The sequence below is a fragment of the Perca flavescens genome, chromosome 20 (genome assembly GCF_004354835.1).
Source record: "Perca flavescens isolate YP-PL-M2 chromosome 20, PFLA_1.0, whole genome shotgun sequence".
Classification (NCBI taxonomy): domain Eukaryota; kingdom Metazoa; phylum Chordata; class Actinopteri; order Perciformes; family Percidae; genus Perca; species Perca flavescens.
The window spans coordinates 5,789,565-5,861,653 of NC_041350.1; the positions used below are offsets into that span (position 1 = coordinate 5,789,565).

The window sequence follows — 72,089 nt, forward strand, 5'->3', positions numbered from 1 at the left end:
TTTAGATATTTTTAAACATATGTAAAATTAACAAAGTTATGGGAAAACGCATCAAAAATAGATTTCATATTTCCCAGTGCTAAAACGATACATATAAAATGTTGCCTGAACTGAAAGAATTATGTATATATTTAAAATGTAATGATTTATTAAAAATGTAATAACATATAACAATATCTTATTTCACCAGTAAATTCCTGTTAACGACACAAAAAAAAAAAAAAAAAAAACACTGGCTGGGAAAAGGGTATTTTACAATTACTTTGAATGCAGCACGAGGCTGGCGAGGCCAAAACTTATATATATGTTAATGGGCCAAACACTGTATGGGAAAGCGTATTTTACAATTTCTTTGAATGCAGCACGAGGCTGGCGAGGCTCAGTCTGTGCTGTTTTTCAAACAACGGCAGCTACAATCTGGTGTTACAGTTCTCTCAAGTGAAATACAGACACACTCTTCACCATTTAGCTGTCAGCATTTTAACCTCATTTTTTACTCGGTTAAAATGCTCGGTTAGCTGCTAGCTAGCGGTAGGCTAACGTTACCTGCTGTCAGGCGTAGATGATACGTTCAGGAGTAATTGTAAATCATACAATTTCACAGAAAAAAAAATACTAACCGCAATACTGCTTTTTTTGCCATACAGCATCATTTTGTGATTAATTACATCCCACTTTTTATCACAGTAATACAACAGAGACCTTATCTATTTTGAAAGTTCAATATCGATACCAGCTTGACGTTACTACAATGTGCTAGCTAACGTTGATGCTAAAGCTTTGTGGGTAACATTATGAGGTTACAACATCGTTCAACAAGCTAATAGTTATTTTTAGTATGACTGTTTCGACCACAGCTAACAGGACTGAGCGAACCCACGAATAACTTCACTAGTAACGTTAACGTTAGCTGTATAGATAGACGATTAATCTAATGCTAATTTAGCCAAAGTAGCACACCCCGGTCTGTCTGCCTTACTCCCCCGGCGCAGAGAGACTCAGTCGGGATGACAGCTGACAACAGCCGAATTTCTCCCCCCTTCGCGTTTAGCTGTCTTTATGGTTAGCTAAATTAACCCGACAAAAGGTGGGTTAAGCACCAAAACGAAAAGTTAAGATTACTGAAAAGTGAAGGGGAGATAATTCCGGTCAGCTGGGAGATGTTCTGCTGCTGCACAACAGGCATCGAACGTCCTGGCTCGCTATCGTGGAGATTTCCCCGACAATCCCCACCCACACCCGTCTCTCAGACTCGTTTAGTAGCTAGCTAGCGTTACAACAAACCCCGTCCGCCCCGGTGTTGAAACCATCCAAAAGGTGACATTGATATGTGAAATATTTTGTGCTTTAGCTGCTGGCTACTGTTAGCTTGCTGGCTCACTAGCTAACTGGTCAGCTACAAATAAAAATCTAATCAAGAAAAACGTAATTATGTTGGGGAAACTGCAGCTATTTTATTACAATAACATGAATAAACGTAACGTGAATACACTTGAATGGGTAAACTCGTCCGTGAACTGATGCATTCTAACCGGCAGCGAAGGTGTTTAACACTAAAAACTCCCATAATTCAACTTCCCAACGTCATAAAAAAGTTTTACCGTCCATTGTTTTGGTTGAGAGACCCCTAGCAGCAGAAAGTTACATATTGTACGTTTAACTAGCTTCCCGTGCGGCGATGTTTCAGTTGAGTTCCCCTTAACGTCCGTTTTCGGATCATCCGAGAGAAGCGCAGGCATTTAAGTGGCACCTAAATAAGGCGCTCCACGCAGCTGATGTTTGTTTATACTTTTCCGCTGGTGTGTGCGTCGAGCCAGCCGGTGTGTGTGGTAGAGCGAGGAAGAAGTGAGAGAGTGAAGGCGTTTTTCTTCGGAGTGAGTAGCGACTCTAACGTTATAGTGAGAGAACCAAAGTGTCTCCCCTGTTCTTTCTGAACACGGTGGGAAATCTGGAGCAGGAGAAGTTAACCCTCTCCTTTATTTCATGTTGTTTATGGAGAAGGAGAACCAGAAAATGAGTCGGGGAATTGCAACGCTACCAAGTGATGTGTATTTTTCGAGAGGTGCAACAAAGAGTGGAGACGTAACAAGAGGCTAAACTCAAAAGAACGTTGTGCTGCAGCTTGCAAAGGAAGAGTCTATTGAGTGCAGCTCCGCCATCTTGGACTGAATGCAACATAATGTTCTATTGAGTTTCTCCTCTTGTTGCTTCTATACTCTTTGGTTACATGTCGGGCGGGATGCAACGTAAACAAAATATCGCGAGACTTCCGGTATAATATTGCGCAACGTGATATCGCGATAACAATATTGAGTCGATATATTGTGCACCCCTAGTGTGTGTATATATGTGTGTGTATATATATATATATATATATAAATAAATAAGTTGCAGTGTTCTGAACTAGCCCGTCTGAGCACTATATGCTGCAACTTTTCTTTGCAACGTTCTAAAACGTTTTCTTATTGACGCAAATCTTTCGTCTAAGACGTAGTGCCTTTGGTTTCTGTAGTCTGTGTAGTTGGTCCGTAGCCCATACTTGTTTATACCACTTGTACACAGAGTTTTTGCTACCCCATAAAGCATTCCCCCCTCTCACTGACATTACCACAGGACTTGAAAACAGATGCAGCCATAAAGGCATTTATTAGGAAGGCCTTAGTCCTCGCTTTAATATGAGGGTTGCACCTGCTAGCCTGCCAGCCTAATATGATCCCTCCTCTGCTTTGTGGGAGAGGGCTCCTGGTGTTTTAACACCTTCTGGGAGTCCCAGGTGCATGCTCCAGCACTTGGCCCAATTTTTCTTCTACATGTTATTTTTTTCTCTTTCATTTGAAGACGGCAGAGTTCAGCAAGAACGTGGTACAGAGAAAGAGAGAAACTACTATTCACACAGGTCCTGATTCAGAAAATGACTAAATGCTTCTCGGTTGCATTTTTTCCTTTCTCTACTGCCAGTTGATACGGTGCAATGTGGTTGTGTTTTCTTCTAAGGAACAAGTATCAGCATTTGTATCATCCAAAACACTCTAAAGCCGAGTTTGGAGAGGCTGCAATGTACACAAAAACCAAGTTTTAACTTTAACCCTAAGTATGAAATGGGATAGAGCTAAATGTTGGAGCTACACATTTTAAGTTTGCCTTGACTGTGGAATGACAGTGAAACTCATGGATTCAAATTGGATGAGTTCATCCTTATGGAGGGGGGGGGGGGCAAGAATTATCCTTCGCCCATTTAATAGCAAACTACCTTTATGAATTTGAGGTTTCTTTGGTATTGTACGAGTGTAAATGTTTAGTTAAGTCAGTGTTGTAGTAATCGTGTGAGAACAATTTTTGAAGATCTCTGTCTCATCTTGGAATTGACCGGTATGGCTCTGTTCTGGGGCCTCCCTGCACTTCCACGTGCATACGTGAAGAAAAAAGGAAAAAGTAAAGATCGCACGTCTCAAGTTCCCGAGTTAAGGAGGACAAAATACTGTCATTTCACTTATTTATTTAGGCTCACATAACAATAAATCTGCGCTTTGGCACGAAGCCTTCTTCAGAGCGTTTGAAATAACCAGGTTCTATTCAGTGAAATACATACAAAGGCAGAGTCACAGTATGTTGTCCTCGGGAACTTGGGAACATGAGATGCGCTACCTTTTCTTCACTTTTTGGCACATGTCGATTTGGATTTTTGGGTTTCGCACTCCACTGAAAATCTCCATTGCTGAAGCGCAACCTCCATTTTTCAACTCATGTTGCTTGTTTGTAAATGTGATCTCCTACCCAAAGCTCATGACCACAGAACCAGACTACATAGATCTAGTGGTAATTGAGAACTTTGCGTACTGGACAGCTCGGTGATATGAGAGCAACTGCATGGCATGTTAACGGCATGTCACGGCACCAACGCTCATGTCACTACAAAAGTGTTTTACAGGTATTATAATAATGTGCATGGATGTTGTTAATTAATAGGCGGCGGAGCCGAAGGAACATGCGGACCAGGGAAGGGGTGTTAAATAAAAGTTTAATAATAACTGTTATAGTGGAAACTACGAGCTCACGGCTGTGGTTTAAGGACCGCATTTAACTAATGATCTTTCTGCAAAGTAAACAATGCTGTTACCATTTTATGAGTCTGACTCATAGCTTACTTTAAAAGCTTTCACTGTGCACTTGAATTCATAACTTCAGAAGGGGCCATCTTGGGTGATTCAAGCTCATTATCTTTCACCACTGATTAAGGACAGTACACTTTTCTGTGGACAGACAAACTGGATTAGACTTGCCCGGTGATGCCGTCACCTAGTCTCGCATTGACAGACCTTCGTCCACAGCGCTGCCGAGCAGGATCTGGCACAGAACAATCCGGGATGAGAGAAAAACTCTGGTTTATTAGCATTTCTTTGAACCAATCACAATCGTCAGGGGCGGCGCTAAGCATTGGACGAAGCCCCGGTGCCTCTGCTAAATAGCCTCGGGAAGGAACTTTTTTTGGTGGAACATGTGTACGTTCAAAAGTTGTTTTAGTCGTGCAACAGAAAACTCAGATTGGACAGATAGTCTAGCTAGCTGTCTGGATTTACCCTGCAGAAATCTGAGGAGCAGTTAACCATAGAAATCCACCGGAATTAAAAATACCAACACAAAGAAAGCGCATGGCAACGGAAATCTGGCCTAAATGAATGAAATCCATCAGAATTTCGGCAGCAACAGAGCAATCCCGGAAGTGGAACGTAGTGGATATAGACTAATGACACATTAACGTTGCAAACTGTGAACAGCCACAAGGAACGTGTTTAATTTCACTTCACCAGTTAACAAAACAAGTAATGCTGAGTAATGCTTGGATTATATTATAGACTTTAAAATCAAGTGAACTCAAGCCTGCAGGCAATGGACTAGAGTCTGCTGCTACACTCACACGGCATTATCTTGGCGATGCACTTAATCTGTCAGTACTCTGCTCACTCTTTGCTGTCGGGCCTTACGTCACACTGCTCACCTGAAAGCTATGCTGACACTTTAACCTTGTGAAATGGTTGCAGTTTTGGTTATGTTTAGGCACAAAAACTACTTAGTTAAAAGATTGTGGTTTGGGTGAAAATCAGACGTTACTTCACTTCCTGAAGCCTACGCACTTGACACTGAACTTGTCTTTCGTTAAGTAAAAAAACTAAACTTAACATCTTTTCTTTAACATTTGTGTCGTCTTCCCGTCGACCATGAACTTGTCCTTCCAGGTCAAAATAGGTTTTTTCTTTTGGTGCTTTAAAAAAAAGAAATGTCACTTTTTTTCATTGACATTAGCCCTAATTTTTGTATTTATTTTGACTAACAGTTAAGGTCAAAGGATGTTGATGGATGATCACAGACTGTTTTACGTCAAAGTTTAGTCCAGATACTGTTTTAAAACCATTTAAAAAATGAATGAAAACCACCAAAAGTTCTCAGATTTGACCCGAGGACAACACAAGGGTCAAACCAAGAGGGCCATCTAGTGGGCTCAGAAAATGAGGCTTTATTTGGCCATCTCTCTCTGTATGTTCTGAGTCTACTTTCCTCCAGGGGCCGTGGTATTATTGTCACTCCCTGCTTTAATTGCTGCTTGAACAAACTACCTCTGGGAGCTTTTATCGGGAAGGACAGTATCTATTATTCATGTAGCATTCCATAAGCCCTGCCTCGACCCAAGAATCCACCTGTAGGTTCTGTGTCTACTTTCCTCTAGGGGGTTGGGGGGGGGTGTTATTATTGTCACTCCTTGCTGTGCTGATCTGGCGGTTTCCTTGTAGGGGGGTGATGGGGTCAGAGAATATCAACGCTGTACATTCACTTAATAATCCATTCCACAGAGGTTGGCTGACTGAACCGCATTAGTTTTTCTTATTATTTCTCAGTTATAATGCCAAATAAATTCAAGTAGAAACAACCATCAGGTTGTGAAAGAATTGCACACTTTGGAGAGATACAACCTATACTTCTATTTTCTTTTATTTTCATTAATTTAGTGTCTTTCTATTTTAATTGGATTATGCATTGGAGAGTGCCCAGATTAAGCCCCTGTGAGTTTTTTTTTGCATCTCTCCATCACATCTTTTGATTATCTGTATAGTAATCTGTAGTATTTGTGTAAACCAATAAACTAAACTAAACTGTGTGTAGTCTGTTTCTCAAAGGGACACATTGGTTCTATTGAAGTAGTTAGGTTAAGGTTTCCCTTTTCAATGTCACTATTTTCTTCTTTCTCAAAAAGAGACAAATTAAAATATAAATGTGTGACCCACCCTTACTTATCCAATAAAAAAAGTCAGACTACCCTCCCTTCAGCAAAAGGAAATATTACATAATCCTCCCCCTTTTCTGACACCCGTACAGTACGTTTTCATTATTAAATGGGCAATCACTTAATGGGGTGGCAGTAGATCAGTGGGAGTTATGCTGGGAACTGGAGGGTCACGGTTCAAGTCCCCATATGGACCAATGTATGATGGTGGACTGGTAGCTGGAGAGGTGCCAGTTCACCGCCTGGGCATTGCCAAGATGCTATTGAGCAAGGCACCGAACCCCCAACTGCTCGTGGCGCCTGTCATCGACAGCTGCAGCCCACTCTGACATCCAGGGGTGTCGGACAGGGGGGTAAAGGGGACTGAGTACAATAAATTATTGTTGTTATTATTATTATTATTAATAAAGATAAACACATTCATGTGCATACAAGTATCTGAGCATTTGCTGTACACTTACACTTGGTGAAAGAGTTTTAATCCATAGACAAACTGCCAGAATGTGTTTGACGAAGAAAGAAAAAATCAACAACTCAGGAAGTCATTTTTTAAATATCACACCAACATGTACAAATATGCATTAGCATTTATGAGCCAGGGCTGTAGTCAAGACCACCTTTGTCGAGTCCACGACCAGGACTCGCTAGTTAACAGGGCACGCAGATGCAGGGCGTGCAAAGATAATCTAGTGTGTGATTGGTTATCAGGTGGCTGGTGTTTCACTTTCCCTCCACTATTATTATAAACATAATAAAGACACCTGGACTCGGTCAAGTGGCAGAGACCGACACAAGTCCAAGTCCAAATACCAGCAAGTCTGAGACAAGCCGAGACCATAGCAAACTGTCTAGTCCGGACATGAGTACTACAGCCCTTTTGTGAGCCAAAGGGCACATGTGGAACTACATTTTCGGACACCACAGACATCAACACACACCTATAACGCACACGGTAGTTTAAATCTCACTGTTGATATCATGTACAGGACTCATCTTAATCCGATTCCCATTGTGATGAGGTTTTTTTTCTTCTCCTAAATATTCTCAGTCAAGATTCCATTATATGGTGATATAATGTCATCTAGTGGCTAAGATGAAGTAATGCAGCCATCACTGACACAGCTTCGCCATGACTCCTATGGCATATTGTTTTTCTTAATCACTGACAGTAAAAGCAAAACCTCATCTGAGAAGAAAACTAATATTCACACTTTTTTTCCACATGTTGCTGAGTGTTTTTCTACAAAACTCTCAACACATATTTATATCAAAAACAGAAAAAAGGTCCAAGTTACTCTTCTTGCAAGCCTTTATTTAAATGCAATGTTGTAACTTTGGGTTCCACATTGGGGGGAGTTGAGATCGCCACCTATCTAGCGAAAAATGTTTGTTTCAACATTACGTGGGACAAATTATAACCGGGTGTCTGGTGGTCGTCCCCCAGGAAAGTTTGAGCATCAAAAGCTTCATTTCCTGCATGCTAGTTAATTTTTCTGCAGCTGTTTGTGCCTTTTGAAAATGTCTTAATTCATGTAAATATTATGAATATGCTGTATTGTTCAAAACCTTCTGCAGATTCAAAACATCAGACGTGTTTCGGTATGTTTTTTTTAAGGAACTATGCACATCTTAGCTATGGTAGATCAAGATCAGGTGCTCACCACCGTAATCAAGGAGAGCACGTACAGGTGTGCCTGATTAGCTCCTCTCAGATGGGAGGGGTTGGGGACTCCTAAGTACTTAGTTACATTGCACCACTGAATGGAATTGGGACACACCTGTTTTCTAGGGTTGAATGTGGGCTGTAGTGTTCCATTTGTGCCACTAGGAGGCAGTCTAGTCTAGTATAAACTAAACTCCATTTAGCTTTTACCAACATCCACACAGCAGACATTTCCAAATCATCTGTAATAGAGCTTTTTCACAGCAGACATGTTGACATGTCATAGTAGGAAAAGCACAGGTGTATTCAAAACCGTTAATGATGACTGCATTCCACTTAGGAGAGGTCCTGGTATTGTGCATTGTGCTGACTCACTGAAATATCTTACTGGGACACTTGATGGAATTGAGCCATCGTTAAGGTTATTCATTTCAGCTGTGCTTTTCCTACTATGACAAGTCCAAATGTCTGCTGTGAAAAAGGTCCATAGAAAATAGCCAAACTCTCCTGCTGCTCTTTGGTTGCACTTGATGTGAACTCTTTATAAAAGCAATCCCATTCTCAGTAATCATTTATATATTTTAAAGTGGAATCAGGTAAAAGTGTAAAATCTATAAAGCATGTTAAGCCAGTTACACACTGAAGTGAACCATAAGATCAACAAATCATGATTTCCATCAAACTTTGACTTTTTCACACACAGGTGTCACACATTCAATGACAACATGCATTTACAAATAAGGTATACTTACATTTCATTTTAAAATCATTAAAATGTGGCTTTTACCTTTTAAAATCACTATGATATAGTGCTAAAATACTTTTTCAGCTACATACAGTTTATTCAAAAAATATAAAGGCATGGTTACCCGTAGGAAATATGTTTTTTTAAATAGCACTGGTCTTTCTCTAACAAGCACAGAATGTCACAGAAGAAAATGTCTAGCGTTTCATCACTTGGTCTAAGTCCATTACCTAATGATGAAATAAGCAATGCATCATTAAAATCTAACATTTATAAATAATAAAACATCTTGTTCCAGTCACTTTAAATTTCAATAAAACTAGCTTCAATAGAAATAGTCATTCGCCATAAAAAATGTAAACATTGCCGGTACAGATGTGATTGCCAATATTTTGTGCATCCCTATTTTGCAATTAATCCGCGGTGTGTGCCGAACGAATTAGGGATCAACTACGGTCTGCGTTACTTGATGGTTTCCCCGCCACTGTAAGGTTTAGGAGCAGCACCCTAAGCAGAATGAATGTAACTACTTTTCTCAGATCTAATGTTTCTAGTTGGACTTGGACAGCATTAAGTTTTGCCTTTAGGCTTTTTGAGTGTTATTTATGTATTATCTGCTGTAGTTCCTCCAGCGTTTTAGACACAGATATGGTGATAACCGTCCAAAATGATGTGAAAACTACCAAAAAGAGACACAAAAACCCACAAAGAGACATAGAGAAATTTCCTTTTTTTTAAATTGAAAAACGTTTCATCCAATAAAAAAAGGACGTAAAGATAACCATTTTAAAAGAGAAAAGACGGACACACACAACCTCTTTAATAGCCTCGCATTGCCACATCCTCCTCTACAGCGCTGTTGAGGAAGGTCTGGCTAGTCCACACATAAAAGTTCCTGGATTTAGGAGAAAAGCGTTTTATTGGCATTTCTTTAAACAACTCACAATCGACTTGGGATAGAAGGACTTGTTCCATCAAATGGGGTCATATTTACCTTTCAACAACTTCCTAGCTGTCTTATTGACACAAAGTATATTGTGTATTCAAATTGTACAAACAGAAAATGGTATGATATTGTCATTTCAGGAGTACTTAGGGGTAGAGCTACTTGTGAACTGCAGCTGATAACAGTTGGATGGCTTCATCATACCGTGACTTCCAGCATGCACTGGGGTGGTTTGCAGCCCAGTGTGAATCGGTCAGGATGAGAGCCAGTACCTCTAAAGCGTGATTTATGCTTCTGCGTTAAATCTACAGTGTGACTACATACGTAGGTACGTGGAGATACCGACCCTACGCCGTAGCCTGACGTGCACCTAATATCGCGGCAATGCACGTCGTCTGGCTGTGGCTTGGTAGCGTTGCATTTCCCCCTACTCATTTCCTGGTTCTCCTGCTCCACTTCCCACACACACACACACACACACACACACACACACACCGGCCCTGATATTCTCTTAAAGAGATCGACGCATAGCCTGACAAGCCAGACCCACATCCAGATTTTGGGTCTGGGAACTCACCATTGACAGGGCTCAATCCGAGGGGCGGGCTAAACGGTTGTCTTTCAAATTCCCTCTGCATGTAATAGGATAGAGCTACAACCAGGCAGAGCAACGAAGAAGGTAGCGGAGCTAGTTGATGGATTAAACTTTTGCCGTATCCGGTCGGCAAAAGTCCAAACACATCTTCCTTTTTTAAGAATGATTTCTCTGCCGTTCTTTGTTCTTTTCTCAAAGAAAAGCTGAACTCCAAGTCTTCCAGAAGACCGCTGTTCCCAGCAGCAGCAGCCATAAGCCCCGCCCACTGACTCTATACACAATGTGATTGGCCTGACCAGAGTTTGGTTTCTCCAGCTCGCAAGCCAACAGAGATGCCTAGACCCCCCTGGCTGCAAATCAAATTTGCTGCCGCTAGTGTGTGTCTAGATTTCTAGGCTAATCGACGCACACACCAAAGCACAAGTATAAACTTCAGGCCACTTATGTAGGCTACGGCGAAAGCTCTGCGTAGAGTCTCTGCAGAACCATAAATCACGCTTGAGTCTGAGGTCGTGGTTCTCTGCCGGAAAACGGTGGATTGCTCCATCCGGGTTGGGAGTGAGTTATTGCCCCAAGCGAAGGAGTTCAAGTATCTTTGGATCTTGTTCGCAATTGAGGGTAAAATGGAGGGTGAGATGGGCAGGCGGTGTAGTGCGGCATCAGTAGTGATGCAGACTTTGTACGGGAACGTACCGGACCCTCACCTGTGGTCATGAGCTGTGGATGATTGAAATAATTCAGTTTTTACTTCATAGGGTGGCTGGGCTCAGCCTGAGATATATAGGGTGAGGAGCTCATACATCCAGAGGGAGCTGAGAGTAGAGCCGCTGCTCCTTTTGTGTTGAAAGGGGGCAGTTATGGCAGTTTGAGCATTTGATCAGGATGCCTTCTGGTTGCCTCCCGTTAGAGGATTTCCTGGCATGTCTAATTGGTAGGGTTGGGTACTGAAACCCGGTTCCACTATGGATGGTTCCTACGCAAACTGTTAGGAATCGGACCGGATTACAACGCAAATTTCGGTTCCACTTAATGTGTCCACTGAAATATTTTCCCTCTGTCGCTCTGAAACGGACGTAAAAATATCACACTTTCTCTGTAGTCTAGCGTTAGCTAGCTACCATAAATGTAGGCTACTTTTAAAATTTTCCCTCTGGGTTCACCAAAACGGACGTAAAAGCATATTAACCATTCACTGCATGTGATCGCTAGTAAACATATTACATATTTGATGTCATTTTTCAGTTTTTCAAGAATCGGTTTAGGAATCGGAATCGTTTTAAAAGTATCGATTCGGCATTGGAAGAGAAGCAGATAGATTGATGGATGAATGGATGGATGGATATAATAAGGCTTAAAGTGAGAGTTTCTGGTTGTATTTGCTTGATTGGCCGGTGTCTCAGACTGTCACACTGAGCCATGTGGCTGCCGCTTGCGTTAGAGTTACAACCAGGCTTCGGCCACATTTCCCACATTTACATTTTCTGCTTCCATGAGGGCGAAGGCTTTAAAAAAAGCTGCATAGAGTCTATGTCTGTGACCCAGATTACGAGATTGGCTATTTTGCGTCCATCTGCTACAAATGGACGGCCAGTCTCCTGGCATTGGCATTTCAGTACTTATGTCCTGGTTGACTGAGCTGGATATCCATTTTGACTCAGTTTCAAACACGCTGCTGAAAAGCTTCCAGTTCAAATTAGTAATGTAGGATTGTTGGAACCATTGGTGGCTTCACTTGGTGTCTGACAACTATAAAGGCCCTTTAAACTGGTTGCCTAAAAGCTGCTGTTGGATTGAAGGCTTGGATCCTGCAGCATCACCCAGCTTTCTCCAAACCACCTGAGAGGGAGAAACAACACAGTGTCAGACAATAACATCCGAAAGTGTGACAGTCAGTAATTTGTATCTCTCCTGTTCCACATACATATCATGTAATTGTACTATGTTTGTGTATATAGGATATATCTACTTATGCTATAGATATGGATTTATTTTACTGAGCATCTTTGGCAAAAATGAGAACAAAAAATCCTTTGGGATGAATTACATTTTATTACAAATCTATTTTTACTGGTGGAGTCTGTTTGGTGCTGGAAGCTAAATTTCTCATACAGGACAAGAAAGACTGTGCTGTGTGGGCAAGCTTTGTTCAAATCCAGATAACTTCATTTTAAATTCTGGTTTGGATCCCAAGTTTTCTAATACATCAGACTGAAATTTTGGGATAGTGATCTACAAAATTGGGTTTTAATATTTCACTCATCACATTCTTGCAATGAAGTACACATTTAACTTACAATGTTATTCATCTTATCTACTGTTTGATAGTGTTATGCAGAATATTGTATATAACTTGGTTAAGTGGTTCAAAACCTTCATTACGGTTTGTGTTAGAGGGTATGCAAGTAAAATAAACTGTCAAACCTACACCCTGCATTTCATGTAGGGTGTTTGGATCACTGTCTCACTCTTGACAAACTACACATTTGACTTGGAAGTGGACCAAAACCTGCATTTCTAGAAATCGGAGATTGTAAAATATTTATCAATCCATGTTTGACATTGACATGTGTGTGGTAGTGACATTTATAGACTTGTGCGTAGGTGCATTCTGTCAGTTTACTTTTAGCTTTTTATTGAAAAAAAGAAAGCCCAGATTGGAACCTACGTTACACATCTCTCTAACAATGGCCTTCTCTTTGTCATTAAGATCATCATCATATTCCTGTGAGCACTGCCTGTCCAGCTTCTCATGGACGTCCAGCACCTACACACACACACACGCACACACACACACACACAACCAAACAAAATAGCATCATGTACATTTCCTTTAAATATTCCTCCTGCGAGGACTCCTTTCTTCGAATACGGCTGCCACTGAAAATGTCATTTGAAACACCTTATTGTGTTGTACTCTCCTAACCATTCAAGCAGTTGATGTATTTTTATCAAAACCATACTTCAGGATGTACATATGTTTTGTAGATGGAGCATTTTATGGATAGTAGAAAATGCTGGAAGTGATGCTTCTTTTATTTATAATTCGCCTAAAGGCCAATTTATGGTTCTGCGTTAAATCGACGCGGTGGGTACGTACATACAGTAGGTACTTGGAGATACCGACCCTACGCCGTAGCCTGACGTGCACCTCTCAAAAAATGTAACTACACGTCATGGCAACGCAGACCACAAAAACTGTGATTGATCCTCTCGGTCGTGGCTTGCCAGTGTCGCATTTCCCCCCCGACTCATTTCCTGGTTCTCCTTCTCCATAAACAACATGAAATCAAGGAGAGGGTTAACTTTTCCTGCTACAGATTTCCCACCTTGGTCAGAAAGCTCAGGGGAGACACTTTATTTCTCTCACTATGCCTCCAGAGTCTGTACTCGCTCCGAAGATAAACGCTGTCACTCTCTCACTCGCTCTAACACACACTCCCCCAGGTACACATACATGCCTGCCCTCTTATTCTAACAACAACGACGCGCAAGTATAAACTTCAGGCTACTTACGTAGGCTACGGCGAAAGCTCTACGTGGAGCCTCCGCACAACCATAAATCCTGCTTAAGTATATGCCTGGTTTTATTTAGCCTAAGTTACCTAACTAGTAGCCTGGATGCCAGTCGAACTTAGCCCCGCCCACAACATTTGAGGTCGGGAAGTTCGGTCTGGACTTGATCCGTTGTTGAGCAACTATGCTCGAACCAGAGCTGTTCGGGCCAATCAAATTGTCAAGGCGGGCTTTATACGATGATGGACAGATGATCAACAGTAACGTAATCAACCATGTCACCAAAGAACACTTGGGTTGAATTAATTTACATTCTATCTCGTATACGTTCTAATCCTGAACGGATGATCGTGTTGGTAAGTGTATCCCTAAATTCTTTTTACAACACCAGCAAAGATTATTTTATTATCCAGTGTGCGTGCAGTTGAGTTCTGTTGACAACTATGCGTCGCTCAACATACGTCCCATACTCCGTTGCTCTGATTGGTTGTAGGTCTATCCAATTGAGTGCAGAGGCATTTTCTTTCCTGGTTCGCTTGAAACACGCGCCATAATCACAGCCCAGTGGAGCAGTATCAGACTCATATTCTGACTAGAATCTGAGTATGACTACGTAAGGCTGGGTAACTAGCAGACATTTACACAGCCTCAAACTGCTCAAAACAGGCTGGTCTGTGACCTACCTTCATTGCGTGGACTATAGCTTCTGGTTTCAGCCGGGGGGGGAGGTAGAGCTCTGTGGAGAAGGGCTCACTGCTGGAGGTTTGAGCATCGCCCTGGGGAGACAGATGGCATCCTCTGATCACAATCATTATAATTGACCGAGCAGACCAGCAGAAATGAATGGAATGTAGAAACACACTGTAGCAACAACCAGCAGTACGGAAATGGAAAAAAAAGAGAGATAACTCAATAGAAGACAGGAAGAGGAACAACAGGAGAGGCTATGAGAGGAGGCAGCGGCCCTGCTGAGGCAGGTACCATGGCGACAGGAGGTGCAGTGGACCTGCTGTGTGTGCAGGAAAGCAGAAGTGGATCAATCTGCCAGTCGGATAGACTTATCAATAGGTGAGATAGGATGTCCTGCGGCTGCTGCACTGTAGTGCGTTCACACGCAGCAATGATACCGTAACTTGGATAATGACACAAACGTGCTTTTGATAGCACTTCTCTGCCAGTGTGTTTTTTTTCTTTTCTTCATCTTTTATCCTCATTTCAAATTGATTCTGGTGCAACTATATGATCTCAAAACAAGTCAATTCAGTCCCACACTCTTAAAAAAGCAACCACACTGTGGTTGAACTGATGTCATATGTGACAGAAATCATCTGATTAGGACAGCTAAGTGTGTAAGCCACTGTGAGGAACCACACAGGGGTTTGTCACTGAGTCACTGCTACTGAAGCAAGTCTAATCAGAAGGTGAACAATCTGACTTGGTTTAAAAGATGGCTCAGAAAGAAATGTCGCCGCTCTGATGGGTCTCAGTTCAATGCAAAGATGTGAAACACAGATACAGGCTTTAGCCCACAATTAGTAGTCTGAATAAACATCACCTCAGACGGCCGTGGAGAGAGAGAGAGAGAGAGAGAGAGAGAGAGAGAGAGAGAGAGAGAGAGAGAGAGAGAGAGAGAAATACAAGATAATCAGAGAGAGAGAGAGAGAGAGAGAGAGAGAGAGAGAAATACAAGATAATCATTTAAGCAGATCGGGTATACATGTTTGCCTAAAGGCAGTGGTTACACTTAACTTGGGAACCCGGAAGTGTGGACATTACTTTGACCTGCCTTTATGTATGAAAGGTGCTATACAACTGAAGTTACTATTATTATTATCAGTGTCAGTGAAAGCCACTGATGTGTGAAGTGATAAGAGCATCCATTGATAGTGGCAGTAGTCACCTGAGACAGCAGCTGGTTGTTTTCATCTTCCAGCATTCTCATCTTGTTCTCCAGCTGTCTGACGTAGCTGGCTAATTCATCTGAATCAGAAAAGAAAGTCTATAAATGTCACATAGAACTTCAATGACCATTTTCAATACAACAGTTTTTATTTATAATCCACAAAGAAATGCACACAGCTTGTTTTGCAGAAACCGTGCCTCTAACGAGCTGTAAGGATTTTTGTACGGTTGTGATGTCACAACTATACTATATATAGGTAGAAGGTGCTGCTACAGTGAGCAGACTGGGCTTTTTTTGAGATGGGGGGTTAAAGGACAATTGCGATGCAAAATGAATTTAGGGGTTAATAACATATGTGTACCGAGTTGACCGTTCTCTGGCACACGTTTTCATGCTAATCGAATGTGTGTTTAGCTTTAAACAAGCTAGAGCGAACTGGTGATTAGCTGCTAACACTACCTTTCGGGGCAGAGGGTAATTCGCTATTTCTACACCACTAACAAGGCTCAAAATAGCACCACACTTCAAAGGTAGCATAATGAGGGTCCCTACATGTAAACCGAAGCATTGAGAACAGTGTACAGACAGTTTATTGAAAAGATAGATAATAAAGAGAGTGGCGTTCAGTTTCACATGCGGGCGCCATCTTGGAAAACGTGGTATAAAATAGCGATTTACCCTCAGCCCCGAAAGGTAGCGTTAGCAACTAATCACCAGTTCGCTCTAGCTTGTTTCAAGCTAAATACACATTCGATTAGCATTAAAACATGTCCCAGAGTACGGTCGACTCGGTACACATATGTTATTAACCCCTAGGTTCATTTTGCGCCGGAATTGTCCTTTTAAAGAAAGAGGCGTTAAAACCGAGTGTTTCAGACAGAGGATGAATGCAGGTATTCAGACAGGCACTATTAGAAAAATAGTGTTTTTTGAACATTAAAGCATGTAAACACATTCTATTAAAAATAAAATACAAGTATAAACCTGAAAAAAAGCATAACATGGGACCTTTTAATAAAGTATCTCAAAGAATATAATTTTTCTTTATAGTTTAGATATTTAAAGCTATAATGCGTAGTTTCTGTCGCCCCTATGAGGTATTCTAAGTAATGACAAAACTGTCGGGGCGTCCACACGATACAGCCTTACGTGATTGCGCGCGTGCTCCCACCCCTCCTCCACGCAGTTGCTAGTAGCCAAGGAGGACACTGAGGATTAAAAAAAACACGATGGACTCTTCAGAAGAGGTCATTATCTTCATTCGAGCCTCTACGCGGGGAAAGTCACCGGACGCCACAATCTTCTGATGTTTAGCAGCCCGCACGAGCTTATCCCCACATACTGCTGAGAATTCCTTTTGATTTTGCCAACCATATTCTGGTTAAGCCGCTTAATCCTAAAATAGCCCTTTTTGTAGTCTTTCATTCCCAAACCGATATCTGAATGTACTAGCTGCTTTCAGAACAGTATTAAACAACAAAGGGATTTCTGGCACATATTTGAGTGTGTCACTGGACAATACAGTTTATAGGCTGGGTGTGGTTAAATATGAGGAAAAGCACACTTGCAAGACTAAGTATTCACATTCACACATCTAATACTTGAAATCTGATCTCATGGAAAGTTTGTAGTTATTTACACAACACGGCTAAAGGTTTACAGCCTCAAAGCCACCAATGTCAGCGTGCCAACAGCTGATGTTTAGAAGGTATCAGCATGTTAACACAGCTGTCAAATTCATGTGACGCTTCAGAGGAAAGGACATCTCATCGCTCTAAATACACATTTCATTGTTTCCTCTAACCCATGATTTCCTTGCGTCCCTCCCATGCTTCCTCAGTGGGACAGACTAAGACTAAGACGCAGTGAAAGGAAAGCAAGAGAAGGAAACGTGGATGCAATTTAAGGACCGGAGACACACCCTTAGTGTTCTGTTGTTGTTCTCTTGTTTCGGTGTAAGATTGTCGGCTCCTTTGTCTGGCCCCCAGTGTTATTTTTCCTGGAGTGTAGTTTCTTTCGGTGATTTGTCTTACTATTGTTTCTGGATTTCCTTTTATTGCTTGCCTGTTTTATGATTCCGCTTTTCGATATTAAAGCTGGCTTTTATTCTCTCAACCTGCCTACTGGTCTCCTGCATTTGGGTCCAAACCTGCTCAACCCTGACAGTATTTGGTCATAAACCAAAGTTCTGTCAGGTCTATTAAAGTCAAGAACAACACAGACAATAAAAATGCTTTAGGACATTTTATTGAATAAATTACAAATTAAATTTGGCAGTATGGCTCTGTTAAGAGAAGTCCCCCGACTCTCTGCTCTTTCATGGTGCTCATGACAGCAGAGGGCAGCAGCAGCAGCAGCAGCAGCATTAGGAGACGCTCACACAGTTTAAGACTGGGAGAGCTAAACTATTCCCCTTTATGAACAGAGCAGCAACGATGACATAGAAGCCTATGCCACGTTCTACACGACAAGGTGGAGCTGGGGAGGAGATGGGTTGCATAAATGCGAGCAGCAAGCATTTAGGAACAAACTAAAGCAGCTTTAAGTAGGGCAAGACCCTGTTTGAGTGTAGCCATTTAGCAGCGAGGGGAGTTGATAGCTCAGTTGGTAGAGCGGGCACCCATATATAGAGGTTTACTCCTCGACGCAGCGGGCCCGGGTTCAAATCCGACCTGAGGCCCTTTGCTGCATGTCATTCCCCCTTTCTCTCCCCTTTCATTTCTTCAACTGTCCTGTCAAATAAAGGCCTAAAATGCCCAAAAAAAAAATAAATATATATATATATATATATATATATATATATATATATACAGTGGGGAAATAAGTATTTGACCCCTTGCTGATTTTGCAGGTTTGCCCACTTACAAAGAATGCAAAAATCTACAATTTTAATCATATGTACATTCTAACAGTGAAAGACAGAATCCCAAAGAAAATTCCAGAAAATCACATCATATGAATTTATTAAAATTGATAACCATCTGATGAGGAAAAACAAGTATTTGACCCCTGGACAAACAGCATGTTAATATTTTGTAGAAAAGCCATTATTGGCCAGCACAGATGTCAAACGGTTTTTATAGTTGGTGACAAGGTTTGTGCACATTTCGGCAGGGATGTTGGCCCACTCCTCCCTGCAGACAGCCTCCAAATCATTCAGGTTCCGAGGTTGTCGCCTGGCAACTCGAATTTTAAGCTCCCTCCAAAGATTTTCAATCGAATTCAGGTCTGGAGACTGGCTAGGCCACTCCAGAACCTTGATGTGCTTCTTCTTCAGCCACTCTTTTGTTGCTTTGGCGGTGTGCTTAGGGTCGTTGTCGTGCTGAAACACCCATCCTCGACCCATCTTCAGCTCTCTCACTGAGGGAAGGACATGTCGGTCCAGAATTCCACGATACATGGCCCCGTCCATCCTCCCCTCAATACGATGGAGTTGTCCCGTCCCCTTGGCTGAAAAGCACCCCCAAAGCATGATGTTGCCACCACCATGCTTGACGGTGGGGATGGTGTTCTTTGGGTTGTACTCTGTGTTCTTTGCCCTCCAAACACGACAAGTTGAAAAGTTCTATTTTGGTCTCATCTGACCACATCACCTTCTTCCAGGCCTCTTCTGAGTCGTCCAGGTGGTGAATGGCGAACTTCATGCGGGCCTGTACATGTTTCTTCTTGAGCAGGGGACCTTGCGTGCGCTGCAGGATTTCAACCCATGACGGCGTAGTGTGTTACCAACCGTTTCTTTTGTAACTGTGGTCCCAGCTGCCTTCAGTTGATTCATCAGTTCCCCCCCTTGTGGTTTTGGGATGATTCCTCACCGTTCGCATGATCAGGGACACCCCACGAGGCAAGATCTTGTGTGGAGGCCCAGACCGAGGGAGGTTTGGCGGTGGTGTGGTGCTTCTTCCATTTCCTGATAACTGCACCGACAGTTGATCTTTTTCTCTCAAGTTGCTTTCCGATTCTCTTGTAGCCCATCCCAGCCTTGTGCAGATCAACAATCTTGTCCCTGATGTCCGTAGAAAGCTCTTTGGTCTTGCCCATGGTGGTGAAGTTGGATGATGGTTGTTTGGGTGTTGACAGGTGTCTTTTATACAGGTAACGAGGTGAGGGAGGTGTATTTGATGTAGATAATTGGTTCGGATTGGGGCTGTGTCTTAAAGAAAGACTAACTGGCTTGTAGGAGCCAGAATACTTGCTGTTTGTCCAGGGGGTCAAATACTTGTTTTTCCTCATCAGATGGTTATCAATTTTAATAAATTCATATGATGTGATTTTCTGGAATTTTCTTTGGGATTCTGTCTTTCACTGTTAGAATGTACATATGATTAAAATTGTAGATTTTTGCATTCTTTGTAAGTTGGCAAACCTGCAAAATCAGCAAGGGGTCAAATACTTATTTCCCCCACTGTATATATATATATATATATATATATATATATTCATTCTCTGGAGATCATGAAAATCAGTGCAAAATCACAAAGAAAAGAACAATTCATGACATAGTGTAGTGCATAGTACATGTGTATATGTGTCTACACTGGAATCAATCACATCAAATACCACACACAAGATTACACTCATCTGATGTACCATGTAGGGCTATTCTCAAGAACACCACAAACAACCATTCAGTCCTGTTTCCTCCATTTGAAAAGTACTTCGTAGTAAAAGTAGGGCTATTTGCTGACCTTCCTCTTCTCATATTTAGATAACTGTGACCCGTTCTTTCCTTTTCCTACCACCTGTGGTTCGTTAGGATTTTGCTGTTAGCTGTTAAAGCAGCTCATGCTCTGGCTCGCAGCCATGTATCAGTCAGTGAGCCTCGGGTCCTCGGACAGGAAAGTCCAGGAATGATTTCAATTACACTGAATAAATACACACACACACACACACACACACACACACACACACACACACACACACACGGTTGACTTATAGCTCATTTCAATGACGTATAGCCGAGCTGCAGTAGGTTAGTGGAGCTGCTAAATCAAACAGAGAACACATTGTTCCATACCTATATACTCTCCCTCTCGGTCTCTCATTCTGTAAGTCATTTGAACCTTCGACGTGTTATTCAACCAGCATGAGGAGATCAAACTAGAAAACAGAGTGATGGATGAGGAGATAAAGCATTGTATTTAGCACCAGACTGATCTCCAGGCAATTCAACCACTTAAAGTCTTGTCTATACACATCCGGACTTTAGTGCTTCGCAACTTGTGAACCAGACATTAATTATACTAACACTAATTCATGTGTGCTCTTGGGGGTGGGGAGGATTGTTGGGTCTCTGTAAATTATAAAGTGTGGTCTAGACCTACTCGATCTGTAAAGTGTCCTGAGATAACTTCTTGTTATGACTACATCAAATTTAATTGAATGTTCATCAGATAGAAGTGCAATACTATGGAGTTTAAACAGTCTCATAAGCATTCACAAACAAATGTGTGAAGGCTTGAAGCGCCTGGCTCAGGTGCGTTAAGGGCGTGTCCAAATCCACTTTTGCTAGTTTGACGGCGGAAAGAAGGGTCCGTGCGCCGGGCGCATGGTTCGAAAGGGTTGTACTTAGTGTCTTCATTAATTCATAGGTGTGTTTTGGGCGTTACATGCAATAAACCAATCAGTATATAATAATTTGTGTTCTGCTGCATTTCCCTGTGTGTGTAAATAGCATAGTGTGCGCGCTGTGTACGAGCCTAGGCGCATTTTACTAATTTGCTGTTAAAATAACAATGAGATGCTGCGCTATTGACTTTAGACGAGGTTTTTGTTGATCCATGGCACGATCACTTCCCGCTGCCTCAAGATAGCAATACGCCCAGAATTCACCTGAACACACCTCCCTGTAAGACCAGGGAAGGCGCAATTGCTATTTAAACGACGTGGGCGCCGGACGGGAAACTGACAACTGTGTCGGTCTTAAACTAGCAAAGACACTGCGTCAGGCTTTGCGCTGTGCTGGGTGCAAGATAGGGCCAGCAGAGTGATTTGTGTCTGTAAATGTGCAGCTATTCCGTGTGGCAGTGATTTGTATCTGTGCTTTAATTCGTCACTCGTACAGTACATTATCATTTGTACATCAACTTAGCATTTTTCAATGGAGTATCTGTGGTCAGTGGTCAAAGTTGCCATAAACATGTAAGGTGTGTTGACTGATTCACGACGTCAACTAAAGCACTAAGTAACATGAAAGAAAACGTTCAACATTATAAATTGCCAGTAGCTGCAAGCGGTAGCCTTTGAACGGAACAGTAAATTCCAGTATTTTTTCTCACTCTCTAGTTAACTGTTCACTAATAAAGATAAAAAGGCAGCAAAACAGCCTTTCAGTTTATAGTTATAGTTGACTTATATATGTAAACCTGCCACTGTAGCAACAGTGGTTCGAAACGAGCCACAGCTCGTGTAATAGATACTAAAACAAAAAGCACTACACCCGTGATCAGGAGAATACAGAGAAAAGTGGTGAACCTTTAGTCCCGTCCAGAAGAGGGAGCTTGAGATCTGATATTGGCCAGGTACAGCAAGCAGGATAATCATTTTTCCTTAATCTTTGTAAAAGAGTGGTGTTTCCCTAGGAGATTTAACAGAAGGTAAGACAATGGCATCTGTCAGACCGTGGCAAACACCTGATGCCGTCTTTTCAGGCTTTTTGCTATGGACGGTCCCACTACTTGTTAACTCAGCATCCTCAGAAGGTCAGCCATACAGGGTACGTCACCATGTAGTTGCCTTGAACCGTGCCTGAGCACCATTGTCCCCCCTGCCCAATCCCCGCTGACCTGCACTCACACCGCAATACAACAACGAGGGCCAAAGCACACATTGCGGGACACGCAGACTACAATTCCTGTTCATCTATAAGGTAATAGACCAGACCGTCTAGAGATCAAACTGATGCGTACCGTGCCCAAGTCCAACCGAACCGTGCCTTGGCCCAACTATTTCAAGCAGGCCTAGTTTAGTGTACCTGGCACAGCATGGTGCGATCACACTAGTCAAACGAACCGGACTTTAGGGTCAAACGAGATCTGGCATGGTTCAACTAGGCCAAGTGTGAGTACGCCCTAAAGCTCAAAGTTTACACACTGATCTCAGTTTGTGACACACCGTCTGGTACAGTAATGTCTGAGTGAGTCTGTTCTACGAGGACAAGTTCAGTTTAACCAGCCATACGGTAATGGGCAGGGTGATGCAGTCAAAGTCACTGGTACAGACAGTGCTGACCTCAGGGCAAATCTTATATACACACACACACACACAAGAGGGGACAATGCTGACGGAAAAAAGCAAAGGACGGAGGACATCCTTGAATTACAGTCAGTCAGCACACATCCAGTACACCCCTATGACTCTTCCTGTCTGTGTCCTTCCGTCTACAAGATTTCAAACGAATGGCTTATGGCATTTTAAGGCATCATTTAATCTTTTAGACTTAATTAACATGGATAAAGAATGATCATTTTTCAGCAACAACCTGCTAAACATCCACATTAACAGCTGCTCACTACAACCACAGTCTTGTATTGGTGCTTAAGGACACCTTGAAACTAGTTGTTGAGGGATGGGAGCATTATGGGAGGGGGGATGCAGCTGAACTTTGCTTCCCTGCCACGTATTTTCCCAGCTGGTCCTGGGACTCAGCCAAAAACCCTTTGGCACGGTCCAGTATTTAACCTCTTCATGACCAGGATTCCTCTCTCTGTCTGTTACTAACTTAGATTTTTCTTCAGCTGAAAAAAATGTGATACCGATCCAGCAGATAAGATAGGTGCATCCCCGGTCATAAGTGTACCAGACATTTGTTTGTGAAAATAAAAGCATGTTTTAAACTGATAATAAGAAATGTCAATAAAGAAGTATTTTACTGTAAGCTTAAACTATGAACCTGCTGGTGGTGTGAGAAGAAAAGTCAGGGGCTCACCAACGTCAGTATGATTCATTGTTTTGGGACTATGAATGTCAGTACTAAATGTCATGGCAATCCATCCAATAGTTGTAGAGATATTTGAGTCTGGAACAAGCATTGCCATCTCTAGAGCTAGAGATGTTATATAAGGCCCCAAAGAGCAGCAGACAATGTAGCCTGACACAAACTAACCTGACAGGTTAGTCTGCTGTTTGCATTTCCTCCTAACTCCATCATAATATGTCTCGTAAAAAGCAGAGAGATAGAAGGCCAGGTCAGGTAAAATCTGTGTCAATAACAGTTAGTGTATCTATGCAAAGAATGAGTTCAGGCCAGGGTATAGCATGTCTGTAAAACTAAGTCAGTCAACACCTAACAGACCCACAGGCCAGTCACCTGAGATGAGCTTCGTACTGTATGTACAGCATTGAAGCATTTCATTATTTGGAGGAGCTTGCACAGTTTAACCAGTTGAGACATTCAAGGACATGACCATGATCTCAAACAGAAATCAATCACTTTCTTTGTCACACTCTATCTTAGCTTCTCTCATTTGATTCTGGATGATGGATGGCTCAGTTTGGCATGAAGCCCAGTTAACGTCACCTAAAATATGGTTGAAGTAGAGCACCAACTAATGCTTCTGCTCTGAAGCTGGTTTTAATTGATGTCAGTGAAACTACTTCTTATGAATGAATGCCTTAGGTTGGAAACATGTGCCATAAGGTTTGTCTGTTCATTCATTCATACCCAGTTCTAGAGACATTTCCTATAGCGAGTCTCAGAAGTTGTTTGTGAGGGGATAGTGAAATATGTGGTTTAATAAAGTCATAGCTGGGGGCTAAACAGGTATTAGATGAGGGTTACGAGAACACAGCAGAACAGAGATCAGTTTGACTAGAGTGGAGGTTTCCTCTAAACTTTGACCACCTAGTTCAACTTTTCCATGACTTTTCAAGGGCCCATAATAAAATGTCAATGACCATTCACAAATTAGACGAACAGAACTGTAAAGTATAGTTAACTCCAAACGCTTATTATTGTATGAAAATGAAACCGCAACCTTTTCCAATCCACTAATCGGGAAGTCCTATACAGTCTGAGTTCTCTGGTGTGCCCTCTAGTGGAATGCTACACTAACATGAGTTGTACATAGGCACGATTGTTTAATACTACTTTAAGCAATACTGCATATTTTCTGCCGCCCCCATGATGATTTTTAAGTAATGACAACAAAACTGTCCACATGATACAAGCTTCAGTGACCGTGCACCGCCCCCACACCCCTTCCTCCACGCAGTTGCTAGTAGCCAAGGAGAACACGGAGGATTAAAAAAACATGGACTCTTCAGAAGAGGTCATTATCTTCACTCGAGTTTCTGCCCCGGGAAAGTCACCGGACGCCACAACTTTCTGAACACAGCCATACTGAGAAATCCAGAGAGAGTTGTGTGGAGCTGATAGTCTTAATTAGCTTTGTAGCAACTCATTTGGCAATGGTTTGAATGTTACAGACGTTCATTAATATCAAAAAGTTACGCACTAAAGCTTTAATACAAAATTAACCAAAATGACTAATTTGTGCAAATCTTATAATTTTATAACAGCTTAGGTGTGTTCATGTTTGTATTCAAATGTGTGTATACTTTATCTTATTTTATGGTTTTGTATTATTGCACTAATGTCCTGTTCTTTTTTCTTTTTTTCCTTTTTGTTTGTGAATACTGTTCTTGTGCCAACATACAATATGAATGTATTTGACAAGTGAATGATCATTTCAAAAACGGTTAATAAAAAGAATTTAAAAAAACATGAGCAAGTATGTGAACAATGCCATTAACGAAGCAGCCAGCAGTCTACGCGAATGCGTGGTTAAAAAACAAGTATAACTCTCGCCATGACAGCATGTTTGGCATGGGTGCTGTGGAGGTGTTGACGCTGCTAAAGCAAAAAGGAAGCGATGCAGGGTGGATGTTGGCTGAAGGGAGAGACTGAGCACACGGGCCAACTTTTATATTATGGAGGGCCCAGGAAAATTCGATCAGCTGACAACCCTTCCATGTCAGCCAATTTCCTGCCGAAGTTACAACACTAACTCCAAAAACAGTCTGACATTAGTGGTTTTACAACAATTTAATTTGCTCTATTTTTCCATCTTGGTGCTTATTACCCCAAATATGCATGTGTAAATTATATATCAGCTATGGCTGTCATGAAATAAAAAAGTGAGTCCAGACTACAGCTGAAAGAACCTCTATAAACCATCATGAGATATGGCCACCACACTGTAAAATATTACAGACCCATTTAGTTATGTCCACTTATTTCTTATTTTTAACTGAACGAGCTTATACAAGTTGTCGATTTTGAACTCAACTTTGAGTTTTTGAAAGTTAAACTTGCATTTATTTGTTGGGTTGACTATTTAAAAAAAATGTATGTGTTGATTGAACTTAGGTATGTAAGTTAAGTTATCAACCAATTGCAGTCAGGACTGCAACTGGTTCATTGGTTGGCCAATTCCCATGATGCAAGGCGGTAAATAGAGTTTTGTTCAAATTTGCTGAAAAGTTTGCAGTTTGTTCGAAATACAAATGTAACTTTATGAATTCCGTTTATTAAATGTGTGTTTAGAATGTAGTGTTTTGTTGCCTGGTAATTTTCATTGTTGTGCTGGTTTACATTTGTAACCATGAGTTAAGTGACTGTTAGGTTTGATAAGAGGTGGAGTATTACGGTGTTAGACATTGAGCAGTAATAGGCCTCCTTCAGCCATTAATCTGCAGTGTGTCATTTTGCTGGTGGCCATTTTATGTCAAGTGACACAAGATCAGCAGAGAGGCTGCTATTTTGCACGGGGCCCTGGGGTGGCCCCACCCAAGCACCCACAATATCTCTGCTATATCTGATAAATGTGGTTATGTTATTTTAACTTGAAAGTGTGAGTTGAAATAAAGCAGAAAGGTATGTCTGTTATACTAAGCAAGGAAGGTTTCTTGCATTATTAAAGAAAATAAATGATTTCTTTTAACTTAAAGTATGAAGTTAAACCAAGTAATACCAAGTTAAATCAACTAAAAGAACAACTTTAACAAAACTAGAACACTGTAGTTACATCAACCTCATTAACTTTAATTTCTAAGTTGAAACAAAGGCAGTCTTCAAGTTGAGTGAACTTCGATTTTCAAGGCAGCAGGGGAACTTGCATTTCGAAGTTAAACTAACATGAAATTTATTACAGTGCATAAAATTCCAGGGAAGATTCAGGCAGATGACCTTTAACCCTGACTTGTCTCGGAGCCAGAGACGTCTCATCACATTGTTGTTGTTGTGTCCAGCACACAAACATAATGATATGACTGGATGAGAGAGACAGAGAGTTTTTTTAGGGGGTGGGGGAGGGTTGATGTGAGGCTCCCACTCTGCAAAGTGAGTCTTTGAAGACCCTGCACCCCATTGTTCGGCAGACAATACTGCCGGACAGATGGCCAGGGCACAGAGAGCCCCGCCCTCCACTCCCACACTAACATACACACCCTTGCCCTGTCTGGGATGAGTCCAATCACATGGGTTTAGTTTTAAAGGTTTTTGAAGCCTATTATTCTGTCTCGTGCATATCACATTTTGCAGCTCTCTGAAGTGAGAAAAAGAGATTGCATTACTGATGAATGAAGAGGCCAACAACTGGTTGAAAACAACCAAATTCTGCTCTTTAGAAATGTTGCTACTCCAAATCCACTTGAAAAAATCTGAATAATCCCTTTAACGCATACAGTACATTCATCAATACATACACAAATAAACACATAGCACCACAACACTGTGGAAAAACACTATAACTGTTGAGCCACTCGATTTCACTAAAGGGTTGTGAAAGTCCTGAAAGATAGTTATTTGTCTTGTGCGCACACAATGAGATAATATATTGTGTAGACAAGATTTAAAAAATCAGTGTGTGTGTGTGTGTGTGTGAGTGAGTGACAGAGAGGTCGACACAGAGACCGGTGGGAGTTGGAATCAGAAGAATGGTTTGTCTCCATTAGAGTCCATTATTGGTAATGTATTACAATCCCTAATATCCACTTTGGATGTTATATATATTCATTAGACTTCTCTAAAACAGTCTGCCAACATTTTGTTTACATACATGGCCATTGCCATACACTCCTTTGCTTTGCTTTTCCATCTGCAGACAGTGTACAAATAGTTAGTTTAAACTTTTTTATAGCGCCACAGACACAGACCTTTTCATGCTGCTTCATTATCCTAACACAGCTTCTCTCTACATCGCACGGTGTAAATCCCTTACACACACACACACACACACACACACACACACACACTCAAATATATGCCTTGCACAGATACAGTCAATACCTGTCTTTCTAAACATGGGAGAAGTGAAGGGTCATTCAACCTTCCATTCAGCTCAAAACCCAGATGTTAACAAATGACCTACCACGTTTATATAAATAAATCTGATCTGGGTAGATTAGATATGTAGGGACCAGGGCTTTGATTTGCTAAAGGCAAAACCTATTTAATCACAGCAAATAAAAACACGTGGAGCAGTTTTCATTTGCACTTACAATGCATTCATGGCTCAAAAAAAAAATAGCTAAGTTGGTTGTATGTAACTTGAGTCATTAAGATGCAGCCTTTTCACTTTTCCCAGTTCTCCCGCATGGCTTTAAGCCTCATCTCCACCACCCAACAGCAGAAGTTACGAGCCCCCAGAGGACCATTGGGAAGCTGTCCGTAAGCTAGCCCCAATTACAGGACCCTTGAAGAGTTCAAACCTGCAACTGGTGGAAGGACAATATTTGTTTTTATGAGCTACTTGTGGAAAAAAATTGAACTTCGGAGAAGTGTACATTTACCGGGGGGGAAAAGCATTCAAAAACTTGACAACACTAAGGTTTTTAAAAGGTTATGACTAATTATAATGATGCGTTTTTAAGGATTAAGCACAATTTTAGCAAAAGGAGTAAATTAAAAGCAACTTCTAGTTATTGGTTGGTTCCAAATCTGGTGGAACCAACGATGTTGACACTGACCGAAAGAATACATCTGCTTCCAGGTTGTTCCAGAGTATTAAGGGGAGTATTGACCTGTGCCACTGTTTCATGTTACTTAGCCCCCCAAAACAAAATGCATGACTAAATAAACAACGACATGGTAGATTGCCATGCTGGTGGGGGGTTCATCTGACCTGGTTGGTTCCTTGAAAACACTGCTGTGCTCTTCATCTTACTGTCCTGCAAGATTCTCCAAGGTTACTGTTTACAGTTGTACCTGATCTGCTTGAAATCTGCAGGCATCAGAGTTCATCCCAACACTGGGATACCACTGCTGTCCAGATTTTTCACTCAGGGGCTTCATCTTTTCAAAATATGTGGGGAAGTAAATGGGAAATTTGAGAAATCTGAGCTTTTTATGTAGCTACAGTTATCAGAATACAAATATGAAAGCAAATTATTTTTGAATTACGGGTGTGGGGGGGTAATATTCAGAGGAAAAAAACTCAAGAGGTTTCCAATCTATTTGCACAGAGTTAATACTTCTACCATTATCTTCACATAATGCAGTGGCAACAATGTTAGGGACATTTATGAAGTAGCATCTGAACCATTTTCTACTGAAGTAGATGCTTTCCTTTTAAAAGCTGATGAATGTGAGATTCCTCCTAGATTTTAACCACACACATAGAGAGGCGAAGTCCCTCCCCTTCCGGTGGACCTTAATTTGGAAAAAATATAAACGGTAGTGAACGGGGAGAGGCAAATTATTTTTTGATCCCATTTGAATTAAGCCATGGATTACAAATATGATGTTCGTCAATTTAAAAGAATTTTTCAACCGAAGAAAGTCTCAGTTAGCCGTAGGTTTGTCGTAGTACCACTTAGTATTGTGTGAAACCTCTCAGTGAACTACATCTCTCGTCTCACACAATTTACGTCACCTAGCACCAACTTGCTCGTTAGCTAGCTAGCATAGCTCTGTTCCACAACACATGTAACGTTATCTTACCTGAAGTGTTTTCAGCAGATAAGCAAAAGAACAAGCGAGATGCTCTGCTCATTAGAGTAACGTTACATCCCCGGTACGATACACACAGACATCGTAGCTTCAGCGCGACGTCATCCACGCGACTTTGAAGTGTGTAGTCTTTCTAATAACGTATTTTCACAGTCTTATACTTCAACAGTTTAAGTTTATCGGTTTATCGGTGCCGATTAATCGGCACCGATAGTTGATTGGTGGAACTATCATTATTGGCAAAATCCCTACCTGGTTGCGTCCGTTGCTGGAGCAACTGAGAAGCGCGCGCTGTCATTCATTACACAGTACACAGAGCTGAGAAGGGTCTGCTGGCATCATGCATTACAATAGTGGCCTCTAGAGGCGAAATAAAAACTATCACTGATGCCTCGTGTTGTTTATTTTCGACACGTGTTACTGCGCGCTGCACAGAGAGCACATGCTTTTTTTTGTTTTTTTGTTTCAGTTTGAATGAATGTCTTTTATTGACATCAATATTTATATATTTATTTCATTTAGCATGTTTTCATGGTTCAATACAGTTTTTTTTATTTTTATAATAAAGTTCAGCACTGTTTTACTTGGAGTGTCATGTTTGTTTTTATCCAGTATCAATTCTAAATACTATCGGTCGATTAATCGGTTATCGGCAAATACGGCCCAAACTAGCTATCGGTATCGGTAAAATCCACTATCGGTCGACCTCTAGTTATAAGTGTTAACGTTCACCGAGGCCGAGGGTCAGCCATTAGTAGGTGGGAAGGATGTGGAACAACGGTTGTACAAATTGACAACAATGCCATCAAATTAAGGATCACACCCTTACAGGTTAGGGTTAACATTTTTGTACCTCGGCATAGTTAACATAAGGTGTCATGTTGCTGATATTGTTCCCTTAAATAAAATGTAATTTAGTAATGTCACTCAGAGTTTCTTGACTCCATAATCCTGTTTTTAGCATTGGATATATATTTGGATTGCACCTCACTGTTACTAGTATTTTATATGTTTCACCTACTGTTATGTTGTCTTAGTCTTTTGTATATTTGCACTTTTACAACTTTGTCTTGCAAATGCTTGAACAGCAATGTCCCTTGGGATATTTCAAGTTTTATCCTATCTTATCTATTCATATTAAGCACACAGACACGAGAGTGACATCGATCTTGTCATCTAACTAAGTAAGCATATTTCCCAAAATGTTGAACTGTTCCTCTGACGTAGTACCCACATTATGTATTATGTAATTTGTGATTGATCCCTTACACTTTCAACACTGTAACAGTATAACACAGATATTCTCTATGTGCTTGTTCAAACCCTTCATTATATGTTGCCTATGCCAAGTAAAATATTCAAACTCTAGGGCACCATGTAATTTAGTGAAGCACCATTACATCTATTGGAAAAATCCTAAATGACTTGTGCAACATTTTATATAAATTTCCCCCAAATCCAGCCTGACATGTTTTATATCTTTGGAAAGTATAGGAGGCACACTAGAATTTGAGATACAGTTATTGTATGATATTTGATGATATATTGCACTAAAACTGGTTAAAGAAAAAAAGGACATGTTAAAGCAACACTATGTAACTTTTAGCCCTACAGGTTGTCTCATTGAAACTACAACTCATGCTACCCGACGCAAGTTGTAGTTCCAATGAGGGGGACAGTCCCCCTACAGGTTGTCTCATTGGAACTACAGCTGCAGCTAAAAGTTACATAGTGTTACTTTAAGGTACAAATATGCACCCACCAAGTCTCTACAGGCGTTGAAACCAGGCCTGAATGTGCCCACGGTGGGAAAGAGAAACTGGTGCTGGAGGACTATCTGATCTGGATGCTCTGGCTCTTATCACAAGGGTCAATCTGAGTCTTATCTCCATGGTGGCTGTGCTCGACTCTGTACATTTAGGGGCCCTATTTTAATGATCTAAGCGCACGGTGGGAAGCGCCTGGCGCAGGTGCGTTTAGGGCATTTACAAATCCACTTTTGCTAGTTTAACGGCAGAAAAAAGGGTCCGTGCGCCAGGCGCATGGGTCAAAAGGGTTGTACTTAGTGTCTTAATTAATCATTGGTGTGTTTTGGGCATACGCATACCACCGCATACACACATCAAAGAGAGCCACAGCTGTTGGAGCAATCTCTGCAATGCTCAGGTCAGACATTGTGACAGATTTAAAAGGTTTTACGGTTTTGTCCCAGAATGTTGACTTTCTCATTAGGATTGATCACTTTAGGGTTAGAGTGATTTATAGCACTAAGTGGTCAAAGTGACCTCAGACAGGGTGCACTCATTTTTGCAAATAAAGGCCAGAGTCTCTTCTAACTTTGGGCTGTATTTTATGCATTGAGAAGTTTGGCATATTTTGTTACGTGACAAAAAAAGGTTACAACTTGTTCATATTTCTCAACAGGGGTCCACGACCCCTAGGGGGTCCTCAGAGTCAGTTGCAGGGAGGCCGCTAAATGATTTTTTTTAAAACCTTTTTGAAAGTTCTTACCCCCTTGAAATTAAAATAGGCTGAAAATATACATTAACATGAATCTAACATATTACTGGAAAAGATCAATCGGCCTATTCGTAAAAAAAAAAAAACGCAACAAACTCAACAACATTGATGATATGCTAACTGGCCAATAGGTAAGGTAGCCTCTATGGTAGCCATCAGTTAAGCTAATGGATTCACTGTGCCTTCCACAGGAATGTTTGATATTAAAACATGATGATATATGTATATAGTAGCTTAGTATCGTACGGCACCATAAAAGGTTACACTATACATTATGTCAGGCCTAGTTTAATATGCAACTCAATACAATATATGTAGTAGGGGGTCCCTGCTCATCTCTCTTTCAGGTTAGGGGTCCTTGGCCTTAAAAACATTGAAGACCCCTGGTCTAGATGAAAAGTCAGAGGATCACCAAAGTTACTACAATTCATCCTTAGGGGAACCATCATGACAATCCATCTAACAGATGTTGAGATAGTCTCGCTTTGCCAGACCTTCCTCCATGGCGCTGCGGAGGAGGGTCTGGCTAGTCCACACAACAATCTGGGAGGTTCTGGTTTATTGGCATTTCTTAAACTTTTATAATTTAAAAAAATTCCAATGATACAAAAATGGTCATTCCCTCCAATATTGTGAATCATATCGCAATCGCAACATCAGTCAAAATAATCGCAGTTAGACGTTTTCCTCATATCGTGCAGCCCTAATAAAAACATAAAGTGAGATCTGCCGGAATGTGCCAGAGACAAGCCTTAGCATGCAGCTGACTGGCACCTCAGCTGTCAGCCTCCAGCTGTGCTTTGAACTGGATGAGTTGCTGACGCAGCTTACAGTACTGTCCTTCTGCTGCTACCGAGGTGCTAAATCCTCATTACACCTGACTTCATCCGTAATGAGCTGAATAATTACCAGGCCGAGCCGGGCCCAGACACTGTCACTCAGTCTGAGCGGGAGCAAACAACAAGGTGACTAGAAGACTCCACCTCAGGCATGGAAGAAGCAACTCTAAATCATGGTCACGACAGAGGTTTGAAGTGGAATTAACCAGTTTTTTTTTTTGTTCTGCATCCAGGCTGTAACTTTATTAACAAATGTATGTTTACGTTGTTGTTTATGTTCTTGAACCTCAAAAATCATAGCTTGACAAAATAATTTTGACTCAAGGTCCACTTACTGTGTATCTATGTATGATGCTTTATAAATAAAACTGCCATACACACTTTTTTTTCAGGACATTGAGTAGGTTATTTCAGTGATTCCCAACTAGACGATTCCCAGAGGATACTTGGGAAGATTGCAGAGTTGCTTAATTGGAAAAAAAAATAGAAAATAGGATTTATTAAAATAATATATCCACATATTAACATATAGTCAACTGTAAAACCTGAACACTATAGTTACGTAAGAGTGAAAACAAGTTAGCATGCAAGCACAGAAGTTTAAAAGGTTAGCTAAAAGTAATGAATAAATAAATGGTAGATATAAATAGCTAAAAGTAATGACTAAACAATTCAAAAGTAATGGATAAATGGTTGAAACATTCAACTCAGGACTCAATGATGTCAGGAACACTCTCGTCATAGATTTAACCATTTATTGCAACAAATGGAAATAAAGTTACGCTTGGCGCCGATGGCTCCGCTCTTGATAATGCTCCCTGGACCAGCCAATCAGCATGCTAAACTAAGACAGGGAGCGCTATGCAGAAAAAAAAGAGTGAGCCAAAAGAAAGATATTGAAAACCATTTTAAGGACTCTGAACTGGGAAGGTGGAGAGGCTGGGGTGGTGGAGGCAAAGCGTTGCCAGCAGCAGCAGCGAGTGTAGCATGGATCAGTGAGTAGGGAGTCATATTTAAAGGTGCATCTAAAACTAACTTTCTGTCATATTTGCTGAAACTGACCCTATGTTCCAGTAGAACTACATGAAGCAGGTCATAAAAAAAAAAGAAAATCTGGCTTCTTTGGCACGTACGGCCTGTAGTGTGATTTGCAAAAACACACTGCTCCCTGTTCAGATGCACCAATCAGGGCCAGGGGGGGTGTTTAACTGCGTGTCAATCACTGCTCATGCACACACATTCATTCTCCCTTGTGGGGGGAGGGTCTTATGAGACTGTTTTGGGCTTTAGCAGAAAGGGGGGAGGGACTGGGAAGTTGTCGATGTTCAAATTCTTGGACTAAGTCCTGGATCTTCACAATCCTGCCTACAGCACCTTTAAATATGTTACGTTTGGGAAACAAAATGTAGGTTTTATTTGGAAACTGTCCAAAACAATTTGCCTATATTCAATGTCTTCATTTTATATTTTTTCACACGCATATCTGTACCCTAAAGCTTCAATGCTCAGATTTTCATTATTTTCTTGAAAAACGTCAAAAGCAGCATACCTACTACTCATTTATGGTACACCAAACCTAAAAGGCTTATTAAAACTAGCCGTGGATGATATAAAAATTAAAATTATATTAGATAGCTTAGGGGCTTAGGAGACCGTTTTGGGCTTTAGCGGAAAGGGGGGAGGGACTGAGAAGTTGTCTGTTCAAATTTTTCCTGGATACTATAGTTGTGACATCACAACTGTACAGAGGTCCTGAAGGCTTGTTTGAAGGCACAGTTTCTGAATACGGGCTGTGTGCATTTCTCTGTGGATTGAGCATTTTTAAACTTTTACAATATTTATTTAGCACCTCAACCTCCTTTATAATAGGAAGACACGGAAATCTCACATTTTACAATATGGGACCTTTAACATCTTGTACTTGTAGAGCTATGGATGAAATCATAACTGCTACAAATGTCAACTGATCTATATAGGCTAGATGACAACTGAGCAAACTTCATCTTTTGATGAAGACTTTGTGATTAGAAGTCTGGAAAAAGCTAGTGAGTGGACCTGGGCTGTTTAGTCAAACCTCGATAAAATCAAACTGACTTGACTATTTGTGAGGTCAAGAATGGACTCGCTTATAATGACAATCAGAATCAGCTTTAATGGCCAAGTAGTGTACTGTATCAACACATATAAAGAATCTGACTTTGGGTTGTTGTTGCTCTCCCTGCAGAAACAGGCCTACTGTTGGGTTTTGCATTACAATCATTTCAATGAGATGTATCAGTGGAAAACACTTTCATATCTGTACATGAAGATCAGAAACAGTGTGTGTGTGTGTGTGTGTGTGTGTGTGTGTGTGTGTGTGTGTGTGTGTGTGTGTGTGTGTGTGTGTGTTACAGCCTGTAGCCTATACTCAATGCCAAAAGTAGGCTAAAGCTGTTTTAAAAGTTGAGAATTCCTAATCTCAGTCTTCCACATGAACAACTTTTCCCCCCATATTGTCAGCTAAACTGGTGTTTGCTGTTAGGCTATCACTTACAAATGAATGATATGTTACAGTTCCTCTGAGCTCCATCAGCAACACTAAACCTGAGAATCACTTACCACTGAGCCCATCTCCACTCTGGAAGTCCACAGACCTCCTCAGAGATGCTATCTTTCCCTCAGATGCTTTGTGTAAGTGGTTGTGGTGGTCGGGACTGCCGGCGCTCCCAGTGCTGGATGTGCTGCTCCCATCCCCGACGTCCCGAACCGGCACGGGGCAGTTCAGGTTGCTCAGGCTGGACTGGCTGTCGATGGAGCTCCGGGAGCCGGCCCCGCTCCTGTCCTCATCCAGCATGAGGACCATTTCCTTCAGCTCCATGTTCTCCGTCCGCAGCACCTCCTGACTGCTCTCCAGCTCGGTCAGCCTCTGCTGGTACAGAGCGACATCTTTCCCCAGGACGCTGGCCGTGTAGCGGCCGAACCGCTGCCACTCCCGGGACACCTTCCTCCCCTTCTGCCGGTCATCGTCCAGGAAGCAGCACAGCTCCCGGAGCTCTTGGTTATCGTCCTGTAGTCTCTGGTTGACCTCCTTCAGGCTCCGGATCTCGCAGAGGTGGACTTGCAGGTTCCGGTTCACGTCCTTCATCATGTTCCCGTGCTCCAGCATCAGGTCCATGTTGCGGCTCTCCAGCCGCCTCAGCCTCCGAATCAGATCCTCCTTCCCCAGCATCAGCAGGTCCTCGTCGGACAGCCGGCTCGCATCCGCCCCGTCCATGTCCTCTTAATGTTGTCCTAATAAACAGAGATTCTTTTAACCTGTCTAGCACGGCTAAGTTATTATGAAAACCAGATCCATGACAGATTAGGCTACACACCGGGATACATAGAGGCAGATCCGCTGGCCCAAATCAGCCTGCGCTGCCTTTAATTCACCCGCAGCGAATTATAGCACGCAAATATCCGTTTGTGCCACTTTCTGTGACATTAGCGTTGGAAGTTGATCTCGGAGACGCGATGAGACGCAGTCTGGATACTGGAGCCGGTCGGCATGGGAGGAGACATTGTGTGTGAGAACCACAGTGTCCTCTATAGGCAGCAGCATCGACCTGCAGCGACTCCTCAAACACTGGCTGAGGTCCAAATCACATTCTTTTCTTTTGACTTGTAGTAGGCCTATGTAGTTACTGCAGCTGCCCTTACAAAGTAAGCCTACGTAGACTACTGTTGCATGCAGTATGAATAGGCTACAATTGGGACAAAGGGCGTAACTTTGGGTTCAACATTGGTGGGGGGGAGGGGTCGAGCTCTCCAAAGGGCAGGGGTGTCAAACTCATTTTCATTAAGGGCCACAATGGAAGGAGAGAATAACACCAAGGGCCAGACATGGTGAGTTTATTGACATGCTTTTGTTACTGCATGTCACTTTTAAAAAAAAAAATGTTGGTAGCTTTTTTCCTCATTTTTGTTGTTTTTATTCTGACTTTTTTGTGGATTTCTCAGACATTTGTCATTATTTTGTAAATTTGTTGCTTTTTCTGACTTTTTGTACACTTTTTGTCACATTTTTCTTGACATGAAGCCCTACAAAAGTCATCAAAAGAGTTCCTTAGCCATCATAGAATTTAGCAAATCAAGCAAAACAATAATAATTTTTTTTTAACAACAACCAGTTTCACAGCCATAATTTGAAAACTGTCTCTGCTGCTTCTGGGGGAATTTCTGAGTCTCAGAGTCGGCAAATCTGCCATATTCTTCTTTGAATGTCATGTAATTGCAGTTTAAAAAACACTTTCCTGTGTTTTTGGTTTGGTGCACAACTAGGAGGTCCAAAATGTATTGTGAACCCAAATTGATATACGGGCCTGATCAAAATCTGCAAACGGGCCGGAGTTGGCCCGCGGGCCTTGAGTTTGACACGTGTGATCTAGGGAGATCCTAGGACATGTATGCATGTATTTTTAAAAAGCGACTAAAAAACATCAAAAGGAGACTAATGTCGGAAAAAGTGACTGAAAAAATGCAAAAAATAAAATTTCCCAACAAAATTTGATAAAGGCAACACTATTTGAAAAAATTGTCAAAAAAAACCTTTGAATAAAAGGCGACAAAAATGTTGTAAAAAGCAGCAAAAACATTGAAAAGGAACAAAAACTTAGAGAAAAAGTATGTATCTTGCATTTGTAAAATATTTGTTTAGTTTTACACATTCAGATTCAAAACGTTAACTGTAGAATTTTGACCCCAAATAGTTTGTAGTTTTAGTAGTTTACTACACAAAAAATAGCAAAACAAGTAGTTTAACTACTTGAATCACTATTAAGATATGAATTCCAGCATCCACTGCAAAAATGTAGCTAAACTATAAGTTTAATTACATTACACTGCCCTGGCTGTGTTGGGTCCAGTTGTAATTGTTTAATAAAATAAGAACATCTGCTTAAAGGTGCAGTAGATAAGACTTCTAAAACTAACTTTCTGTCATATTTGCTGAAACTGACTAGCCTGACAAGCCAGACCCACATCCAGATGTTGGGTCTGGGAACTCCCCATTGACGGAGCTCGATCCGAGGGGCGGGATAAACGGTTGTCTTTCAAATTCCCTCTGCACGTAATAGGATAGCTCTACAACCAGGCAGAGCAACAAAGAAGGTAGCGGAGCTAGTTGATAGATTAAACTTTTGCCGTATCCGGTCGGCAAAACTCCGAACACATCTTCCTTTTTTAAGAAGGATTTCTGTGTTGTTCTTTGTTCTTTTATCAAAGAAAAGCTTAACTCCAAGTCTTCCAGAAGTCCGCTGTTCCCAGCAGCAGCAGCCATAAGCCCCGCCCACCGACTCTATACACAATGTGATTGGCCTGACCAAAATTTGGTTTTTGCAGCTTGAAAGTCAACGGAGAGTGCCTAGACCCCCCCTGGCTGCCAAATAAATTTGCTGCCACTAGGGGGAGTCTAGATTTCTAGGCTAGAAACTGACCCTATGTTCCAGTAGAACTAGATAAAGCTGGTAATTAAAAAAATAAAATCCAGCTCCTCTGGCACCACCTACAGCCTGTAATGCGATTTGCAAAAATCCACAGCTCCCTGTTCAGATCCTCCAATCAGGGCTGGGGGCGTGTCTAACTGTGTGTCAATCACTGCTCATGCACATGCATTCATTCTCCCTTGTGGGGGGAGGGTCTTAGGAGACTGTTTGGGCTTTAGCAGAAAGGGGGGAGGGACTGAGAAGTTGTCGATGTTCAAATTCAAATCCTGGATCTTCACAATATAGCACCTTTACATTTTGGGAAACTAATTTTGGGAAACAAAATGTAGGTTTTATTTGGAAACAATTTGCCTATATTCAATGTCTTCATTTTGTATTTTTTCACACGCATATATGTACCCTTTAAAGGTCCCATGACATGGTGCTCTTTGGATGCTTTTATATAGACCTTAGTGGTCCCCTAATACTGTATCTGAAGTCTCTTTTATATAGACCTTAGTGGTCCCCTAATACTGTATCTGAAGTCTCTTTTATATAGGCCTTAGTGGTCCCCTAATACTGTATCTGAAGTCTCTTTTATATAGGCCTTAGTGGTCCCCTTATACTGTATCTGAAGTCTCTTTTATATAGGCCTTAGTGGTCCCCTAATACTGTACCTGAAGTCTCTTTTATATAGACCTTAGTGGTCCACTAATACTGTATCTGAAGTCTCTTTTATATAGACCTTAGTGGCCCCCTAATACTGTATCTGAAGTCTCTTTTATATAGACCTTAGTGGTCCCCTAATACTGTATCTGAAGTCTCTTTCCCGAAATTCAGTCTTGGTGCAGAATTATAACCACTAGAGCCAGTCCCACAATGAGCTTTCCTTCTGATGTGCCATTTCTGTGTCTGTAGCTATTGAGGAGGAGAGAGAGGGGGGGCAAGGTGGAGGGTGGGGGTGTGGCCTTGACCAACTGCCACTTTGCGCGTTTTAAAGCCATGATGTCTCTTTCTCTCTCATGAGTGGGCCAAATTCTCTGGGCGGGCAAAGCAGAGAAAGATGAGGTAACCTTGCTCCTTATGACCTCATGACTATTTTAGGGTATTTGCATAAAACTGATCCCCAGTGTGTTACATATCAAAATGTTCAGAACAAACTTGGCTTTCTGTATAATGAAGCCCACACTTTTTTCTAGAGCGATGTGTAAAGCGATCATTTGTTGCTAAAGCTGAAAAGTTGAAGTTGTCTTTTTGAAATTCCTCAAATCTCTTTTGAAAAGCAACCTTAACTTATGATGTGTTGTACCAATTGTTTCGGTGCTTGAAATGAATTTTCCAAAGTCTTAGGTTATATATGATTAAAATAGTAAATATCTAAAATGAAATTTTTTAATTACTACTTTTTGAGTAGGAGTTATGTCAAACATCGTTTGGACGGGCAAGTGCGTCTTTCGTCCCCAGAGGGTTAAAAACAACAATAATTCATTTAAAACGATATAATTGGTGACCTGATTGGAACTTTTGACCTTTCTTCATCAGGAAATATCAAGCAAGCAACATACAGTATAAATGGAACACTCATATATAGCTACGGATGCTATGGTTTTGCAGAAGATCATTAGTCTCAATGCTAGCTGTGAACTATTATTGTTACATGTGCATTCTTACTCACAATATCAATGTAGTTATGTTTTTTACATGATTTAATCCGTTTTCAAGCTCACAAAGACCTTCAATAAATTTTAATCTTAGGACTGTATGTGTTTGCATGTGTTGTATGTCCTGTTCTCTTACATCAGGGACCATGTTGGAAAAAAGTGTTTTTCACTTTTACATGTTATCCCTTGGATCCCCTTGTTGTCTTTCTATATTCATAAAAATAAAAACCAAAACCAAACCAAAACCATTGGAACACAAAACACATTCAGAAGTATGAATGTAGAAAGTCAGACTGAAGATATTTCTTTCAATTGAATGTACACTGTATTCATGGTAAACAGACTATCTGAAAACATGGACCAAAACAAGGGCCGGTTGAACATACAAGAAGGTTGAATGTACTTCAAGGTTCTACATGCTGAATGACTGTCCCGCTTCATCAAATCCACTGATATTTTAAATAGCCTACATTCATCTCCTCCCCCATTCCATGACCTGGATTTGAACAATACCTGCAGTGTGCAAGACTGTGGGATAAATCCACTTTTGCAGCCTTTCATTAATTATTATTATCATCACAATTATTGTCACTGTGGCGACTGTTTTTATCCAGGAAATCAAATGATTAAGGCTGGGTAAGGTTGCCTCATTGGCAATTTTAGACCCTTTTTTGGCCCCCCTAAATTTCATCTCAGCCCCCCTAAAAATTATAATAATAAAAAACAACAACAACAAAAAAGATATATATATATATATATATATATATATATATATATATACAGTATTTTTTTTTAAAAGTCAATTTTGGTGCTTCAAGGGACAGTTTGTGAACTTGTCTGTTAGTGACAGAGGACCAACAATTACAGGTTCAAAGGGCTTTAAACCAGTGTAATATCCTTTTATGTTTGTCACCAACGCTATGAACCTGTAACCCAGTCAAGGAAAGGGTTAACAGAAACGTAGTGTAGTAGTGTCAATCGCAGGTGGTTGTGCCAGACTCCGGCCTTTGGCTGAGTCTCTATCTGATCTGTCAGAGGGAGAGCGGGAGTGCGGTTGTGAAGTTTAACGTTGGTAGTCCCCACAGAAGAAGTTGGTCATTTCATGTCGCAGATTAGAACCCAAATTGAAACGTAAACTAAAATTGCTGAACGTTGGAACATTGTGTGGTCGTTATTACCGTGACTTGTGAAGTGTCAGGTTTAGTTCCATCATAGTGTCGAAAAACGTTAGCTGACGTTGTTCACTAGCTAGCTCAGAGATTATCGGCTAATGAAATTACTGATTTAGCAGGTTTTTTTTTTTTTTTGCATGGCACTGTATCCGTGGCACATTGTCATGAGCCCCCCTAAAGGTCTGATCCTAGAATCGCCCCTGGGTCGCACTCTGCTGGGCAGCAGGAGTATTAAATAATAATGTGTTGCAGAAGATAACAGTTTAAGTCAAGAAACTACAATAAGAAACCATCGGACCATAATGCACTGCATGCTCTAATGACATTCAGAATACTGTACTCTCAATGAAACTAATTTATGTCATATGATACTGGGATTATAAGAGTAGTTCACTTGTTTTTATAAGAGTTTGTTTTTGGTGGTGATAGTGTAGAACTATAATGGTAATATCATTATCATTTTCACTATGGCGACTGTTGTTATGAAATACTTAAGCCTTGGTAAGGTCGCCCTCTACTGGGCAGCAGGAGTTGACATGCATGATTATTCAATAATTGCAAAAGAGAACAGTTTTATACAAAAAAATTTAAAAATACTACAATAACAGAAGAACCCACAGTCCCATAATGCACTGCGTGCTCTAATTGAAATTCAGAAGACTGGACATTATAGAGAATCTTTGACAGGACAATGAAAGCAATAAATATCATATGATATGCCTACTGGGATTATAAAAGTTGTTTTTGTTTGTTTTTATGAGAGTTTGTTGGTGGTGGTGATAGTGTAGGCCTATGTTAATATCAGGGTTCAAAATTAGCACCATTAACCAGCCAAATGCTGGTATAATATGCAATTGGCTGGTAGATTTGCTTCACTCACCAACCCCAAAAAAACCCAATGGAAATCTATTGAGTGGCTGGTAAAATTTTAACATTCACTAGCCATTTGGCTGGTGGACGAAAAAGTTTATTTTGAACTCTGGTTATGCCCATTATCAAGGCTATGAGTAGTTTAAACAGACAGCAGACTGACTCTCACTGTGTTCTACACACAGAAAAAAAAGGTGCTAACCGGAACCAAAAATGGTTCTTTGGAGTGATGCCATAGGGGAACCATTTTTAGTTCCACAAAGAACCTTTTAACAAGAGGTTCTTTAAAGAACCATTTCTATAAATAACCCACAAAGGTGCCTCAAAGAACCATCACAAAATGGTTCTTTGAGTTACTATTATTGGTGCCTCAAAGAACCATTTTTAAAATTGTTTTTTTAAGGATGCATTTTCAAGAAAGTTCTTTGTGGAGCCAACTGGTTCAATAAAGAACCTCTTTTAAATGGTCATTCAGATTAATGGTTATTTGTTAAATCACGTTATTATGGTTAGATTTAAAAAGTATATTTGGCCATTTGACAATTATTAGCCTACTAACAGTTATAATCATTAACATGGTTATTATGAGTGTTTTACACAGACAGCAGACTGACTCTCCCTGTGTTCTGTAGCTGGCCATCAGGCTCTGCTGTTGACTTCCATACCATTCTGTGTGCAGGACAGCAGATGTGATGTCCCGGGACAGCAGAACTGACGACAGACAGCCCCGGTTGACACAGCGGTCGGGTTCACCACGTCAGAGGGCAAAACCGCAAATGATCGGAGTCAGAGTCAAAGTGCACACAGGAAGTCGCTTCTGGTACAACTTTCTCTTCGATGGTCTCCAACGCACGCCATAATGCGGCGGTGTTATGGCAAAGTCCCGGCTCGCCTGTGGCTCTCGCCGATTGGCATTTTGTATGTTTTGGTGTTGTGTGTCGCACCTGGAGCGCTACACCCGCAGTGTTTGGACTTCAAGCCGCCCTTCCGACCGCAAATGGAGATAGAGTTCTGCGTAATGTACAAGGAGTTTGGCTGCTGTGATTATCAGAAAGACCAGGACCTGATGACAAAGTACTACCAGATTATGGATAACTTTGATTATTATGGATATGCCAACTGTGCTGGCTTCGTCCTGGAGCTGCTCTGCCAGGTAGGCATGCATGGACAAAGGTCGCTTGGCATCGTGCGTCTCCATCATGCGTCATGTAGTCTGACCTAACAGCATGAACACGCAGAAGAATGCGATTGTCATGTGTAAAACACATAACCATAACCCTAGTTGAACAGGATGATATATCTTATTGTAAATGTATACAATATTAAGGCTTTTCCTCTTTCCATGAAGTTCACTGACGAGCTGACTGAAGGTAAATGTCAGCCCTCAGCCCTGATTTCCCTGAAAACTGTCATAAACAGTAGATGAGACATGTAAAGAGAGAGAGGGGTTAAAAGCTTTGAGGTTTCTGCGATGGTGATTGGGCAACTGGGGCTACAGTTTATTTTCAGTCAAATGTAGGCGACCCAATACTAGCCTATTACATATTCACTGTGTATGATCTGATCTCAAAACACACTCGAAAATAAAAGTACATCATTGTGCCTCTAGGGGTACATTGGCTTGTAAAGGGTAACTGTGGCTGTACCTTTGGCATAGGGTACTTATTTGTTCCCTTTTGGCTTGTCTTGTACATTTAGTGACCATTATTTAACAGTAGGCCTACAAAGATGAAAAACTTTAAAAAAGGTATATAATTGGTTTTGAAAGGGTACAATAGTAGGCTATAACGATTTTATACACACAACATATGCTGAATTAATCTGATCAGAATGTATTAAATCCTTTTCGGTTTCAGATTTTACACTAACTGTGACATATAAACTATATATACAGAGTAAGTGTCAATTGCCTGGAAAATCATAATTTTTCTCGATTACGTGATTATTACGAGCCAAAACGGTGATCAAAATTTGATAAATTGCAAAAACCTATCAGGTGGACAGAAACGTGACTTCAAATGCATTTTACTCTGTATTTGCTGGATGTGTGAATGGGCAAAGTTAACAATATCAACTGACAAGGTTATATTATGTTAGTGTTTCTATATTGTGTGTGCTGTGTTAATTACGCTACCATAAAGTGGCCCAAAATCCAGTTAATGCCGGTTTAAGGACATCTCTACATACTACACATACTTCTCATTGTGCGTTCAGGTGCAACTCATGGTGTAGGGCTGCTCTATTATGGAGAAAATCATAATCACAATATTGAAATCATGATTATTTAACACAATTACTCATTGACTTTTGGAAAGATGTCACATTTATTTAACTTAAAAAACAGTTCTTGGTACTTGCTCACCAAACGCTGCTCTATCCCTCCAGCATCTTCTCTGGCGCAGAGTTTTAAATGCCTCAAAATACCACAAACAGGACCTCGCTGATTATTGGCTGAGTGAGTTTAGCCTTCGAGAGGGGCTAACGTGTTTGTGTCATTCAGAACACGACACCAAATAAGAGTTTATTTTGAAAAACTCAATGTGCAAAATTATTCTTTTTCTCAATAAATTGTTTTTGTGATTATTAGGAGCTGAAATCATGATCAAAATATAAATTAATTGCATTAATTTCAAGTTCCTCTGTGTTTGCTGGATGTGTAAATGGCCCATTGTGTGCTACCAAGTTCACAATATTAATTTACAAGGTGAAAGTTAGTGTCGCCATAATTTATTCGTTGTGTTATTTCCGCTACCATAAAGTGGCCCCAAAACCAGTTAATGCGGGTCTAAGGAAATCTCTACATACTACACATCCTACTCATCACATCTTCCTCTTTATTGTCTCTCTTCTCCTTCTCACCTCTCTTCTTCATCTGCCCAGGAATGCTCTCCATATGCAGCTCACCTCTTTGATGCCGAGGACCCAAGCACCCCGATCAGGACCATCCCTGGTCTCTGTCCTGACTACTGCCCCCAGTTTTGGAAGAAGTGCAGCTCCACCATTCCTTTCCTGTCTGACGACCCACACATAGCCAAAGTCAAAGAAGACCAGACACGTCTCTGCCAGTACCTGGAACTAGACGACGTTGACTACTGCTACCCGCACCTCCTCAGCAACCAGAAGCTCACAAGCAATCTGGGCAAGGTTCAGTCGGACTCGGACGGCTGTCTGCAGCTGTGCCTGGAAGAAGTTGCGAATGGGCTGCGGAACCCGCTAGCCATGGTGCACGCCAACGATGGGACACATCGGTTCTTTGTGGCAGAACAGGTGGGCTTGGTTTGGACGTATCTTCCTGACCGGTCAAAACTGGAAAGACCCTTTTTGAACATTACCAAGGCGGTTTTAACGTCATCATGGGAAGGTGATGAGAGAGGCTTTCTGGGACTCACCTTTCACCCCAAGTACAAGTACAATGGGAAGCTGTATGTGTATTACTCAGTGGAGGTGGGTTTTGATGAGCGGATCAGGATCAGTGAGTTCCATGTGTCAGCCAATGACATGAATGTGGTGGACCATGCCTCTGAGCGGTAGGTATGGACTGATCCATGTTACAAAACAGAAACAAACCTATATCTTCTTTTTCTTGTCTTATTTGCATATGTATGTATATGTCCACTTGCCTTCCAGGGTTATTCTGGAGATCGATGAACCAGCATCCAACCACAATGGAGGGCAACTTCTTTTTGCAGATGATGGCTACTTGTACATTTTCACAGGGGATGGTGGAATGGCAGGAGACCCATTTGGGAAATATGGGAATGCCCAGAACAAGTAAGACGTCCAAAGGTTCCTAAAACTAGACACCCTCAAATGGTCTGAAGTAAGAAAGGATGTACCCAATTTTCTAAAATGTAGCAAAGAATCATATATAGGGCTACTGGTAGATCCATGTTTGAGTCATAATATATAAAGTTAGTTTGGATTTATGAAGAGTAATTGCATGTTTCTGTGCATCTGAGATAAAACATGACTTTGTCCTACTTTAGGTCAGCTCTGTTGGGTAAAGTTCTCCGCATTGATGTGAATGACAATGAGAGAGGCCCGTTGTACAGAATTCCTCCAGATAACCCCTTCAAACATGAGCGTGGGGCACGACCGGAGGTATATGCTTACGGTGTCCGCAATATGTGGAGGTGTTCTGTGGACCGGGGCGACCCTCGGACCAAAGAGGGCAAAGGACGTATCTTCTGCGGGGATGTGGGCCAGAACAAGTTTGAAGAGATCGACATCATCGAGAAAGGTCGAAACTACGGCTGGAGAGCCAAAGAGGGCTTCTCCTGCTACGATAAGAAGCTGTGTGCCAACAGCTCACTAGGTAGGCATGCTCTGGTCAGTCAAATGGTAAAATGGAAACATTCATTGTTACCCTCCTTCGACTGCAGACAACGGTAGTCTCCAATGATGTTGTACGCACACACTAGACAGTTAAATGAATCGATGACTATAACCTACGACATGACGTACTTCACTAACTATAAATATTTGAATGCATCACCGGTCACTTCTAATGCGCATTGTTAGTTAGAACTGCATTGTTCTCTCTAGTGTATATCATTGCCACTGATTGCTACGCTTGAGTCAATTTGACTCTGCACCAACAGCTTTCTGATTTTATTTGGGTATATAATTATTAGGCATAGTCACATGGACTTATTTAAAAAAAATATATATCTATATTCAACTTTTAAATCTATTTTCACTGGAACAGTAATTATGACTTTTAAAATTTTTTTTACAGATGATGTCCTCCCTATTTATGCGTACCCTCACAAGATGGGCAAGTCAGTGACTGGTGGCTATGTTTACCGAGGCTGTGAATACCCCAACATGAACGGCATGTACATATTTGGAGACTTCATGAGTGGGTAAGGGTTAATATGGTAAATAGCACATTTTCTTTGCAAAATAACACCAAAACATAGAATGCATGACATAAGATGAAGCATAAAACTGACTGAATTATAATAATAAAAGTATTAAAATCAGTACCCATGAATCCATCAAAAGGTCGCCATTCTCTTCTACTCTGTTCTTTCTATTTTTCTCAGCGGTGGAGATTTGATTTTTAAGACAAAAACTCAAAGTATTTCGCCTCGCGTGCAATCTCTACCAATCTGCACCTACTGTAGGTCTCTGAGGCTTTTAATAAACACAACAGAACCTACTTTCCCGATGGTGTAGGTATTTATTGCTCTTCCGGATGTTTCTTCCATGTTTCCCCCATTAAAGATTTTTGGGGTGAGTTTTTCCTTATCTGAATCGAGATTCAAAGTACAGAGGGTGTTGTATGCTGTACAGATTTTAAACCCCCCTGAAGCAAATATGTAAATTTGTGATATTGGGCTATATAAATAAAATAAACTTAACTTGACACTTGACACTGCTATATAACCAGTTTATACATGTTCTCTAAGGCTGTTTAAAAGTACTTTGGGAAATTTAGGAATACATAAACAAAAGCGGAATTAAAAGTAATTAAAACGCTCCATCATAAAGTAACAGTGCACTGCACATTAGAGATTGTAGATTTGATCTTTTCCAGGCGTTTGATGAGTCTGCGGGAGGACAGAAACACAGGGAACTGGAACTACAATGAGATCTGTATGGGGATGGGCCTGACCTGTGCCTTCCCTGGACTCATCAACAACTACCACCAGTACATCATCTCCTTTGCAGAGGATGAAGCTGGTAATGCATGAACACATGCACACTCTCAAACTCAGAATATAACTCGAGTTTGCCCTAGCAGTAATTTGGAAATATGTTTCCCAGTGTAATTTCCTCTTGATGAAATGTTTTTTTTTTCTTTCCACCAGGCGAGCTGTACTTCATGTCGACTGGAATACCGAGCGCTACGTCACCTTCAGGAGTCGTTTATAAAGTGGTGGACCCTTCAAGGTGAGTATTAGGGGACACTGTGTGTTCACTCTCACTGGTGTGCTGCAGCTAGATATTCCTGTGCACTGTTAAAAGGCGCAGGTGACCGACTGTGATGAAGAAATTTCTGTCCACATTATTTCCCAACAAAATTATCCAGGACTTCGTTTCAGTTTCAGCAGAACATGTGTAAAGGTATATATAGGTATATTCATGCACACATACACAAACAATAGAATCACAGAGTCCGATCCTGCTCATATAGACCAGGCACAAGATGGTTCTGTCCATTACTGCCACTGCTAGGGGTGATGAGTAGTCCAAGTTGCTGCAGAAACAGGGTTTCATACAGTAACATAATCATTGCTTTGCTTCTTTCTTACTTCATTATTACGTGAAGAAAACGTGCATTTTGCCATGTACAGTTACTGCTCCCTGTGTGGAGAGTATGTACAGTTCTGTTTCTGTTTCTTGGAAAGGGAGATGTAAGACACACATCTGTTCATAATTACAAACACAGGCATGTCGTTCTTCTCTGTGAGCCTGAGGGATGTGCAGTATCATGATCATTCTTGGCCTGGGTGTAAGCTTAGATCTGTGTTTTCTCAGTGCTGATGGGATAACTTTTGCTGAATGTGGAGGTTATACTGCCTGTCTCTGTTTGGGTAAAGAAGGGAAATGAAGCAGTGTTGGCAGTAGTGTGAAAGGCCTGCCATTCTAAATCTCCCTTCTCTGACATTGCCTCGGACAGCTCTTGGCTCTCTCTGCATTTCTCTCAGCGGTGGATGGTTGTGTCACCTAATTTGTTTCCCAGCCATTCAGTTTATTTAACTGTTCCTCGCCACTGTTGTGACTTGAGCTTTAAGTAAAATACAAAATGAAAGACTGGAAGTCTGAGGAACACAAAATATGTTGTATGTGTCCACCTGCTTGGGTTCTGTCTTCCCCTATGTGCAACTACATTTTATTCTGATTTGTTATTCCTTGTTTTTTCAGACGTGCTCCACCGAGACAATGCCACTATGATCCTCTTCCTGTCAGAGTGAAAAGTAACCTCATCAAGTTTGTTCCCCAGGAAAGTGAGTCCACTTCCAAACACGTTGACCATACTGACTAGGATTGGGCATCGAGAACCGGTTCCAACTTGGAATTGTTTAAAAAATGACCAATTCCAATTTTTATTGTAGGGTTGGGCGTATTTTATGTTAATATGGTATGCTAATATGATTTATTTTGGCAACCGTGGTGATCTATTAGTCATATAGTCACAGGAAACTTTAAACAGCCTCAAACATCACCCTGATGCTGTCAAGGCAGCCGAAAATATAAACACATTAGTCTTTAACATTTATTCTTCAAGATAACACAAAACAGGTTTGAAAAATATTGAATCAATGAACTTAGAAGCTATAAATAATCTATGCGTGGATAGTCTAACTATAATCAGAATAGGGAAGTTTTTTTGGGAGGCATTTTCAGCCTTTATTTTGATAGGACAGCAGAAGACATGAAAGGGGAGAGAGAGGGGGGAACGACATGCAGAAAAGGGCCACATGTTGGCGCCAAACCCGGGCCCGATGCGTCGAGGTGTAAACCCCCAAATATGGGTGCCCGCTCTACCAACTGAGCTATGCGGGCGCCCGGGAAGTTTTTTTTTTTAAAACTAATGTATTAATTGCATTTCACAGGTCTGACAAAAAACAATATCTTGAGTAAATTAAAGTTAACATGGGCTACACAAACACTTTTTTACTGCATGTTATAAAACTTGACTCTGCTGGAGAAGAGATTTGATTCGGCGCTCTAGTAGAAATGTCGTCCTCCCCCTGAAATTAACAAAATGTAAAAAAAAAAATCATTGGTAAAATTGGTTTCGAAATCCAATCATCGATTCCAGATTTAATATGTGCAAGTTTTTTTGGGGTTTCCGTAGCGGCCACCAGACTTCCAGGTGCATGTTGTGTTGCAGCCATGGAGAGCAGTAAGCCGCGCTCTAAAGTGTGGTTTGATTTTACATTGATAAAGCCCGGTAAAAGTGTAAATCAACATTGAATCAAGATAAAAATGTTCTTCTTATCTGTGAAATAAGCATGTGACCCGTTTCAACTCCAGCCCTCAAAGAATCGGAATCGAGAATCGATAAGAACCAGAATCGAAAGGAAAAATCGGAATTGGAATCACAATTGTTAAAATCAAAACGAAGCCCAACCCTACTACTGACTGAATCTGTGACTTAATCTGTTTTTGTGTTTCTTCGTCATTCCCCTTTAGCATTAATCGGTGTTGAGCCAGCAAACAAAATCCAGCCTGAGCCACAACCCACAGAGTCCTACGACTGGCTCCAGGAGCTCATTGACCGTCTAGGAGGACCAGACCCGACCACTGCTTTGCCAACCACAACCACCACCAAATCCCCCAGACATCCGAGGCGGAAAGGCAAACGCAGGAAGGGCAAATCCAGAACGCAGAGTACGTCCGAGCTCCAGAACGGAGTGGTGAGGCTTGTTGGGGATGAACAAGGCCGCAGCGACCGCGGACGAGTGGAGATCTACGTTAACGGGGAGTGGGGCACCGTTTGTGACGACCTTTGGACCACCAAGAATGCTGCAGTGGTTTGCCAGCAGCTGGGCTTCAGCTACGCTATTAAGGCAGCCAGGAACTCAGAGTTTGGGGAGGGGAAGGATCTGCAGATTCTTCTGGATGATGTTCAGTGTGAAGGGACCGAGTCCAGCCTGCTGGACTGCACACACGCCGGCGTGGGGACACATAACTGTGCCCATTATGAAGACGCTGGGGTGATCTGTGGCAACTCGGACTCCGTTGTAGAAGTCTAAATGTTTGACTATTATGAAATCAAAGCTAATTATCATTAACTAAACCTGTTCCACCCTAAATTTAACAGCCAATCTACTCATGAAGGAGCACACCAAACATAGAGCACATGACTTTATGTCTTGATATTTCCAGCAGATACAATGAATGGCGGAAATATGCTCTAAAATTGTCCAGGGACCCCAGGGGTCCTTGAGGGGGTTCCAGGGTGTCCGGAGCAAAAGGGGGAATAATTTATTTTCACTATAATTGCATCCATAAGTTTAGAACTGTTTGAGACGGTGTGAGAATCCGGTAAATAATACAGGAAACATCACTGCCTCTATAGCTGCCACTAGAAAGTTTTAAAAAACAATGGCTGCATCTGAAATTCCATACTAACATGCTATTTAGGCTAAAACAGTATGTGAGATTTTTTAGTACGTCCGAAACCTTAGTATGAAACCAATAGTACGTGAATGTACCATGGTTACATCTCGTCAACGGCAAGGAGGCTCTCAGGAAGTGACGTTGAACAGCTTAGTGCGTCTGAAAAGATACACACTACTGTCTATTTACACAAATTCATGTTGAACCATAGTACACATATTGAGTATGTATTGCAGAGGATGAGGTTTCGGAAGCAACCAAGCACTGAACTGCCCAGGAGTTGCATGACAGGCAACTGTTTCCTCCAACAACAAAGCACAGTCGCTCCGTCTCTTTTCTTTCATTTTTTGCCGTGAAATGAAAGTGCCCTCGGAAACATCAAGATGTATAAAAGATTTGATGGAAAACAGTAATTGGGAAATATAAAGTCTAATTGTGCTACTTTGGGGGGATAAATAACAACAGGACGTTACACACATGGGCCATTTAAGTGACACCCCCACCGTCGCACAACCCAACCCAAATCGCTTTTTCTGGTCTGAACGTGCCCCAAGTAACACAATGACAGAATGTATGAGTATTTTGGGCATGGGTTTCATACACTTTCTGTAAAAAAACAAACATCTAAAAGCTAAACATCCTTCCAGTTTTCCTTGCCAGTAGTTGCACATAGCTTTTTCTCAAAGGTAAATGTCTATATAAGAGTTTATTTTAAATTTTCCATCACAGACTTGAATGTTTAATTTGAATGTATGTTTTTGCACTATTGCATTAAGTCTTTGCCTACTCAGCGATTTCTTTTAGTAACAAATTTGACATTTAGTGTCCTTGTAAATGTCCGATGCCATGAGTGAATGAATGGGTGTATTGTGATCCTGTAATTATAATAACAAAATGTTGTGAAGATTTTAATAAAAGATTTCTAGTCTGTACTGGCTTTCACCCACACTTGGACCAAACAGTTGATATTTGAGAGTACCGTCTCATGCTGAGTTTATCTTATTTATTTTATGTTGATATGGTATGCTAATCTGGCATATTTTGGTAACCATGGTGATCTATTGTTTTCTATTGCATTGTTTTCCCTTTAAATCAAATAGTGCATTATAATCCAGGTCTAAATAAACAATTAACAATAATTAATTCCATGATTCCATGATTGCAGGATGTGGAGTAAATACTGAGACGAACAAAGTTTAAATGACAGCCCTTTTATTCCAACCAGTCAGTGCTTGTTGTTTGAGGAATCGGCCCTCTCTGTGTTGGGACAGTCATTGATATGCTGAGCGGCAGATTGAACAGCCTACAGCCTACCAATGTGTGTGTGTCCCAGTTCTCTGCAACCAGCCTGTTATTAGCCCTGAATCCCCCCCAACCTCCTCAGTCTCTGTGTGTCAATTAAATTCAATTTTATTTATCGTATCAAATCACAACAAGAGTTATATCAAGACACTTTACAGATAGAGTAGGTCCAGACCACACTCTGTAATTAACAAAAACCCAACAATTCCAGTAATTCCCCCAAGAGCAAGCATTTAGTGCGACAGTGGCGAGGTAGAACTTCCTTTTAGGGAGAAACCTCAGACAGACCCAGGCTCTTGGTAGGCGGTGTCTTGACGGTGCCGGTTGGGGGTGTGATGAACAGTAGCAATAATAGTCACAATAAAGATAATGGAACTATAGCTATGTTTCCATCCACACGTTTTTATCCGAATTAAGTGATATTGAATGAAAAATGCCTTATGGAAACAGTAAAATTCGACAGAATTTCATGAATATCGACTCAAAGGAAATACGTTCGGTCTCATCGGATTTTCTCTTGATCGATATACGGCTTATGCGATAAACGCTGATGGAAATGTTATTTGCCGAATAAATTAATGAATTGCGATTAAGTTTTAGGTCATTTTATGGTTGCAACCCGCCACAAAACGAAGAAGAAGTTTTAGTTAATTTCCACCCAGTATTTCCGTTTGCACACGACATGTGTCAACAAAGACAGATAGAGAGACAAGACACTTTTTGAATTTAATTAACGATCAAAATATAACGGCTATTTTAGATATCAAAAATCTAAGAAAAGCCATCATTTATCAGGAACTCGCGAAGGAAATGACCAACAAAGGTTACGACAAGCCGTGGGACGTCCTCCGGAGTAAATGGAAGGCGCTCAAACAGCGATACATGTCTCAAAAAAGAGAGTTGTCTCGCAGCGGTGCCGGAGGGAAAATAAAAGGCAAGTTCCACCTTTCTGATGAGCTGGATCAGACCCTCGGCCAAAGGCCCATCGTAGCTTCTTTGGCTTATAATAGTAAGAACAACTACTTTTGTCTAGCAAAACATTGCTCGCAAATGTTTGCTTGAATGTTGTGCGATTCAGTGCAAAAATGAATGGAAAAACCTTAAAATGTCTCAAATCAATTCGATATACCAATTTAATCGCAAAACAGCATGTGACATCATTACGCAACAGGTTTTTATTCGCTTTAAAGCTGTTGGATGGAAACACACTTTCACCAGCTTTTATTCGCATGACTTTTTTTACCAAACTTCAGATAATTTGATTGACAAGTGGATGGAAACTTAGCTTATGACTAGACATAGTAGTTGTAGTTGTTCATGGCGTAGCAGGGCACTGCAGGGCATTACAGGGTGTAGCAGGGCATAGCAGGGCGTAGCAGGACGTAGCAGGGCACTGCAGAACGTGATCACAGTGGTTACGTTTAGTTTATGTGATATTACAAAGAAGGAGAGCATTACATCATGTGTACAAAACAACACAATAAAGTCGGAATGCTATGCAATTGCTTTGCAATTGTAGTCCTTGGTGTAAAGATAACAAAAATGCAAGAGTCCAAGTGACTGGGGGAAAATCAAGTTCCCAACAAAACCAATGAAATCGCTCCTTTTTATACATTCCCCCCCCCTTCCCCAAAACACATACACTTCCTTTAAACTAAGATAGGAAGCTTACGTGTCATCCCAACTTATCAAACAAAGGACTGAATGAATAGTTTATTTCGAACCATGTCCAAAATAACAAACAAAAACTTAAAATGCTAGACACAAAAGTGGTGTCATGATTGTGGTTTTCTGTTGTGGGTTTTCCTGTTCATTGTTATTTCATCCCCTGTTTGTGTGTGTTACCGGTGTTCTGTTTGATTTTCCTTGTTCTATCCACGTGTATGTTTCCTGTTTTACTTTGTAGCAGCCACACTGACAAATGAAAATCACATCAAGGGCCAGATATGTATGAGTTTATTGACATGCTTTTATTTCATCGAAATAATTAAATATCTTTGACTGCATTATTGCATGTCTCATATAGTCTTCTCACTTAGTTTGGTCGACATAAAGCCCTACAAACGTCTGCAAAAAAGGTCCTTTGCCATCATAGAATTTAACAAATCAAGCAAAACAAAGATTACATTTTTAAAAGCAGGCTAACACACAGCCGACTCACAGCAACCTGTTTCACAGCCTGAAGATGCAAACTCACCGGTTCTGTGGGGAGTCTTTAAGTCGGAAGATCTGCCAAATTCAGTGTTGCGTAATTAAAGAAAAACAGTTTCCGATTTAATGTGAGCCTAAATTGATACGCGGTCCGGATCAACATTTATGTGGGCCTTAACTGGATCTCATGTCATTTAAATTGCCTCCTCGAGTCCTCCACTAACCTCACGGGACTCACGGGAGGAGAGAGAGGCAACGAGCGAATGTGTTTTAGAGGGATGAGGCGTCCTTTCCTCTGAAGCGTCACATGAATTTGTCAGCTGTTTGGGCGGAGCTAGCAACTCCTTCAGCTGAAAGGCCTCCGGGAAGGCTGCTCTCGTGTATCCTCGCCTACAGCTCCTCGATGATCCCTCCTCGATGCTCACTCCTCGGGGCAGAAATAAGAAAATGCAAGACTCCATGCAGTATACCATGCAGCACTAAGATTTGTAACTAATTCTAGTTTTCGTACTCATCACTGTAGCTTGTATGAGGACGTTGATTGGCCTTCTTTGCACAATCGCAGGTTGGAGCATTGGTATATTTTTCTTTTTAAGGCCATGCTGTGTAAACTGCCTCCTTACTTGTGTACTCCCCTGACTCCTAAAGTCACCACCAGGAAATGTAATCTTCGATCATTTGGGCAAATCATGTATGACATTCCTCGAACGAAAACTGTCTTCGGTGAAAGTGCCTTTTAAAGTTTTTGCACCCTCATCCTGGTATAAATTGCAGAATCATCTTAAATTAGACTTCCTACCAACAATGACACAGTTTAAAATTAGGATAAAGGACTATGTGAGTACTAAAAGCACATGTGCTGTTACTGAGCGCTGCTGGTTGTTGAGATGATGTTAAATTGCCAATTATTTTTTTCTGTTTTATGTTGTATGTTTTTCACTGTATATTTTAATATGGAACTATTCTACTGCTGTCTTGGCCAGGACTCCCTTGAAAAAGAGATTCTGAATCTCAATGGGATTATTTCCTGGTAAAATAAAGGTTAATACAAATTTTAAATAAATAAGAGCTTTGAGACGGCCTTCACCGAGGAGGGACAGAACAACTTCCGGTCCAGCCGAGGACCGAGGAGTCGAGGAGCTATCAAATAAGGGCCATGAGACACAGCCCAGGGAAACAGACAGCTGAGAACAAGGGAGAGTTCAAGTTCAAACTCAAGTTACTTTATTGTCCCCCGATGGGGCAATTTGTTGTGCAGCAGATAGTATAGAACAAATCACACACAATCATACACACAATACAGAGATTGCCTACCTTGCAGCCATAGTTAAAAACAATTTTAAAAAACCCAGAAGCAATCAATAAATAGTAAGTCAATAAGTTATCTATGGTTCTTTATAGGATTAAGAGGTAGAATGGCTGCAGGTACCAGAGTGTTTACATCTGTTGGTTCTGAGTTTTGGGAGTTTAAAGCAAGATACAGATGGCAACATCTGAAATTCAGCCTGTAAGGGATGAGAACTATCTGACAGGATAGATTCAACCCTTCTAAGCATCTGCATCTGATAAAGTTCCTCCAGGCCTTTCTGTTTAGAACCTGTGATGCAGCTGCTCACCTTAATTAACCTGGAAAGGGAGTTTTTTAGTTTTACAGTAATGGATCCATACGAGCAGATTAAGGAGATTAAGCATCCCAGTCATGAAAGCACATCCTTATACAGTATTAAGGAATGGTGTGCCATGCCAACAGGGGGCAGTGTTCATTCATCCTAAGAGAGACTTGTGCCCAGTTTGTACTTTGGGTGGTTGGACTAATTGAAGGCAGAACAATTAGATGTGTGTGTTGCCTTTCCTACGACTAGAGGACAAAAGACGTGACAGATGCTTTTTAGAGATTTGTTTTCATATTAATAATTTAAGTGCAGTCTCCATGTCAGTCTGTCACCCAGATGGTCCATTGTTACGTTCTTCGCAAAAAGGAAAAGGACATGAAACCTTAATGAAATTGAGTTATTTCTAGGGCGGCCCCCCTTCAGGTGCTTCCTGTCTCCTAAAGGGGCGTGGCCTCGTTTGAAAGTGTAGTGAACGTTGTGTGGATGGATGAAAAGTTGTATTATTACTTACGCAGCTGAAAGACATATTTAGCATCACCGAGATTAGTTTTGTTAGGGCGTTCACGAACGTTAGCTGACGTTAGCTTCTCTGTGTAGCCAGATCTCGCAAGAGTTTGCTCCTCAGACAGAAACAGGTCTCAAACATCTCCTGATGTGTCTGTCCGAAAAATGCCACTTTAGTGTCAGAATGTTCTGGAGATATGTGGCTTGTGAAAAATGGGTCCAATATTTACTTTGGTGGAGGAGCCAGTAGGGGGCAGATGATTCCACCATTACCAAAATCTCATAACCTGTTAGTCAAGTACAACCCTGGTATCTGCAGTTCTCCGGGAGCTAAGCAAAACAGCATTTTTCCATTTAGCCCATGCTCTTAGAGAGGCTAATCCTGTAATTGAAGTGAAAACATGAAGATCACCAAAAGTGGATTTATTGGGGTTTTCACTTCACAAGATGTAACAGACCGTTAAGGGTCTGTGGTTTGTGGTGTCCAACCTCAGCGCTGCCGTGTGCTGCTGTTTCTAAAGCCCTGGAAGGCCTCCTGTCAGCAGAACATGATCCCCATTCACAGACAATGGCCTCACTCCTTTATTTTGATTCTGTGAGTCACTTTTAGGCAAAATCCTCATCACGAGATACACATTTTTCAGAATGCTTTAAGAAGAGCAATGACTAGAACAAATGCAATATCCAACATGCCGTGGTGGAATGTAACTAAGTACATTTACTAAAGTACTGTACTTAAATACAAATTTGAGGTATTTGTTCTTTACTTGAGTCTTTTCTTATTATGCCACATTACAGTGTTTTCCCTAGCTTTGTGGAAGACTTAGGTGCGCGTACTTGGCGATGGGGTTTAGGCGTCCTTCCTCAAGAAAATGTTACGTTTTTCAATTTAAAAAAGGAAGCAATTTCCACATACATTTTGTGTCTCTTTGTGGGTTTTTGCGTCTCTTTGTAGTCGTGTTGTGTCTCTTTTTGGCCTTTTTTTCCTTTGGGGTTGTTTTGGGTCTTTGTGGTCATTTGGCGTCTTTTTGTAGTCGGTTTGTGTCCCTTTGTGCTAGTTTTGCGTCACATCATCATTGGACCGTTGTTATCACCATATCTGTGTCTGAAACGTTGAAAAAGCTAAAACATATAATAAATAAATAACACCCAAAAAACTTAAAGACAAAACTTGCTAAAGAAGTCCAACTACAATCATTAAATCGGAGAAAAGTCTTTAGGCCTATGTGCTGCCCAAAACGGCTCGGGTGCTGCACCTAAACCTTACAGTGGTTACAGTTCTACATTTGGCGTTCATTAATATCAAAAAGTTACGCACTAAAGCTTTAAATGTCTGTCTTCTGTAATAACATACATCGCTATAAAAAACTTACATTTCTATAATACACATAAATGTTTAGAATACACCCACATTTCTATAATTAACTTTTCTCAACCTGCTTTTTTTAAGTAAAAAACAAATGAGCTTGGTAATGTGAAGTTCACCCTGCAGGGGATCCACCCAGAGTCTCCTGCATGTCTTGTGTGTCATCGTCGCCCCCCCGCCCTTTCTGCTTACATCGGCTTGAGTGGCATCCTGGCTCCACAGGGAACGCCGGGAATTTTCACCTCCTCCTGTCAGGGTTGATTATCTGTCAAGCCATCAAAGTCTGTGTGTGTGTGTGTGTGTGTGTGTGTGTGTGTGTGTGTGTGTGTGTGTGTGAGACGGACAGCATATGTTTGATAGAAAACATTCTGGCACATTTGTTGTAAAGTGTAAACAGTGTATGGAAGTGTCCATTATTATGCATGAGAAAACACAACAACATTTAGTATTTATGTCATGTAAAATGTAAATTGTTCAATGTTTATGTAATGGTTGTCTTCATATAAAAAAGTATTGGGGGATGAGTATCACCAGACTAAAAAAATCATACATTCATAATGTGTATTAGGCTGTCATAAGGGTGTTACATTGTTGTTTTACACTGCTAAAAATTTATAATATGCAGCATAAACGTAGATCCTACACTCAGTTTTGCAACTTTTCATAATAAGTACACCGTAATAAAATTAAAGAAAATTCAATTAACCCTCTGAGGTCTAATGGCATTTTTAAATATCTTCTTGAATCTTCTCTGTATAGTGACGGCCAAAATTGTTCCAGAGCAATGTATAAAGAGATAATTTGACCCTAAAGCGGAAATATTTCTCAAATCTCTTGTGAACACGTACCTACACTCAGTTGTGTTGGTGTAGGTGCTTGAAACGAGTTTAAAAAAAAAAGTCTTGGGTTCAAAAAAGAAGCGTAATATAGGAATAAAACAGTAAATAAATCTCTAAAGTGAAATTTTGTAATGTCGCTTTTTGAGCCGGTGCGTCTTTCGTCCTCAGAGGTTATTAATACTAAGTTTAAAAATGAATGAGATAGGATCACACACTGAATAATTATCGGTTACATTTTACTTGAAGGTATCTACATAAGAGTGACATGACACTGTCACAATGAATGTGTCATAAACATTATAAACAAGTCACAAACATATAACATAACGCTTCTGTCAGTAAGTGTCATTCGGTTTTTGGTTATGGTTATGGTTAGAGTTAGGGTTAGAGTCATGACAGTGTCATGTCACTCTTATGTAGATACCTTCAAGTAAAGTCTTACCTAATTATTTACAACAAAATAGGATAAGTGAGTCTAAAAAAAACTAAATGAACAACTGAAAAAGTAGTGAGACCTCCCAGGGAGCTCCATGGAGCCGAGACACACAGTTTGCAGAAGCAAAACGCGCAGCCATGAGATGGAGTTCCAGATAGTCACACTCTTCTTCTAATGTCGTATTGGCTTACCCTTGGCCTCACACACATTTTCACTATGGTCTTTTTCCATTTACAGGTCCCTCCACATGGACAGGAGCCGTCTATTAATAGGGGGGAGAGGTGACCCGTGAGATGAAGGCTCCAGCCGGGAGCCGCTCCGTCTCCGCAGGCTTTACGCAGGGTCTTAAAAAGTCTAAATAAATAAGAAATGTTAGGCCTTAAAAAAGTCTTTAATTCACTGAAGTATTGTGTTCTAGGTCTTAAATGATTTCGAACATGTCTGAATTTTCCCACATCCATGTAACACTACTTCTGATGCTCATTGAAATGTTTTTTTTTTATTCTGTGGCGTTGTTCTTTCTTTCTCTTGTCCAAATATAATTTGCTGAAGATGTACAGATTATTATTACTCTGAGTCGCTTTTATCCAATTTGAATACATTTATTTACTTTGCAAGTACTTTTGTGACTCTGCATTTCGTTGTACTTTCAAGTCATGATATAGATATATATATATCTTAAATTTCATTCATAAAAGGTCTTAAAGTCTTAAGTTTAACTTGGTAAAACCTGCTGAAACCCGGCTCCTTCATCTAGTCTGAGAAGTCTCCCATCTTCTCACAGCATCGGGTCTCTTACTTGTGCCAACATCCAGCTGGTGGATCCCCAACACCCAGAACCACTGAGGCGCTAATTAACTTTTTATATAATATCTTCAGTGCCATTTTTGGTAACTCTTCAAACATGATCCCCTCCTTCAAATGGCTCATCCTAAAATTGGAGTCACAATTTCCTGTGTGAAGGCCTCAGAGTGCAAATGGAAGCCACATAATGCTCAACACCAGCTATGGTTACTCAAACCAAACAACTTATACCCCTGGAAGAGTTCCTCTGAATGGTGTGAACAGCACGGCATAATTTTAAACCATCGATGTAAAAGGGAATGGCAAATGACCACAGCGAGAAATCACCTTCCTATCTGACTTGAGAAGTATTTTTAGAATGGCATTGCAGGATGTGGGAAACATGTAAAATGAACCCCTTTTTTCCTTAGTTAGCCCCTCTCAGCATGTTTTTGGAAATGGAGTCGACAGTGATCGACAGTGTGTGACTCTCAGGCCAAGGTTTTGCTCTAAAATTCACTCTGTGCATTTATTTTGGCGAGTCAATCAAATATGTTATATAATGCAAGTAGGATAATCAAGAGTGATTCGTGGCAGTTTGTATTCGCAGGAAGCTTTACTTCCAGTCCACTCAATCAGCAGAGGCATAGACACAACTCAACGTTGTCAACGCAAACTAACGCTTCTCCTCTACGTCCTCCTTACGACGCCTTAATAGACCTCATTGTCATTGGCTAGTCCACACAGCATTCTGGGATGGGAGAAAAACAGGCTCTGGTTTATTGGCATTTCTTTAAACCAATCACAATCGTCTTGGGCGGCGCTAAGCGCCAGACGGAGCCCTGGTCCCGCTGCAAAATAGCCTCGGGGAAGGAACTTGTTTTGGTGGAACATGTGTACATTCAAAAGTTGTTTTAGTCGTGCGACAGAAAACTCAGATTGGACAGATAGTCTAGCTAGCTGTCTGGATTTACCCTGCAGAAATCTGAGGAGAGTTAACCATAGTCCTCAGAAATTAACCGGAGTTTAGAATACCAACACAAAGAAAGCCCATGGTAACGGACATCCAGCCGACATTTAGGGACATCCGGCGGAATTTCCACCGGCACCTGAACAATCCTGGAAATGAAATATCGTCGACAAAGACTAATCAGACGTCTCTCTTTTGATCCCTCAGCCTAAGTTTTCACTTCACAAACTACAAACTCGCCAGCATTGCAAAGCCTTGCTCCTCCGGGCACATTGTAGTCCATTGACCCTTGACCGCTGTAAAAGCTGGACAAACACAGGAACAAAGCAAAGATAATGAGGAGGAACAGCACAGCCACTGTGAGCAGACTGACTGAGCGAATGTGTTGGCTCCCTGATAACCTCTTGAGAAAACAAGGTTTTATGAAGTAAATAGTCCACTAGGCAATAAGCTAACCTTCAGTGGACGTGGGCCACCTGTGGAGACCTCAGTTCTCGGGAACACAGCGAAGGCGAATGCGAGTTGTTTAAGAGCAAATGGAGGTCAACTACCTGTAATGAAACTAGTTTCCACCAAAAGAATCAGGAGATAGAGGACTTAGAAATTCAGTTCAGTCAGGACCACTTTGACAAAATAGATTCGCTCATCTGCAATTCGTATTTGGCGGTATGGCTCTGTTCTGGGGCCTCCCCGCACTTCCACGGGCATACGTGGAAAGCATGAGGCAGGGAGAGCACACCTCCCTGCCCTTCCAGGTGCATACGTGGAAAGCCTTAAGTGGGGAGAGCAGCAGTGCAGGATCCCCATAGGGTACAGAACAGAGCAGCATCAAGGACAGAGACACGACATTGATTAAGTCAGACAACATGAATTTAAAAGGAGGAGCCGGGGTGGAGGTGGGTTGCAAGCGCTAGCAGAGATGCAGCAAGGTAGGCTGGGTAAAGCAGTTTAAATAAAGCGCGCTATTTGGAAATCCAATCAAAAGAGGGAATCAGCTGAGCCATCAGCTGGTGTGCTGGCTTAGGAACTGTCAACTATGAGCTGAGATATCAGCCGAGTTTGAAAAGATGTCTGTTTTAAAATCCTCACTAAAAATTCAACTCTCTATTCAGTACTTCCACATTCCGTCTCATGATTCCGATTCAGTATTTGCATTTCAGTTTCTGTTTACTGACACCCTCACCCGGTTGTTAAGGAAAAGCAAGTGAGTGCAGATTTACAGAACTCCCAGTCCGAGTAGCCAAAGATGCTCCATAACAAGCCTACATTTTGTCTAGTGATACATGATGCATATGTTTGGAATATTTTTTAAATTTTTCTAAAGAGGAGGAAAGCATTTTTGGACATATTTTGACTGTAGTTTGTTCACTCTTTTTTCCCAAGCTAAGGGAAAGCATCACTGTTCAAATGCACTCCAGTGCATAAAAAAGGAAGTGAACGCATCACAGTTCAAATGTACATCCAGTACACGTACAACAGTACGAGAATGCATCAGTGCTTACGGCAGCGACATTTAAGCTTATTCTGTCTTAGGTTCAGTCTGTTGCCAGTCCAAGCTGCTACTTTAAGTTCAAGAAATGATTTTTTACCAAGAATTAATTTCACATTTGCTTTTTGTAAAATGCTAATGCCATTAAGAGAAACAGTGACAAGTTCTCATCTTTCCCCCCCACACAGTCACATAAACTCACCGTCTCTGCCCACCACTGCTGTACAGCCTGACAGAAGCAGCTGTGTGTGTGTGTGTGTGTGTGTGTGTGTGTGTGTGTGTGTGTGTGTGTGTGTGTGTGTGTGTGTGTGTGTGTGTGTGTGTGTGTGTGTGTGTGTGTGTGTGTTCAGTGTGGTGGTTAGTCTCTGGTAAATGGTGGCCTTTGAGCTCAGGACCTGGTTGGATAACCTGGAGCAGACAAACACATCTTTTCATGACAAACTACTGAATGGAGACAGTTAATGTCTGGTGATTTATGCTTACAGTTTGAAATCAAACTTATCGGGCATTACTTTCATGCTTTATTCTCATGGAAACAACTTCTTGCTGTTGGCCTGAAAAGCTCTATATGGCTCCCCGTTGATATGCCTTGCAGCTGGACTTTTGGCCCACACAGTGATGTGGCAGCAAATCCCAAAGTAAACAATGACAGCCACTCAGTGACCATCATAAGGCACACAGCCCCCCACAGAAAACTGGAATCAGTTACAGCTCCAGAAAAGTATTCCTAAAGAACTTTACCCTTTTATTAGTCTTGCATTGCCAGACCTTCCTCCACAGCGCTGCGGAGGATTGTCTGGCTAGTCCACACAGCATTCCGGGATGGTTTATTGGCTTTTTTTAAAATTATTTTTTTAGCTTTTATTTTTTTATAGGACAGCTCAAGACATGAAAGGGGAGAGAGAGGGGGGGAATGACATGCAGCAAAGGGCCGCAGGTCGGAGTCGAGCCCGTGGCTGCTGCATTGAGAAGTGAACCTCTATATATGGGCGCACGCTCCACCAGGTGAGCTGCCCAGGCGCCCAGCGCTGGACAGAGCCCTGGTGCCTCTACAAAATAGCCTCAGGGAGGAACTTGTTTTGGTGTAAAAGTTGTTTTAGTTGTAGAAAACTCAGATTGGACAGATAGTCTAGCTAGCTGTCTGGATTTACCCTGCAGAGATCTGAGGAGCAGTTAACCGGAGTTCAGAATTACAACACAAAGAAAGCGGAAGGTAATGGACATCCAGCTGAAAAGAAGGACTTACGGCGGCATTTCCGGCGGGACCAGAGCAATCCTGGAAGTAGAAGGTCATGGATATAGACTACCCTTTTATAGATCCTATTATTACAGTCTTTCATCAGTTTTCACTGCTTGTTGTGATGCACACTTTTGTTTTAAGATTTGCGAGGGCAAGACAAAATGCAGACAATGCAGTCAAATTAAGGATCACATCGTTATGGGGTATGGTTATGATTTAGGCTGACATCAACGGATCAAATCGCAAACGTGAGTTCAGTGTTTCCCCTTGGTGAACTGCTTTGGCCTGGCTGATGGAACATAACACTTCAAAGTGGCTTTTAAATATTTAGTTATTTTTCCAAATCCACACATAGCAATCAAGCAATCAATAGGCCTTGCCATTAAATAACGTTTAAAAAAAGAGAAAAATATCACTGAACGAGTTTCCGTTTTTGACCTCAGAATTTGAAAATAGTACTTAAACGGAGTCGAACCTGCAGCCGCTGCGACAAGGACTGAGACTTTGTACATCGGGCGCATGCTCTACCAAGTGAGCTAACCAGGAGCCCCCAAATTAATCACTGATTTAATGCACCACCTGGTGAGCATGCTAAGACCTTGGGTGAACAGCTGGTTCTGGCTAAAATACTGAATGCTAAAATGCTCACGGTGGATCCTTCAGCAGTGATTTCTGCATTCCCTGAGCAACGTTTCCCCTCAGTGAAGTGTGTAAGGCTTTTCATAATCCCTAATGTGACTCAAGCTCAAAACATCTTGAATTTAAGGAGCACAATGGGACAGACAGGCAGAGTGGACTGGTTATAATATGTAGGCTATTGAGAATGAATAAGCAGAGAAATTGAACCTAATTTAGATTATGTGTGTGTATGCACTATGCGGTGTGTAAAAGCTGTGCAGTCTCGTCTTTGCTATAATATTTGTTTGTGGGCTCTAGACACTGAGGAGTTTATATTGTTTTTACAGCTCTGTGTTGTTACCCTGGAGTTCTCGCGAGAGCACAATTTGAATTTGCTCAGCAAGTCACTCTGGCATTCAGTAATGATGCTCATTAACTATGCCCTTGTAGCCGAGCTGCAACAATCACATCGGTGTATCTGATGTAGGCGGGCCAGAGGCGAGCTAAACGGATGATGACAGCGCTGCGACGTCAAAGTCATTAGTAAACATTGCAAGATGGCTACGGATGAACACCGGTAGTTTGAAACGTCTTTGGCCGCTACAATGAACGAGTTAGACTTGGCTTTTTATCTAAAAAAAGAACAGAATACGGCGCTCGAATCGTTCCTTTGCAAAAAGGAGAGTTTAGATCTACCAGTTTGCTCTGCTGGTAGCTAAGAGTTTAATCTACCAGTTAGCTCCGCTGGTAGCTAAGAGTTTAATCTACCAGTTAGCTCTGCTGGTAGCTAAGAGTTTAATCTACCAGCTAGCTCCGCTGGTAGCTAAGAGTTTAATCTACCAGTTAGCTCTGCTGGTAGCTAAGAGTTTAATCTACCAGTTAGCTCTGCTGGTAGCTAAGAGTTTAATCTACCAGTTAGCTCCGCTGGTAGCTAAGAGTTTAATCTACCAATTAGCTCTGCTGGTAGCTAAGAGTTTAATCTACCAGTTAGCTCCGCTGGTAGCTAAGAGTTTAATCTACCAGTTAGCTCTGCTGGTAGCTAAGAGTTTAATCTACCAGTTAGCTCCGCTGGTAGCTAAGAGTTTAATCTACCAGTTAGCTCTGCTGGTAGCTAAGCATATGGGGCTCTGGATACGTCATCCCGTGTATTATTGTGATTGGTCGTTGTGTTATCCAATTGCGTGCAGTGAGATTTTTCAAATGCATGCTTGGTGCCGCCCCTTGAGTTGGGCCATGTTCATTACTCATTGCCAGACCCTTAAGGTGCCTTTGAGCAAGGCACCGAACCCCCAATTGCTCGGAGCACCATTCCATGGGCAGCTCCCTCACTCTGACATCTCAGACCTGTGTGTAATAACAACAGAGTGAAAACATTGGAATTTCCCCTTGCGGGATTAATAAAGTATACATTATTATTATTATTATTTAGTCATGTTTGTTTACTTCTGAATTCTCAGACTTTTTTAAGTCTGAGTTTTGTCTCACTCAGAGACAACAGGGAGTTTTAGCAGAATCTGCTAACTCTGCTGGCTGTAAGACACAGGCTTAACACACACTTGCCCACAGGAAAACCAGAGCTTAGTGAGCTTACTCTGCAGACAAGGCCTGAGTACATACACGTGCACACATACCCTTGCACGTGTATAGAAATCTTACCCGGCAACCTTTAGCCTGCTGATTCCCATATGCGTCTTCCAGCATTCTCCTATGGTATCATGTGTTAGATAATTAGATAAATACTCAAAAACATCAAGGTTTCACACAAGTGTGTTTCGGAATGGTCAATTAAAGTAATGTAACTCAGGTGCTTAAGTGCCATATCATTAAAAAAAAAAAAACTTGTTTGCAAAATTTAAGTTTTAGTTTACCGGAGTTTGAAGTCAAATGTTTGATGTACTGTATTACAAAAACAGTCCTCCTTTTTCCATTGCAGATTTAGTACCGCCTCATGCCTGAGGCGATCCTGGCTGGTCGTCATAGCGACGCCACAGGAAACTGCCGTGACCTAACGCGACACACACATAGAACGTCGAACCTGTGTTGTTTTTGACTCTCGGCATTTGGCTGTTTGCCACAGCCAGAAGACAAATTTAGTTTCAAAAGAAGCTGGAGGCAGCAAAAAAAAAAAACACAGCTGGCTAAACTATTTAAAAATTTTATTTAAATTTTATTCAGGACACTCCCGTCTGTCACTAGCAATGATGACGCAGTGATCAGTGACGATTCTCTCTGACCAATCGGTAGCCTGCAGGTTTTCACGTCACCTTTTGGTATCGCCTCAGCTCGCTTGGAACTTTGACGGAGGTGATACTAAAAAAAGTACCTGTCGGCGCATTTAGCAGCTAAAGAGACAGATGTTTTTCTCAGGAGTTGGCAGAGACCAAAAACTCAACTGCCTGCTCTGTGTAAAATGGTTGTGTAAATAAGCAACTGTTTGCTAACACATCCGCCTTAATAAATGCAAAGATTTTAATATGTCAATATTGTGTTTACAGCTACTGTCTTGTATTGTGAAGAACAGAAGTACGTTCCCGGATGTGTTGACAGCAAATTTGACCCTTTTCTAAAAGTTTTCTATATCAGAAATTTGGGTTTCTGTCAACCAAATTGTCAAAAAAGTTTGACGCTCTCTTTACAAGTCAAATAAATCATCAGTTTACTACTTTCATTGAATTTAGGTGTTTAATTTAATTGCATAGCATTTGACAAAGAATTGATAAAAGAATGTTGAAAAAAGACAAAAAAACTTCAAGGATAAGCTTAAAAAACGGCGAAAAAAGTGACAAAAATGACAAAAAGGACGACCAAAACATTGAAAAAAAAAAGATTAATTTCAAATTTTGACCCGGACAAACAAAAAGTTAGCCTGGTTGACACCAGACCCTTCTCAGCTGTAACTGAGAGTGGCTCTGGTTCATTGACAGTTCATTTCCAAAGGGGTGTCACCAACGGACGCCGCTCAAATGCCTCTGGGCGCAATTGGATAGTCCTTCAACCAAACCAAGCCCGTGAGTTGTTACAGATAGTGAGATAGGGGTGTCCGAGTATTACCAAGGGTAGCACACGGCTAATTCACCGGTTTTGGATTCCTGTTTGCCGACTCTTGTAAAGACAACGCTAAAGCAAATAGTTAAAACGATACACTGTGAGAAAGCTAAGAAATGATAGTTTAGTCTGACACCATTAAATTAACTGAAAACACTACAAGGTGATTTATATTCATATTTATACAGATAATTTGTGAGCCACAAAGTCTCAGAGTGTGGACACCGTTACACGCATTTGTCCCATGTAGCCCTTCCTCCCTGCATCATGTGGATCAACTGTGGTCTACATGTGTTTGGCCATGTCGCCCCCTGTCATGTGTGTATGTTTTATTTTTCTGTTTTATTTTGCAGTCTGTTTTTCTCATAGACAGTATATAAGAATGGACCAACAAATCCTGTGTCTCTGGATGGAGACCAGTGAAGGATATTAGAAGCACTTTTCCGATGATGGCCAGCTTTACTGCGCAGCCTCCAACTGAGATAGACAACGTAAATGTGACGTGAGCAGCCTGTCTGAAAGTTGGAAGTCTTCTGGTAGCTGTGCCAAGAGAAATCTCAATCATTCCCATCTTACAGAGACGGAGAGCGTAGGTATATGTAAGGAGATAACATGGGAACAGGCTAATTATTGCTAACTAAAATGCTAGTTAACATTAGTAATTAAACCTAAACAGCTCACGTAAGTCGAAACTGCCTGCAAGCTTCTCCTGTACTATACGGTAATTCCTCTACTATGTGGCACAATCGTTAGCCTATTTTTACAAAAACGTCTGCTACAGAGCCATAAGGTGAGGTACAAGGTAATGGAGCCTTTTATACATTGTTGTGTTTCTTTAGAAATAAACAATGGACAAATAGAGTCTTTAAATGCTTCAGATGTAAAGTTATTCGCTGTCAAAGTGACGTCAAAATGAATGGGAGTCAATGGAATGCTAACGGGAGGTGATCTCTTTGTAGCATCAAAATGGCGCCATAGGAGGTTCGAGTTCTGAAGCGAAGCTTACCCCTTGGTTTTTCTCCCTTTTGTCCCTGCCTTGTGTTTTCCTGCCTTTGTGATCGTCTGCCCCACCCTGATGTGTTTCACCTGTTCCTGAGCCCTCGTGTCACCTGTCCCTTGTTTCACCTCGTTACCTCGTGTATTTAGTCTCTGTGTCGTCTTTGTCTGTTGTCAGATCATTGTATTGGGTTAGCGTGTGTGTAAGTCTACCCCTTTGTTTCGGTGTTCCAGTTTTTGTGATTCCTGTTCTTTTGGCTACCTCGACATTTTGGAACTATTTTTGTCTGCTGTCTTTAGGACTCTTTTTGTTTGTATCACTTTTTATTTGTATTAAATCCTCAAGCTCACCACTGCCCTGCTGTCTCTGCATTTCTGGGTCTGCCATTTCTCTAAACCTTAACACCCCCTCCTAACCCCCAATCGGACTGAGTCAATTATAAATTAATAATTGCCTCACCACGTCTGGCCATTAGGGTCTTGAGCTTTACATTCCAAGAGCTGTCATGCAGCACGACAGATGGCAAGCGTCACGCTCAGACATTTGTCATACACTTAGATGAGCCTCCAGGCTACATCAGTCATGAATTAGTGATTAAGTCACATGCTTAGGACATGTTTAACACCTCAAAATTAAAAGCAGTTTTGGTGTTTTCATTTTTATTCTTAGTAAACCGTATGATAACTAGCTTTAGAAATATTATTGAAAGTTTGCTTTTTTAATGGATTTTATGTCTATTTCTGAACAACCAGACAGACAATTCAGGCAGACAGTGGATTGATTACTGCCATCCATTTTGTGCAGCAAATAAGATTGATCGTAGCCTGACGTGCACCTCCCCAGAAATGTGACTTCACGTCGCAGCGACAAAGACCGCAAAACAACTGGGATTGGTCTGCCGTGGATTGGTAGCATAGCATTTCCCTCCTACTCATTTCTGGGTTCTACTTCTCTGTGGCACGGTGGATCAGTGGTTAGCACTGCTGCCTCACAGCAAGCAGGCACTGCAGAGTTGGATCCCCGGCCCCCGAAAATTCGTTGTGGAGTTTGCATGTTCTCCCTGTGTTTGTGTGGGTTTCCTTCGGGTGCTCCAGTGTTCCCACCCACCATAAAGACATGCATGCTAGGTAACTAGGACTACAGTTGAAAATTCTGGCTAGCACTGGCACATTTACAGAAATGGTGATTAATGTGCATTGTCCTAATAAAGAAATACATCTTAAATCCGTGAACAACATGAAATTGGGGAGAGGGTTAACTTTTCCTGCAGCTTTCGGCCTGTGGTCAGAAAGCACAGGGGAGACACATTGTTTCTCTTTGTACGCTCGCTCTACCACACACTCCCCACTTAGGCCATGTAAAGGCCTTTTTATGCTTCTGCGTAGAATCGACAGCGTACCCCCGCACACCCCTCTGCGTCTATGTCGAAACATTTAACTACACGTAAGTCGCTCGGCCGTGGCTTGGTAGCGTTGCATTTCCCCCCGACTCATTTCCTGGTTCTCCTTCTCCATAAACAACGTGACATCAAGGAGAGGGTTAACTTCTTCTGCTACAGATTTCCCATCGTGGTCAGAAAACACAGGGGAGACACTTTGATTCTCCCACTATGACTCTAGAGTCGGCACACGCTCCGAAGCTAATCGTATAAAATAAATAAATCAAAGTATAAACATCGGGCCACTTACGTAGGCTACGGCGAAAGCTCTGCGTGGAGCCTACGTACAACCATAGGTCAGCCTTAAACAGTTACCTGTGTGTTCGGTATGAGGGGAAGGGGAGATCAGCTTCCACTGTAGGCATAGGATCCAGTGTCACACCTCAGTATGTAAATGAGAAGACATGCTCACAGATATCAACCGCATGACTACTTTTCAGGAATTTTCTGATGCATCCGAAGTTTCTGATTAAGCCCAAAGTGCATGGATTTAGTTTGAGAAGTCCTTTAACACAATATCGTCAAACCAAATAGAGAGTAAGATAGGGCAAAACAGCTGTCAAAGGAAGGGTATAGAATTTATTAGGAATACTAATTCCTTGCATTATATTGTAAGAAACCATCTGGTGAAAGTTTTTTTTTTTTTTTACAGAAGGCTGGTCTAGGGAAATGCATTTAAGGACATTCCGAAAGCTGAGATATTGCGAGTGTAAAACTGAAAACATCTGTAAACTGACCTTGGCTTGGCGTTTATACTATTAACGCACAGTTAATCTTGAGCTTCTTGTGCACCTTCAACAAAGACTGCAGATAGCTCACTCTGTTCACGTTGAGAAACACCTTACATGTGTTAGTCTCGAATTCCATTTAATCCTGGACCAAATCTGGCCTTGAATGGTGGTTTTACAGGTCTCACGGCAGCTATCGGCTGCCATTAATTAGCTACATGCAGTTATCGTACTGAACCAGGATACTATTAGTACTGTAAATGGCAGCCAACGTGACAGAGTAACTGACTTCTCTGCTTGAGCTGTCCAAACTATCTTTCTTAACACCTATGAGACCCTTCAACCACTCTAAATACCTTCTAAAATATTTGCTTACAGAAATCCTGACATCTGTCAAGCCTTCGCGTCAGAGCCAATGACACAGGCACAGTTTTGTTCGAAGATCTGGTTTCATGCCCTGCCTGCATTCGCTTGAATTCGCTCGGGCCGGAGGGTTTGGCAAGCTTGACAATATGTTAGATAAGTTCTGGGAAGTGGCTCAGGAGTAAACACGTCTCAGCCGCAGTAATGGCAAAGTTCGCACCCTGATCTGCACTTGAATGAGAGGCAGCTGTGTTCAGGATGAGCAGCAGTTATTGGCAGCTCACACACACACACACACACACACACACACAAATAAACTGGCTCAATCAAGAAGAGAAAAGCTACAGATAATCAGATTGAGTGCTATAAATCTTTTTGATGAAACCTTTGAGAGGTGTGTGTGCGTGTGTGTATGTGTGTGTGTGTGTGTGTGTTGTGAAATCAGACATCTGGTCTTAAGGTCTCTATGCTCTCCATCCACACAGCACAACAGGCCGCTATTTACTGCCCCTCCAACGGCCATAAAACACACATGCCTGAGTGTGTCTGTGTATGTGTCTGTGTGTAATCATCTCTTCCTTCCCTGTCTTCTCTTATGTTTCCCTCTCTGCTTTTTTTTTGTTTTCCTCCAGAGCCAAAGTTCAAAATATTTGATCGGCAGGGAAAATGGGGAGAACTCCTGTTTGCCTCTTTCTCTCTCTTTAATCACTTCTGTCTTCCTCCGTCTCGTTTGCTCAGTCCCAGAGGATTCCCAGACAAAGAAATAAAACAGGGTCAGTAAATCAATGAGAAATACAGTGAAGCTCATCATACCTGCAAACTCAGAAAGGCTGAAAAAGATTACACATATATCTCTATATATATATATATATATATATATATATATATATATATATATATATAAATGACAGTCAGAGACATTAAAGAACGGCTTTTTTATTGCTAAGGCCACAGGGTCAAAATTACACGATTCACGTGAATGACATTTTCCCATTCAACTCACTTACAACAAGTGTCTGTTATCTTACATGTAAGT

At 41.4% G+C, this 72,089-nt stretch overlaps 2 protein-coding genes across 2 annotated transcripts; one reads left to right on the forward strand and one right to left on the reverse strand.

Annotated features, from left to right (window-relative positions):
- Positions 1-11,464: 11,464 nt before the first annotated feature.
- LOC114547253 (coiled-coil domain-containing protein 85C-A) lies at positions 11,465-36,659 on the reverse strand. Its single transcript, XM_028566509.1, has 5 exons — positions 35,548-36,659; positions 15,640-15,719; positions 14,423-14,515; positions 12,892-12,990; positions 11,465-12,062 (listed from the first exon to the last, which is right to left on the reverse strand). The coding sequence occupies exons 1-5, from the start codon at positions 36,200-36,202 to the stop codon at positions 11,973-11,975; spliced, it is 1,017 nt and encodes a 338-aa protein (XP_028422310.1). The 5' UTR covers positions 36,203-36,659; the 3' UTR covers positions 11,465-11,972.
- A 6,121-nt stretch (positions 36,660-42,780) lies between these two features.
- Positions 42,781-52,089, forward strand: hhipl1 (HHIP-like 1). Its single transcript, XM_028566073.1, has 9 exons — positions 42,781-43,246; positions 44,974-45,620; positions 45,721-45,864; positions 46,080-46,408; positions 46,832-46,958; positions 47,636-47,781; positions 47,910-47,991; positions 48,967-49,049; positions 50,242-52,089. Exons 1-9 carry the CDS (start codon positions 42,953-42,955, stop codon positions 50,802-50,804), a joined length of 2,415 nt encoding a protein of 804 aa, XP_028421874.1. The 5' UTR covers positions 42,781-42,952; the 3' UTR covers positions 50,805-52,089.
- The last annotated feature ends 20,000 nt before the right edge of the window (positions 52,090-72,089 follow it).

Bases quoted from the DNA above. Each gene is read 5' to 3' on its own strand.
- LOC114547253 (XM_028566509.1), bottom strand. From the start codon at position 36,202: ATGGACGGGGCGGATGCGAGCCGGCTGTCCGACGAGGACCTGCTGATG. The intron at 14,516-15,639 runs GTGACTACTGCC...CTGTCTCCCCAG, and splicing joins ACAACCAGCTGCTGTCTCAG to GGCGATGCTCAAACCTCCAG. The intron at 12,063-12,891 runs GTAGGTTCCAAT...TCTCCCTCTCAG, and splicing joins TTGTTAGAGAGATGTGTAAC to GTGGTTTGGAGAAAGCTGGG.
- hhipl1 (XM_028566073.1), top strand. From the start codon at position 42,953: ATGCGGCGGTGTTATGGCAAAGTCCCGGCTCGCCTGTGGCTCTCGCCG. The intron at 45,621-45,720 runs GTAGGTATGGAC...CTTGCCTTCCAG, and splicing joins GTGGACCATGCCTCTGAGCG to GGTTATTCTGGAGATCGATG. The intron at 46,409-46,831 runs GTAGGCATGCTC...TTTTTTTTACAG, and splicing joins GTGTGCCAACAGCTCACTAG to ATGATGTCCTCCCTATTTAT.